The 72,089-nt window shown below is 36.4% G+C and overlaps 2 protein-coding genes and 2 pseudogenes across 4 annotated transcripts in view; 3 read left to right on the top strand and 1 right to left on the bottom strand.

The window, feature by feature from the left end:
• LOC120128702 (ACT domain-containing protein ACR12-like) overlaps positions 1 to 2 on the top strand; it is a 5,012-nt gene extending 5,010 nt beyond the window's left edge. Inside the window, exon 10 of the mRNA XM_039146332.1 lies at positions 1 to 2. This exon is cut by the window's left edge and continues 147 nt beyond it. The gene's annotated coding sequence lies outside the window, so the exon portion shown is untranslated.
• Positions 3 to 1,458: 1,456 nt separating this feature from the next.
• Positions 1,459 to 3,170, bottom strand: LOC120128665 (annotated as a pseudogene).
• Positions 3,171 to 22,435: 19,265 nt separating this feature from the next.
• Positions 22,436 to 52,747, top strand: LOC120129048 (probable aspartyl aminopeptidase). Of its 3 annotated transcripts, XM_039146656.1 has the most exons (10): positions 22,462 to 22,696; positions 23,100 to 23,235; positions 23,320 to 23,592; positions 24,931 to 25,075; positions 31,330 to 31,569; positions 39,176 to 39,308; positions 50,795 to 50,976; positions 51,873 to 51,985; positions 52,314 to 52,422; positions 52,503 to 52,744. In XM_039146656.1, exons 1-9 carry the CDS (start codon positions 22,462 to 22,464, stop codon positions 52,417 to 52,419), a joined length of 1,563 nt encoding a protein of 520 aa, XP_039002587.1. In that variant the 3' UTR covers positions 52,420 to 52,422; positions 52,503 to 52,744. The 3 variants fall into 3 exon arrangements, with proteins under 3 accessions (XP_039002588.1, XP_039002587.1, XP_039002586.1); XM_039146657.1 differs by having other exon boundaries at positions 22,436 to 22,696; positions 52,325 to 52,747; XM_039146655.1 differs by having other exon boundaries at positions 52,314 to 52,745.
• LOC120129012 lies at positions 43,350 to 47,309 on the top strand (annotated as a pseudogene).
• Positions 52,748 to 72,089: the final 19,342 nt, after the last annotated feature.

Raw genomic sequence — 72,089 nt, 5'->3', positions numbered from 1 at the left:
ATGTTGATGCAAGGATTAGTGTATCCGCTACGAGGTGGTCTGTTTTATAGGTTTCCAAACTGCTATGGTTTTCCCATCCTTAATTCCTCTGGTTGAAGAAGAGTCTAGGACAATGTCTCTAAACCGTCGATTTTCCTGGTCATTTCCTCCATATTGAGCATATTACAAATTATTAATGCATGTAAATTTTATATAAAATATGTTAAACATACTTGTGTTATGGAAAATGCGAACATCTCAGAAATACACAAATGATGAAGTTTTGATTTTTGAACATAGGAAATCAATAGGAATGTGATCGGCTAGACTTCTGCCCAACCTCTATGAAACTTATCCCACATATGATTAGGTTCCAACTCTATGGCGAAAATTAAATTATGACATTTGGATGATTTATAATTTATAGATTTAATTATCATATTTATTTGAATTGAATTTTACTTTTATTATGTTTATAATTTATTTTATTTTTGTGATGTAAAAGTAGGTATTTTATATTCAAATAGTAAAAATAACTCAACACATTATATAAGAATGGAACGTTTAATGTGATATTTATATTTTTAAAATATCTAATGTAATACTTGTTTTTTAACAAAATTCTAATATGATACTTTGACAAACTATCTAATGTGGTACATGTACTTTAACAAAATATGCAATATGATATTTGAACTATTATTTTGTGTATTATTAAGTAATTTGACACTTACTGGCAATGTTGATCCATGTACCATAACAACACACGAAATGATAATTGATATGCACTTACTAAAGATTTTTAGACGAAATATCACCATAATACGTGGAATGATATTCAAGATATTATGTTGGATGTTTTGTTACACATTTAACATTTAATTGAGGTATTGATATCTTGGACTTTTTTCAAATGATAGATACCACATTGGACGTTTTAAAGCTTGAACCTTATTAACATTAAAGTTTAGTTTTTTTAAAAAAAAATTCTAACCAATTAGCCGGAAAAAGATTAAGGCTCAAAATTAAATCATTTTAGTTTATGTACATTATATACATATTATCTTCATACTCTATACCTTACTCGGCAGCTATGGACTTACAAATATGGTGTTCAGCAGGTTATGTTCCACTAGAAGTGTATACAGTTGTAGGATAAAAAGTTGCAGAACATTACCTGAAGTAACTTGAACTCTCAATAAACACACAGTAAACAGAGGATTTTAATAAATTGAACATGCCAAACATATACACCATCACTCTCTCATAGCATTACCGTACATAACCCTGTGCATAAAAACCATGACTAATCTTACCCTGACGAGAGTGCAAATCCTACATTTCTTGTGAAATAAGTTAAAGCCAAGTATGGCCTATGGGTGACTTACCTAGAGCATTGCACTCAACATTTCACTCTAAATATCAGGCACACCAGGGAGGCACCAATGGCTACAGTCGGACGAGAACTCTCTTAGGTGCTTATTTCTGTGCTTGGTTCAAGGCCCTTCTATAAACAGATGGATGCCCGTCTCTTCGAAAAGCCGACATCTTCATAATGTCATGCAGATACACCGGGAATCTCATTCTTCTCAATACTCCTTTCAGCACTACAACTTGGTTAGCTGAAAATTTGAAGGGGACTTTTCTGGTTATAACATTTTCAGCCATTTTGTCTGTCTGCAGTGAACAAAACAAGAGAAGGAAGAAGGGAAAAAAACAGGTTTGTTTAAGACAACATGGGGATATAAAAGCTTAAAGTGAATTGAATTTAGGATTTGTTTGATACCTGTTATGCCTAGGCAACATGGTTCTGAAAATAACTTTGTTGCGAGGTTCGAGATTCAACTCAACCCATTTTGCCCATGTTGCGAGTACCTTTTGATATGCAACCATTGGATTCATTGTTTTATAGAGAGATTTTCCCTCCATGTAATAGTCCCACCTGTATATGAGTCGTTGCAAGACAATTTTGTCATCAGTTTCTGCTCGTACTACTCACTATTTCTGTAACTCGAAGAGTGTTGAATACAGTTATGCGCTCATTACGAATACTTACAAACTCCATTGGTCAGAATGAGTCCACCAGTGTGCCTAGTCAAACACAAGAACATCAACACCTCTCCAATATCTTGCATTCTCCTCAATCAAGTCCAAACGCAAGACTCTCTCGTTGACAGGTCCTTTCTTCAGCTTCACAAGCAATGGAGCCCAAGAAAACTCAATTGATGTCTCTAAATCCTGTAATAAAACAACATGCTCGGTTACAATGAAATGCAATCCACCATTTGCTTGAGCAACAAGCACAAAGAAAAGGGTTCTGTTTTTCTGTTCATTCATGTGTATACTCTTACCAGGGCATGGAAGGCCATTGAAAGACCATTGTAGGTCACCTTTTTATGTCCAGTTGGTATAACTCCTTGCACAAGGCAGACCAGATTCTCCCATTGGTTCCTCATGATCGAATCGCCCACCAGCATTATCCTTTTCCTTCTCATCTTCCCAAGAAATTTCAGTGCATCAAATCTGAAACAACAATATCAGCTCAAGAAATTAAACTTACTACAAGTACATTGTCTAGCTAGAGTTCGAAAAGATATAATCGAGTGGATTCGGGACCTTAATCCCAGCATCTGTAACCCTTTTCTTCGATAACTCTATGATATTATATCGAAGTAGGTACCTTGGAAGAGAACAACCATTTGGCATCCATTTCCACTTCTCGTAACCAGAATCTGGCCTTCCATTTCTTTGGCAGGTGACAACAGAAAATAAGATAAGGGAAGTTGGAGTCGTACAAATGGTATGATTGATCATAAACCCATTTACCAACATAGAGATCACATCTCTTCGGCAATCCCTGAAGCCTGCTTTGCACCATTACAACTTCATTGGCTTCGATGTCGAGCCAAGATGATGACTTGCCCTGGAAAATGCAGATGAAGGTGGTGATGAAGAGGAGGGTGAAATGGGGTTTAGCCACTGGATAAGTTGCCATTGAAGGCAAATGAAGGAGGTTTGGTTTTGGGAGTGTAAAATCCACAGCAAATAAGGAAGCATTTTAAGTGCTCTTAAAGTTTTCAACCATAGGCCATAGCTCTTTTGCTTTTTATTTTGTTCTTTCATTGAAGCATGAATGACGGTAATTATGTGTGCGGACCACAACATGTTCAGGGAAAGTGAAAGTGTCGTCTTTTTTCACTCTTTGTCATTGCTTACTCCTTCCTACAGGGCACAGGCTAGTGCCTAGTGGGTAGTTCTTTTTAATATTGTTGTTAAAAGAAATTGAGATTATACCAAAATCTGAAAATTGGAAGTTTAGGGGTTAAGCAAGAAGGAAAAGAAGATAAGAACCCGTGACAAATGATATGATTTTAGCTTTGTATCTGTAACTTGAAATGTCAAAAAGGAGAAAATCATAAACCATAGTCACACTCAGACCTACCGCTAATGCCTATTCACTTTTCACTCAAAAGTTCCATTAGCCATATCCATTAGCTATAGAGTTGATGGAAATGGAATATGTTGTTTTCTAGACGCCATTATTTCCGGTCAAAATTATTTTCATGCATTTCCTGCTTGTTTAATCTGATTTTGTCTCTTCAGAAGATATTAATACAAAGTTCTTACTTCCAAATATATAAATATTTTTAAATTTTTACCATTTTCGTGTTTTTTATATATTGAAAAAGAATGTATTGACTAAATGCCTATTTGTGTTGTTGTTCTCATAAAGGGAAAAGTCAAAACGACCCCTACTCCATACGTCCATAAAACAACACATGTTAAAGCAACTTGGAATTGATTATACAGCAGCCACATTTAAGTAATGTTGAAAACTTTCCCATACCAAATATCAAGGAACCGGTAGTTCTGCTTCAAAGTTCTAATACCTCAACTAACAGAAGAGCATTCTCTTTTTTCCCAATTGAAAAACATTCTCAAAATATGGCATAGCTCCACTCATGCCACACCCCGCAATGTTTGCATGAAATACTGCAGCATTCTCTAACTTATCTACTCATTTATAGAACTCAGAGTCCGTGTCAGCCTTCTTCACATTTGTTCTGTAACCCTTTTCAAAGTCCTTGGGGGAAGTATAATGTATCGGTTCTTGCGCACTGCGTGCCTTCCAGCTTCTTGGCATATAGCAGCAATCTGATATCAATCGAAGTGGCATGCAAAATAATGAGTGAAAAATATTTATAACCAAAGAATGGAGAGGAATACTAGAGGAAGCTTTGATAGTATGCCACAACTAACCTCTGCAGCACTAATTTTATCTGGCCGAGAAACATAATCTTCCAAGTCTACCTCATCACTTAGGTTCATTTTAGCAGTGCAAACCTGCGAGGGAAAACAATACCTTAAGAAAATAAATTGCAACGTTTACTATTCACAATCTAAACCAGACATGGAAAGGAAGAAAAAAAAAATACACAACTGAAGAGAACCATGAATCACACACAGATAAGAACTAGAACTACAATAATGACGTAGGCATTTGATTTTTGCTTGCCTGGAAAACAAGCCTTCCATCTAGTCCTCCAGGACGAAGAAGAGCTGGGTCCAAAGTGTCAGCTCGATTAGTTGCGATAATGACCTTAACATTGACAGTCTGGTCAAATCCGTCCATCTAGAAAAGTTGGGTGCAAAAGCAATAGTTCAGAAAAAAGGTCAAGTAATTAAAACACTAACTTCCTTGTCTATGTTGAAGGATAACACTATAAGCAACATGTTTATTGATATATCGGCAATTGCTCATCATATATACCTGATTCAAGAGTTCCATGAGGATACGCTGAACTTCTCTATCAGCTCCAGTTTGAGCATCAAACCTAGCAGTCGCAATGGTATCAACCTCATCGGTAAAGATTATAGCTGGAGCATTCTCTTTAGCAAGACGGAAGACCACACGAACCATCCTTGGACCCTGAGACAAAGAAATGCTTAAGATATTATTATCCATCTACAAAATATGTGATACATGCACCAGAGTCCATAATACATGCTTCTTTGGACTAATGTTTCTACTCGAACTTATTAGAAGAACAAATTCTCGAAGATTCAAAGCATATTAAGTATAATGTGAATGAATCATTAAACGATTCTAATGTTGCTACCTTTAATATTTCAGATTCGAGGTCGAATCTTTTTGAAGAAAGGGAGGATGATATGTGCATCACAAGACTCACATCAAAGGAAGAAGTAATAACTCTTCCAAATGATCCACTCGTTCAAGCATTGGAAAAGAAGACCAGAACAACAGCAGACTTGCGATGACTTTTTGAATGGGATCCTGATCTTATTTGGTCAACATGTCTTTTGGAGATACAACCGTCTGTCTCTTATCTTTCCAACGGTTCTTGAATCGTATCAATCCGATATCGGGAACTCAAGATATGTCCATTTTACTGAAGACGGTGCAGGCAAGAAATCCTATACGGGATTAATACCGGATTTTGTAAATATTACAAATTTTCAATATTTATATTGATTATTTGTGATATAATTTAATATAGGATGATGAATTATATTTTAGGATCATATTTATTATTTTATTAGGAATTAAGGTTGGGTTAAAACAATATTTTTAGTTATTATTATTTTATTAGGAATTAGAGTTAAGACATGTTTAGTTTATTATTATTTTATTCTTTAGTTATTTAGGACCTTTAGAACTCAGCCCATATATAAAGGAGGTTTCATTCAACTTTGTAAATAAGATTTCTTTGATTAATAATACAACGAGAGTTTGTTTTTGCAAGTGTTGATTGCCTTGTGCCTTCGAAGCTTTTTCTCCTTGAGTTCTTTCAAGTTCTTGTGAGGGAGATTAATCTTCACACTCCAATTTGCCTTTTCATTGCGACTAGGAGGGTTAGTTAGAGCCATATTATCGTGTTTTCCTTTTCATTGCGACTAGGAGGGCTCGATAGGACATTATCCATCAATTTTCCACATATCCATCCATGCCATCAATCATCTTCACCATTCACTTTCATAAGAGAGATCTTTTGATTTCTTGGTTATTTTACTTTATTTTCAAATTCCTTTATCATTTGTTTATCTTGTTTTAATCTTGTTTCTTACCTTGTTTCCAGCATCTAAACGAAACCCTAAAGAACCCTAACTATTACCGTCACCTTCCCTATTCATTCCTTATTGTTCTTCATCGAGTCTAGAGCTTTCTAGGTTTGATTCTTCAATAAGAGCAACGTTCGCTACCACTTCCCTATCAATTGGTATCAAATTTGGGCCGATTCTTGGAAAGAAGCAAGCGATCTTACTTGTTCTTGTACACAAAACTGTCAAGGTACCCCAACGGAGCTAGTTCACAAAAGATTCATTGTTTCAGGTTATTTTTATTTAATTTTAATTTATATTCAAATCCTTCTTTTTAGTTTGCTATTTTTTTAAAAAAAGAAAAGAAAAGAAAAAGCAAAAAAAAAGTCACAAAAATTAAAAAATTACAAATAAAGGAATTTAGGGTTGATATCATCCATATCTCATATTCATTCTAAGAGTAATCTCTAGTCCAAATATCACCCCAATCGGAGATCATTAGAGCCTTCAAATACACCATTCAAGTTTTATCGACAGATTCAGTCTAGAATTTTATCAAATGTCTTGAAAATTATACATGAGGAATTTCGTGGTGACCCTCCTGACGGGTTACCACCTGAAAGCCCTAATCACTATGCCATATCAATGAAGAGTCACGATTTACGGGAGTCCAAAGGTAAGTATTTTATTACTCATTTTAATGACATTGTAACGTATTTCTTCTCCTTTTTACAAGGTAAGGCTCGTGAAGTTGTCATCCATACTAAACACAACTCCTTTAAGTGCGTAACAGACCGAGGTAAGCAAAACACATTAAATGATGCACTACCACGAAGGTATACTCTTAAGTATACTACTATTCCAAGAATTGAGCATATCAAAGATGTATATCACGATAACTCGAATATTTCTGATATTTCTACCCATACTTTTAAAAGTGCTTTTAATGAGCTTTATCTTGTATATAAGTTTCCTTGCCAACTAAACAGGTTCTACAATCCACAAATCTCCTGCCGAGAATTTTTAATTCATGAACCACACTTAGGAGACTTAAGGGGTTACTTTAACAAACCAGTTGACATGGTTTTTAAACACTCATTCTCACCACACACGAATAAAACCATGAAGAAATTATCTAAAGCAATCATACAGAAAGCCAACAGTGGTCGGCGACATGTTGAATTTTAACCTAAACATCAGATTACAACACTTGTATGCAAAATAGGATTTCAAGACAACAAGAAATCAGTTTCTACAAAGAAGAAACCTCGACTAAAACGCATAAAGACACATCACATCGATCCTGGTAAATGTTTCACAAGTTTTCCTTTCAACACACCTAATTCTCTTTCTCTTGGATTTTCAGATTTGAGGACGAATTATTTTGAGGAGTGGGGGAATGATATATGCACTAGATTCCATAATATATGCTTCTTTGGACTAATGTTTCTACTCGAACCTATTAGAAGAACAAAGTCTCAAAGATTCAAAGCATATCTATTCAGTAAGTATAATGTGAATGAATCATTAAACGATTCTAATGTTGCTCCCTTTAATGTTTCAGATTCGAGGTCAAATCTTTTTGAAGAAAGGGAGGATGATACGTGCATCACAAGGCTCATATCAAAGGAAGAAGTAATAACTCTTCCAAATGATTCACTCGTCCAAGTATTGGAAAAGAAGACCAGAACAACAGCAGACTTGCGACGACTTTTTTAATGGGATCCTAATCTTATTTGGTCAGCATATCTTCTGGAGATACAATTTTCTATCTCTTATCTTTCCAACGGTTCTTGAATCGTATCAATCTGATATCGGGAACTCAAGATATGTTCATTTTACTGAAGATGGTGCAGGCAGGAAATCCTATACGGGATTAATACAGGATTTTGTAAATATTACGAATTTTCAATATTTATATTGATTATTTGTGATATAATTTAATATAGGATGATGAATTATCGTTTAGGATCAGATTTATTATTTTATTAGGAATTAAGATTAGGTTAAAACAATATTTTTAGTAATTATTATTTTATTAGGAATTAGAGTTAAGACATTTTAATTTATTATTATTTTATTCTTTAGTTATTTAGGACCTTTAGAACTCAGCCCCTATATAAAGGAGGCTTCATTCAACTTTGTAAACAAGTTTTCTTTGATTAATAATACAACGAGAGTTTGTTTTTGCAAGTGTTGATTGCCTTGTGCGTTCGAAGCTTCTCCTTGTGTTCTTTCAAGTTCTTGTGAGGGGGATTAATCTTCACACTTCAATTTGCCTTTTCATTGCGACTAGGAGGGTTGTTTAGAGCCATATTATCGTGTTTTCCTTTTCATTGCGACTAGGAGGGCTCGATAGGACATTATCCATCAATTTTCCACATGTCAATCCATGCCATCAATCATCTTCACCATTCACTTTCATAAGGGTGATCTTTTGATTTCTTGGTTATTTTACTTTATTTTCAAATTCCTTTATCATTTGTTTATCTTGTTTTAAACTTGTTTCTTACCTTGTTTCCAGCACCTAAACAAAACCCTAAAGAACCCTATCTATTACCGTCACATTCACTATTTATTCCTTATTGTTTTTCATCGAGTCTAGAGCTTTCTAAGTTTGATTCTTCAACAAGAGCAACGTTCATGAACCCACTACTGCTTCCCTATCAATATGGTAGTAGCCAATATTTGATAAAATCAGTATTATGGGAAGTCGAGTCAATTTATAGAATCAAGAATTGCATTAATTAAGGGGTGATGAATTTGTTCATGACAATTAGAAGAAACTTAACCATTAGATCTCCTCACCTCCTTGGTTTTAAAAGGCGCAATGCGCACCTAGGCTCAAAAGGTCCCTGGAGCCTATGCGCAAGGCGCACGCCTTTCGCAGGCGATGCACACTTTTATACTAAAAACCTATAAATTAGTTATAGGAAATATTTTATACTTAAAACAATATTATAAACATATCTATGCTAAAAAGTTTATAAATTAATTATATGAGTATATTTATACTTATTATCCACCGATTAACTCTTAAAATACTTGTCTACAATGTATTGATTTATACTTAAAGTTTTTAATATTTAAAACTATTATTTTATTTATTTTATAAACATATTTTAATCCCTTTTCACCAAAATCTACATTGTTATTGATTTATACTTAATGTTTTTAATATTTAAAACTATTATTTCATTTATTTTGAAATGATACAAAATTATTTTATTATCAATTTAAAATTTTGAATTATTATAAAAAAATTAAGAATCCTTTATGTTTGAGTGCCTAAAATTGCTAAGTTAAACAATTTGAGATTCTTGAAGCCTAATTATCATTCTCTTTTAGCTTTTTAAATATTCTCCCAAAAGACCATAGCCAACATCATTTATTCTGCTTTCCAAACCACTAGAATGACTGCACTTAGGAGATGATATCTTCAATGATGCCCTACAGGAGCAAATAGCAGCACATTGCATATGTGGGGAATACTTATACCACAAATTTGAGAAAAATCTCACGACCTCCAAAAGAAAGAAGGTTCTTAGTCCAGCCCTGAATTTGTTTAGCAGTTTTGTTCTGAACAAAACTAAAGGTGTTGATTTTCCTTTTTTTCAACTGACAAAGGCAGACCAATATAGGATCCCGGTTCATCCTTTTTATCAGCTTCAAGGATATTGAGTATGTTGTCTCGATGTTCCCGAAGTGTGTTAGTGTTGAAGTAGATATTGGACTTGTCTTAGTTGATCTTTTGTCCCGAGGCTTATTCATATGTACTGAGAATGTTTTTAACCCTTCGGGCTTATTCAACCAAGATCTTGAAGAAGAGAATATTATCATCTGCATAGAGAATGTGTGTGATCCTTATACCTCTGATGCTGGCCCGAACCCCTTTGATCAATCCTTTTGGTGTGCATCATTAAGCAAGGCCGACAAACCCTGTGAATAGAAAAAAATAGATATGGGGAGAGGGGATCTCCTTGTCTAAGTCCCCTCTCTGAGGATAAGGAATATGAGAGTTGGCCATTAATTATGATTTGGAACAACACTATATAAATGAATTTCTTAACAATCGTAATAAAAGACTAGTTAAAGCCTCATCGTTCTATTATAACAAACTCAAAGTTCTATTCAACCCTGTCGTATGTGTTGCGTATTGTGAGTATTATAAAATTATACACAAATAATGTGCAAGTATACACAATCGCTCAAGTAATAAAGTGATGAGTGAGCATCATCTCCACAGGGATTGGAATGATATTGAGTGAATTTTATTCACTATTCCATCTAATTATAGTTAGTCTTGATATATACAAATGTCACGACAATAGATATGTGTATGCTGGTAGATGTGCAGTGATGGAAATGATAAAATGTCAAGGCAATGAAAAGTGGTAAAAACAGAAAATAAATAACAAATAAAATGAAAAGAAGATAATCCTCACGTGACAAGCTTCCAATGGAATGAATGGTAGGGATTGATTTGAGGATGCTAAACTTATTTCTCAAACATATTTAAGTTTTCTGGACTTCACTTACTCGACAGGGCTTTCCTAGAGTGTTCTTAAAGGAACCTAACAAAATAGGATGCCAATGCATCTGCTCTCACTCAACGATGTTGGTCAGCCTACCCTATTGATAAATACACCCTTTTTAGTCGTTGAAATTCTATCCTAGTCTCTCCCGAGATCTAAGGGATTAGGTTATAATATTCCTAGGCCGGTTCAAAGCCCCTTGAAAATACTATAACCCATTGCTTATGAGGATCTTGTCTTGTGTTTCTCTCGAATACTACAAGTATTTTTAGTTTAGGTTTCTCTCGAACACCTAACCTTCATATAAAAAATGGACACTCCCATACCTCTTACAAGCCTAGATGGTGAAGCATTCATAAGCAAAGCAAATAAAGAGCCAAGATAAACTTAAATATACCATTAAAATAAAGTTTAAACAACCATAAAACCAACCACCACCAAATAAGTTAGTTCATAGTGGGGTTCGAAATATCCACAAAATAAATCATGAAAATATTCATTCCAACAACCCACAAATAATATAAAAATAACAGCAAAAGGGAAGTAAGAAGAAGCCTTCGACGCGCGCCATCGGATGTCTCCTCTGTCACCATGAACCACCTTAGCTCGCTAGCTCCTCTCGGTGCCTAGCTCACCATTCCTTAAAGCTTTATCAATGGAGGAAAACCCAAGGAAGAAGAAGGGAAAAGGAAAATAAAAATCTAATTTTTCTGCTACAGTATGTGTCTCATTTCTTCTACACCCTCTCTCTCTTGTGAGGTGTAATATATAATAAAAATATCTAGGAGTAATGATGAGGTTGTTGGGTGATTGTTGGGTGCAAATACCCCTCATACCCTTAGAGTCACACCTTGTGTGTGAACCTTATCCTCCAGGTGGCAGTGGTCCCATAGAAGGTGGTTACAGCCATCATTTTACGTGCAGAGCCAGCTATCCTCGTACAGCTGTATCTTTTTGTTATTTTTTGCGCCAGAAATGCCAAGGCATTTCAGTCTGCTTCAGCAACGTGTGATGCCTCGGCATTAATTCCCAGCTCGCTTATTTTTCTTGTTATTTTCTGCACATCACTAAAAATCATACCTTCCTCTTCATATAGCACCTTAATAAAATAAAATAACACAACCACCACAAATGCAATTTTATGCAGCTACATACATCTAAAATGACCTATATATACCCTTAAACAAACAATAACTTAAGTAAAAAAAACCTTTAAAGTAATCTTTTTATGGAGTTATCACACCCCCAAACTTAAGCTATTATTTATCCTCAAGCAATGGATAACAATTAGCACAATCAAAATGTCATAGCAATTTTCAACAGTAGGATAACAAGACAAAAATTGAATTTCATCCCTCAGAAAAATTGGCTTCAACATGCTAGACATATCAAGAATTCAAGTACTTTTCCCTAGATCAAGATTTTTTATGGTTGTGTGTGTGCTTGATTGTATCTAATCTATACTTAACAAATTTTGGCAATTTCTAATTGAGTTCCCTAGTTTCGCCACGTCATTAACTTATTAAGCACATTTATACTCCCTTTTCACTTACTACACATTTTTTTCTCTTTTTTTCATCTTTTTTTTACGCTGCTACAAAAGGAGTCAGCTTATCACACCTACCATACCACACTCTAGGTGAAAGGGAGCATACCTTCCACCCCCAAGCTAGTCAGGAAGAGTCATCCCGTGACTACTTTCATTCACTCGTATAAGCGTGGCTGCCATTAATTAAAGAGAGTTCCAGGCAATGCCACGACAAAGAGGAGTGTCCCTCTATAGCTATGTCGAAGCATTTATTCATGATTAAACAAAATTCATACATAAGGGAGTTATTAAACAATGATTTATCATTTAAGCATAATACCATATTTTAATGCCAAGGCTAACCAGAGTTCTTTCATAAAAACTTCCTAAGTTCCTTAAGTATAGAGAACATAAAAATCGTGTAAGAATAATTCATAAAGCATAAATCCCTAGAGTCAGTTCTATCATTCTCAACAGTTATTTACATTCAATTTCTAGCCTAAAAAAATTCATCATCATCGAGTATCATTAAAACATTTCATCTAATTATCCTATCATTTACTGATGCCATGGCATAACATTATGATAATATTATCATGCACATGTTCTACAAAGAATACTACCTCCCCCAAACTTGAGAGAAGCATTGTCCTCAATGCTGAATAAAAACTAAGTTAAAACTAGACTACATGCTATGTGATGTAATGGAATGCATGGTACCTTCTCTTCCTAAGATGGTGATGGAGTCACACTGGCAGTGCTAGTAGTATTGCGCCTGGTGCACTTCTCAATGGGGTGGGCTTGCGTCAGGCTTAGAATTGGGTTCAACAGGTGGTGTGCTAGGGCCTTCAATGTTCTTGGATGTTGGGGTCTCTATATACCCAATATATGACTTCAGACGTCATCTAATCCGTGTTGACTAGGTTAGCATCATTTGGCTTGGGTGTATTGTCTTGTCGAATGACATTTGGAAATGTCGTGGCATCCTCAGATGCTAGAAAAATCACGTCCATGATGACTGGAAGATTATAAGTCAAATGTAGGAGCATCTCCTTATGAACAAGTGCCACGACTGCGTCTTGTTAGAGCCTCGATTGCATCTAGCTTTGTCGTGGCATATTGGTTTGCAGCAACCTGTGAATTTCCCTAATGATATTTCATCATATTCATCCTCCAAAACACCATTCTTCCTAAAAAAGTAATATTAAAATTAAAAATAAAAAATAAAACAAAGAAAAATAAACAAACAAACAGTCTCGACAAAACAAAACTTCTAAAACATAAATTAAAAAGGGTTCAAATGATGCAAAATCCAAAACATCATGAATTATTATGGCATTTTTTCGCGTTCGATTGGAGCACCAGTATAGAAAAAAATACTCCACATATATAATAGTGCCACCTTCGGTGTAAGTCGATAGAACCCGATTTGTAGGATCTTTGTAGTAGTCATCTCTTTTCCCTCCCCGTTTTCATGGCATCTTTTAATTGCTTGGGCAGCAAAGTCTTTCAAGAAGTAAGTGTCATCATCATGCATCAACTTGTTCTTGCCCTGGCTATTCAAGTACGGAAGTAAAACACCACTAACGAGAAAATTGACAATGTCAGCGTACCACAACAATGCCATGGAAAATAATAATTTCTCATCAGAGAATTGTTTCTCCATTTTATTCCTTAGTGCTTTAACAATTTCTAGCCTAGAAAAATGGGCAACTAATTGGGGTTGAGTAAATTCAATGAAATCAACAGGTTCAGATTTCGTACCTGGTCTAGCTATGAGTAAGCTAGACTGACCCGTCTCCTTTGAAATATCCTTAAACTCATCTTTTTCTTCTTCATTGAGCTTCAAGTACTCACAAGTGCCTACAAAATTGTCATGGCATGATTTTACAACTCCCTTTGGTCATCAACTCCTGCTAGTGGGGTTTTTTCTTTTCCCGTGGCATTATTTTATTGGGTTTACTCATTGAACCTTAAACTTTATTCTCCAGCAAATGTGCGTCTTCTTGTAATTGAGATTCTTCATGCATAATCTCATAGTTGGGTTCTTCAAGTGTTTCCCCCCCAAACTTAGTATCTTTGTAGATATGAGTTCCACTCCCTAAGGTGAATGTACTAAATTGCTCACTGCCTTTAGCCTTAGTAACTTCAGTATTACTAGGCAATCTGTCTGGTTGGTATTCTTGTAATGCCGTGGCAATTTGATCCACTTGCATTTCCAAAGATCTCAAAGACAAATTATGACTTTGCAACCTTGCCCCTTGACTTTGTAATAATTCTTCTTGACTTTGTAATAATTCTTCTTGACTCTTAATAAATGCGTCGTGATCTTGTAATAGAGCTTTTGTAGTTGCCATAAAGTCTTGCATAGTGGCCTCTAGAGAACTTGTATTAAGTGAAGATGTTGTCCCTTTATTATGCCGTGGCATATTCGTTTGAAAGGTTAGAGGCTCATCCATATGCTGCTGCTGAACGAGATGATTGATATTACGAGCTCCTTGATTTTCCCATGAGAAATTGGGATGCTGACTCCATCCTTGGTTGTAGGTGTTAGAGTAAGGGTTGTTATTACATCCATTGATGCTTCTCACAAATTTGATAGACTCATAGTTGGTCGGGCATTCACGCTGGTGATGATTGCTTTGGCATAATAGACATGCCAAGCTAGCAACCTTTACTTCTTTCACATCATTAGAACGTTGCAAATTCTTCAACATATTGGTGATGGTAGAGAGTTGGGCCGACAATAAATCTTCAGCTTCTAACTTGAATGTCCCAAATGCCTTTCTTCTAGTTTCAAACCTTGAAGAGGGAAATTGGTAATCATGGTTAGCAATTCGATCAAGAATGCCAAAAGCCTCTTAAGGTGATTTGTCAAGAAAAGTGCCATTTGTCCAAGCATCTAACATCATCCTCGTGGGTGCATTGGCTCCATTGTAGAACATTATGACTTGATTCCAGTCGTGGAATTCATGGTTAGTACATTTGTGAAGCAATTATTTGTAGTGGTCCCAACACTCATGCATTGACTCATCATTAGCTTGGTGAAAAGATGCTATGACATTACTAAGATGGCTGTTCATATTCGGTGGATTATGCCGTAGCAAATTTTTTTTGCACAATTCAGTCCAAAACTTTATCGATCCAGAAGGTAGTCCATTGAGCCATGCCATGGCATGATCTTTCAAAGAATATAGAAATAAATTTAATTTCAGCACATCTTCATGCACACCTTCTTGTCGAAAGGAGTCACAGACCTCCAAAAATGATCGAACATGTTTCCTTGCATCCTCATGAGAAGCACCACCAAACTTTCCAATCAAGTCTAACATGTTAAACATAACCGGTTTGAGCTCAAATTGGGTTGCTTGAATCTTGGGAGCTATAATAGCAGGTTTTAGGTCATCCAAGGTGGGAGCTAAGTAATCTCTAATAGTTTATGGTCAAGCAGCATTCCCATCATTTGAAATTGTCGTGGCATTTAGAATTGCAGGATCCTTCACTTGATTTTGAACAACATGAGCCTCAGGTTAAATATGAAATAATGGATATTTGGGTCTTTTACGTGTCATGCGATAACGTAACACCTGAAAAAGGTAAACACAAAAACAAGTAACTATGTACAAAGAAAATAAATAAAACGGTGTAACAACTAAACTCAGCATCATCAATTGACAATCCCCAGCAACGGCGCCAAAAACTTGTTGTGTATTGTGAGTACTATAAAATTATACGCAAATAATGTGCAAGTATACACAATCGCTCAAGTAATAAAGTGATGAGTGAGTATCGTCTCCACATGGATTGGAATGATATTGAGTGAAGTTTATTCACTATTCCATATAATTATAGTTGGTCTTTATATATACAAATGTTACGACAATGGATATGTGTATGCTGGTGGATGTGGAGTGATGGTCTGATGGTGTAGCAGGTGGAAATGCAGTGGCAAGAAAATATGTTCAGTGTTGGAAATTATGAAATGTCAAGGCAATGAAAAGTGGAAAAACAGAAGAAAAAAAATAACAAATAAAATGAAAAGAATATAATCCTCACGTGACAAACTTCCAATGGAATGAATGGTAGTGATTGATTTGAGGATGTTAAACTTATTTCTCAGGCATATTTAAGTTTTCTGGACTTCACTTACTTGACAGGGCTTTCCTAGAGTGTTCTTAAAGGAACCTAACAGAATAGGATGCCAAGGCATCTACTCTCACTCAACGATGTTGGCCAGCCTACCCTATTGATAAATACACCCATTTTAGTCGTTGAAATCCTATCCTAGTTTTTCCCGAGATCTAAGGGATTAGGTTATAATATTCCTAGGCTGGTTCAAAGCCCCTTGAAAATACTATAACCCATTTCTTATGAGGATCTTGTCTTGTGTTTCTCTCGAATACTACGAGTATTTTTAGTTTAGGTTTCTCTCGAACACCTAACCTTCATCTAAAAAATGGACACTCACATGCCTTTTACAAGCCTAGATGGTGAAGCATTCATAAGAAAAGCAAATAAAGAGCCAAGATAAACTTAAATATACCATTAAAATAAAGTTTAAACAACCATAAAACCAACCACCACCAAATAAGTTAGTTCATAGTAGGGTCATGAAAATATTCATTCCAATAACCCACAAATAATATAAAAATAACAGCAAAAGAGAAGTGAGAAGAAACCTTCAACGTGTGCCACCGGAGGTCTCCTCGACCACCACGAACCACCTTAGCTCGCTAGCTCCTCTCGGCGCCTAGCTCGCCACTCCTTGAAGCTTTATCAATGGAGGAAAACCCAAGGAAGAAGAAGGCAAAAGGAAAATAAAAATATGATTTTTCTGCTACTGTATGTGTCTCCTTTCTTCCACACCCTCCCTCTCTTGTGAGAAGTAATATATAATAAAAATATCTATAGGTAATGATGAGGTTGTTGGGTGATTATTGGGTACAAAATACCCCTCATACCCCTAGATTCACACCTTGTGTGTGAACCTTATCCTCCAGGTGGCAGTGGTCCTATAGCAGGTGATTACAACCATCATTTCACGTGCAGAGCCAGATATCCTCTTACAGCTGTAACTTTTTGTCATTTTCTGCGCCAGAAATACCAAGGCATTTCAGTCTGCTTCAGCAACATGTGATGCCTTGGCATTACTTCCCAGCTCGCCTATTTTTCTTGTTATTTTTTGCACATCACTAAAAATCATACCTTCCTCTTCATATAGCACCTTAATAAAATAAAATAACACAACCACCACAAATGCAATTTTATGCAGCTACATACATCTAAAATGACCTATATGTACCCTTAAACAAACAATAACGTAAGTCAAAAAATCCTTAAAAGTAATCTTTTTACAGAGTTATCAATATGCTTTCTCCATATCTAGTTTAAGAGCATCCCCTTTATTTGGACCATTCTTTAAACCTTTAAGGTGGTGAATAAGCTCATGGGAAACAAAGAAATTGTCTGATATTCTCTTTCCTGGGACTAATACACATTGATTGATTACAATACACTTAGACATTAGATGCTTAAGAAGTTTAACGATCACCTTAAACATAATTTTATAGACAACTGTACAAAGACTTATATGTTTAAAGTTTTTCATTGTTCTAAGATTGTCTGACTTAGGAATAAGGACAATGACTGTTTTATTAACAGTTCCAAAATCAACCAAACCATTCAATAGGTTGAGCCAAAGAGTGATAAGATCAAATCCAACAATATCCCAAAATGAGCGATAAAAAAACCATAAAGGCCATCAATACGTGGTGCTTTGTTAGGATTTATTTGGGAGAATGCGAGAGGAACTTCCTCTACAGTGAACTCACGACTCAGGTTTGTGTTATCTTTCGATGTAACACATCTCTCAACTGCATTGAGGATTAAGCTGGGTAGATCCACACTGGAAGAGTTGAAGTACTTGGTGGTAATGTCAAAAACCTCGTCTTGATTCTCAGGCAAGTGCCATTTGTTATTCTCTAACCCCTTAATCTTATTCTTCTTTCGTCTACCATTAGCCCAAGCATGAAAAAATGAAGTGTTTCTATCCCTGTCCTTAAGCTAAACCACACTTGACCTATGTATCCAATAGATCTCGTCTTTATCAATCAAGCCCTTTAGCTATTTTTTTAGCTTGTAACGATCTTTCAACTTATTGATCCGTGATCGATTCCTTCTCAACAGTGTTGATAAGATAATGGAGATTCATTTCCTCATTTTTAGCCTTCAATCTCCAGTCTTTCTCTTAAATACCCAACTTCTATCCAGTTGCTGTAATATTCTTTGTGGTTAAACCCTTTGTATCATTCCGAGTCTCTCCCACCACCTTTTTGCACATTTCCTTTTATTCCCAACACATATCAAACTAGAAATAGTCTATATGTCTACCTGGACAGTGTGAAGGTGGAGAAACAACAAGTCCAAGATAATTGTCGAATGATCATCACACAGCTTCAATAATCATTCTGTCATCTCTATAGATGTAGAGCCAACTCTGACGAGCCACAAAATGATTAATCTTTCGCTAATATGGTTCCTCTCGGTTTTCCTTGAGTCTCATATGAACCTTTTGGATTTGGGTTTGACATCCAAAATACCGACTCTCTGCAGAGTACTTCTAAACTCATCCAAATCCACTATAGATCTCCTTCGACCTCCCATTTTTTTTGTCTAGATAAATGATTTCATTAAAGTCCCCACTCATCACCCCAAAGAGGTTTGTAGTGTCGGTTAACCGTTTAATAAGATTCCAATTATACTTTTTCTCTTCTCTAATGTAACTCTCATAAAACCTAATGAAGTGAAAGTACAAAGAATTCCAAATAACTTCAACGTCAATATATGCATTCGAGTAACTAAAAAGGATACATTAATATCATCATTCCAAAACAAAAGTAGGTCAGTACAAGAAACTGAATTTTCTACAACAAAATAACCTTTCATACCTAGCCTAATCCTAACACGCTCCGTTTTATACTTACGGAGTCTAGATTTTGAGATAAAAATAATTTTTGGGTCATTTGTAGAGATTAATCTCCTAAGTTCACAAACGGTCAACATGTTCTCAAGCCCTCAACAGTTCCAGCAAAAGATACTCATAGTGATTGACAGGGCTACTCCACAGCCTCCACCGCTGATATCAATAGGGTCCTCGTCTTCAACATGCTCAGCTCTCGAACTCATGGTTCCCACATTGTTAAATTTGTTGTGTGCTTTTTTGTCCTCTTCTTCCCATCTTATTTCTCTCCACTCTTCCTTTTGTCATTACTTGAAGACACCAGGTCCACCACATTGTAAGGTCGTGACTGGTCTACTTGAAAACTCAAGCCAATCTCAATCCCTGGGCAGATTTTGTTCAGAGCAGGTTCATTATCCTTTGCAACCTTCAACTCATCCACAACAATATTCTCTATAACTTATTGAAAGGCAAAACCCAGGTCCTCAGCAGCCTATAAAGATAAGGTTTGTGGTGACCTTCGAGCACTCCCAAAAAAGGAGTTTTGCTCATTAAAAGTTGGTCACTTCATTTTCCACAAAGAAAAGTCATATGCTCCTCGAGTTGCTACTACTAGCTTGCTCCTTAGGCTTGTAGACTCTCAATCAGTCTCCAAATTGGAGAGCTCTGGGCAGTTGGTCGAGTAAGACGAGCACTCAATGATCATATGCCCTATGAGTCCACACAAATGGTAAAAATTCAGAAGCCGTCCGTACTTCAAGAGACATCTCAGTTGTCCGTCTGCTTGAACGACTAGGTTCAAGCACTTCCTAAGTGGTTTTTTATGTCAATCTCAACTCGGATACACAAGAATGCGTCTAACCTTCCTTCATTTTGAAGATCGACAACCACCACCGAGCTAATTATGTTATCGATCTTAATACCAAAAAATTGGTTCATGAGACTGATGGGGAGGTTAAAAATCCTCATCCATATAGACAGCATTGAGAAGTCATACTTATCCACACTTAAGGTTAGGTCATAATCGTAAATGGCCATAAGGTCTCTATCAAAGCACCACGGTGACATCCGAATGACTATTTACTTATCGGCCAAAGAAGCAAACTTAAAGAGAAACATGTTGAGACAAATACTAGTAGTTTCGGTAAGTTTTATCGACCCCAAATCGATCTAAAGACCCTCATAACAACCTCTCTATCTACACGCTTAAAAGTGAGGAATTTAGCAACAAGCCACCTATCCATGATCTCAAGGTCTCCATGGCTAATGACTCTATGCGTCTCAAACATGGTTGTCTTCTCTTTCGAGAATGAGACTTAGACCATAAGATGAAGCACCTCTTCGTTCATAGTTGATCGAGAGGAAAGAGTAAAAAGAAAGCAAAGAAAGTGTGAGAAAAATAATGAGGAATGAGAAATCGATTACTAGAAGGAAGACTCAATCTCGTTTGTAAAGAAGGGTTGGCAAGTTTGAAAAAGATTTGAGCTAAAAAAGGCCCAAAGAGATAAGAAGGGTGGGGGAATCGATGATAAAAGGTAATTAACCAATGAGCCAAAGGTGTTTGATGATTAAAAAATGTAAAGACTTTTGTACCCATAAAAAGTATATGATACCTATCATGAAGGAAGGAAGAAATTTTATCACCCTATGCACAATAACTGAAATAGGAAAAGCTTTTATCCATCTTGAAACTTTAACCTTAGACCAAATAGGAAAACAAGAAGGATTATGAATTTTTCGGAGGTGACTTTTCACTTGATACACGGAAGTAACCGTACACTCACCGTACCTCAAACCCTTCAAACCAAATATATTCGATTAGATTCTCGATGAGACCTCCCATTTTCACCTCGTATCACGTCTAAAGTTGTCTATCATATGAAGTCGTGCCTTCGTGGTGGACTGAGAGAACCAAGGCAAAGGACAGTCTCGATCCTCACGTCTTGCCAAAAATAACAAAACTTGAAAGTTCACATTTCCACGTAGCAGGCGCAAGTAATACCTATTTTCAGCAAAGCTCACCTCGCGCATATCACTAATGGGACACCTCCTTTTGTGTTTCCTTTGACTCTTTAGGGGTCGGTGAAGAGCAATCTTTCCTGCCCGATGGAGATAAGACAAAAGGTTCAAACCTTGAACCTTGATCCTTACCCAAAAAGGCAAGACAACAATCCTCTCCTTCGATTTGCCCATTTTGCTTCTCCTCCATTTTATGAAAGCTCGAAGCTGCTGCCCAAGATACAACTTCTTCCCAAAGGGAATTGCATTGCATTGCATTGTCTCATCATCGGTTATGAAGGGTCTCCATGAGTTGGTCGGAGTTTGGAGTCTAAACCGATAGCCCAATCTTTGTCGTTTTCTTTCCCTTTTTTTGTTTGTTTGTAAAAACCACATTTTTCCTATAAAAATATCTTGTGAGGCTCTTTTGTTATGGATTATTGGTTGTTTAATCAATATTCCTTCAACAGAGATATTATTCAAGAATGTAGCGCAACAACTCTTCCTTATTTTATTAACGACTTTAAATTCCTCTTTTCTTTTGAGAATATGACATCTAGGACAATTTTCCAGTAACCACCTTAAATTTTGTTTGCTTTTCCATCTTTCCTTTCTACGCGAGACCCATCTTGGAGTTTGACCTCTCTCCCATTCTCTTTCATGGGTGGATTCAGCTAGATAATCCTGCAAAACCACTAAAGGGATGTTGTTAGAACTAAAAACACACTTACCTTGCGATTGATCACCTCGAGGAGTTCTTCCCACGGGAATTCGGTTGGAGAAAAATTGAGTAAAATATGGATGATCATATAATGATTAAGGAAATATGGATCATCTCTAACAATAATCTGATTAAACCACGATAACCGTGACCGGACTTAGGAAGAATCCTAAACAATCCATTTTCTTTGAAAAACTAAAGAGGACAACCTAAAGAGAAGAGAGATAATTTTCTCTCACTAGAAGTAGACATTTGCTACCATTAAAGAGTTGTATAGAACAAGAACTAACTTAACTCTCAATGAAAAGGATAATTTAAATTTTCAAAGATAATTATTCAACATCCTTTTATTACCTAAAATACATATTCTCCATGTGTGAGGGTGAGGCTGATGAAAGAGGGGTATTTTTTCACTCTTAATCTTACTTAAATATTAATAATATAATATAATAAAAAATATTGATAAAATAAATCATGTCATCCTAAGTTTTATAATTAACAATCGAGTGATTAAAATAGGATTAATTTGAATTTTTGTATGATAATTGAATTTGTTTAACTTTAGTGACCAAACTAGAAGTGATATTAAAGTTATACTGTGAACTATAATTTATCCATTGTTTCAACAATAATATTTCAGTAAACTTGCCTCAGAGTGTAGGCCCGCAAGGAAGCGTATTCGATGGCAACGATAAGTCGAGCGCAACTCCTGCACCACCCATTAGCCATCTTCTCCAAACCACCCCATTCGCACTCCTCTTCTGTCCCCTTCTCCATCAATCTCCGCCGCCGCAAATTCTCCTTCTTTCCTTTCCTCTGCTCCTCCGCCTCCTCCTCCTCCGGATCCACGAATTCGTCCATTGTCGGAGATCTTCTGAATTATCTCAACGAATCCTGGACTCAGTTTCACGCTACAGGTTTTCCGGATATTATCGCCTTCCTTCATTTCCTTTCAATCTTTGTTTCGATATTTGAACATATTACCAATTCTTCCCTCCGAATATGTAATTTGTTAGTAGTCCTTTGCCTAATATTAATTTCGATTGTTTTTTGCTAATTTACTGATGAAATATTTAATTATTAGTATTATTTTTATTTTTTCTGTAGTAGAAATTACAATCGTATCATGATCTAATGAGTATAAACATATTTTAGCATAATAATTATCACATCTATGAGATGAAATGAAACTAATAAACAAACTAATCAAGATATAGCTGGCGGAAATTTAATATCAAGCTTAATTAAATTCATATATGATGTCGCTTGAATTTTATATATAGCTTCTAATGCCAAACATGGTAATTTTCCCGTACACAGCTGAAGTAAAACGACAGCTAATTGCTGCTGGTTTTTATTTACTAAATGAGAATGATGAGTGGGACCTTAAGCCTGGGGGACGCTACTTCTTCACTAGGAACATGTCTTGTTTGGTGGCTTTCGCTGTTGGAGAAAAGTGAGTGGAACAAATCTTGAAATATTGAATTTAAAACTTTCGGAGCAAAATAGCTTTCAAGGCAAGTTCGTGTTAGTTTTGCAGGTACATTGTTGGTAATGGCTTTCACGTTATTGCTGCACATACAGACAGTCCTTGTCTCAAACTTAAACCAAAGTCAGCTTCATCTAAGTCCAATTATCTCATGCTCAATGTACAAACTTATGGAGGTGGCTTATGGCACACTTGGTTCGACAGAGATCTAAGTGTTGCTGGAAGAGTCATTGTCAGAGCTAGTGATGGTTCGTTTCTCCACAAGCTTGTCAAAGTAAAGAGACCTCTTCTACGAGTACCCTCATTGGCAATTCATCTTAACCGGTTATCTACTTCTCCCTTAAATAACTATTTCAGCATTATGTTATTTTATGTTGGAATATTGCAAACACTTTTGGATTTTTTTTAAATGCTTAGTGCCTTTATTGAGATTAGCTAGTGACGATCTTTGTAATTCATTGTTCAAGTCAACCCTTATAATTTTTGCCACCTATTGGAGCTGATAAATTGGATAAGGAGGAGCTAATTTTTTGCAGATGGCATCACTTATATGCTAAAGTTCCTTGTCTTGCTCATCCATAGTTAACATCATTGTTTATATTTTTCTTTCACTGATCTCTGTCAATTAGTTTCTATTATTTTCACGAAAGAACTTCAATTGGAAGTATCATAGGAACCTAATAAATATCCTCCATTTTGACTAGGGTGACATTTTGGTGCGATTAATTAGTAATATCCTCTAGAAATCAATTCCTATTGGCCGAGTCATAGAAACATATAAACCACTTGATATTTTCATCACCATATATTTCATGGCATAAAACAGGCACATGAAATAACAATTTTGACAATGCACAGACTATATCAAAAAATCTAAAGAATTAAAATAACAAATGGATTGATAACATGCATGTTGAAGGAGTTCCACATGCTATTCAAGTGAGAGTTTAACTGGATAATAGAGTAAAATATGCTTGGTTTCTATGATTTAGGCTCTTCTAAAAAATATCAGGAGATCTTATTTGCTCAATTTTTCATAGTTAGTTGATAATGTTATGACATTGAAGTCTTTTAAATTACCCTGGAGTGAATACTGTTGCTGTGCTCATTCATGGTCTTATATTGTTTTGCATCTATGCACTCAGCCGCATGCTTGGTTTTGAATAGATGGAATTTATTCTTTATCCCCTTCTTTAACTAAAACCCATCGATGTATAGTTCTGATTATCCCATAATGTTGCCTGAACACATAATTTCAGTTTACCATTCTATTTCCTTTCTTGAGAGTAATAACTAGTGTCAAAACTGCCAGCAAGATCATTCATGTGCCAGCTTTTGGGTAACTTTGAAATTTCATATGCTTAAGTGGTAAAATTCAAGATATACTGTTTGCAAAACATATTGATATGTCATATATATATATATATAGCAGTTGGTGAATATTCATAAGATCACTTATTTCCAATATTATATTTCCATTTTCAGCTTAAAAAGATGGACACTAAAAAGGTTTAGTTAGGTTGTTAGTAGAAAATCTTTCAAATTTGATCTAATTGAATCTATGCTCTTTCATGTGTAGAGATATTGGTTTTTGTTGGATTGATTGTCAATGCATCCTTATTCACTGTCTACCTTGTCTTTTTTCTTTCTTAAATTATTTAGTACAGTGAACACTGATGGATTCAAACCAAATCTAGAGACTCACCTTGTTCCACTACTTGCAACAAAACCAGAAGAAGCAACTGCAGAATCAAAAGAGAAAGGTACCTCGTCTTCCAAGGCTGCTCATCATCCACAGCTTATGCAGGTATATGTTTTTTTTCTTTTTAATTATGATTGTTTGGAGCAGTTCGATCAATTTAAAATTGATTTAATAATAGTGCACTTGCTATGATTAAGATAAGTTCTCCCTCTCTCTGAATCTGTTAGAAAAATGCTCTAACAAGAAGAGAAAAATCTCTTAGATTGTAATAATATTGTACTTGCTATGATATCTATTAACTCAAATGTGGGTAAGCAATCTAGTGAGGGGGCTGAGTTGGCTTGAATCAGATTTTTAAACATGAAAGTTAAATATATATAAATGGGAAAACAACAATATAATGACGAAGATCACAATAGTAATAAGGGGACAGGTAGTATCGGTGATATAAGAAAGGTGTGTGGGGAGTATGCAGGGTTGGGTCTGACGGATGACGTTAGTGTTCTGCCACAATCTGATTTTTCAGAGCAGCCCAGTTCACCCGTTCTTAGAATTAATCCCACTGGCAGAGTAATTATTTTTGGCCAGGCAGAGTCGGGATTAAAAGAAATCAGAGGGGTTTACACACAAAGTAGTGAGGATGTGGCCTGCAATGTTGATGTTTCCGTAGGAAATAATAACCAAATTTGTAATAATAAGTGTGCTGAACAGAATGGCTCGGTTCAACCAGGACAGTTTCTGGATTCGGTTGATGAGATGCAGCAGAACCGGCTCACTGTCGGAGCCAAAGGAGGCTCTTCAAAAACGAAAACTTTACGTATCCATGGGAAGAATGGAGCAGTGGAATGGCTGGATTTTGTTTTCCTTGACAGGGTGTATTATAGGTCAAACAAAAAACAGTTCAGTAAGTTGTCAGGTAATAAGGTTGAGCGGAAGAATTTATTCGATGCAGGTGTTCCTCAGTCTGGGTTGTGTGACGCTGGGAAAAAGGAGGGGGAGATGGATGAGGTGAACACTTTATGGAATGTGAGTAATTTAATGGGGATAGAATTTAGAGGGGGAAAAAAGCGCTACTGGAAAAGATAGCCGAAAAGGGTATGGGGAGTGGTTTTTAAGGTTCCGGGGTTATAGGGTGTTTTCAAAAATTATTATGTCGAAGCTAGCAATTTTAACGTGGAATATTAGGGGCCTTGGAAGGAAAGAAAAATCGAGAGCGGTTAGAAGTTTGATTATGGAGAAAAAACCATATGTTCTTTTCATCCAGGAATCGAAATTAGATTCGGTTACTCCATGAATTTTGAGAAGATTGGGAGGTAATAAGTTGCGGGGGTGTGCTTGGTCTCCATCAATTGGGACAGCAGGAGGAATTATTTCTTTATGGGATGAGGATGTCTTTACTGTGCAGTCGCAATCTTTGCACAGTAGATATGTTGCTATTATTGGGAAGCTTCAGGGACTAACAGAACATTTTTGTTTTATAAATGTTTATGAACCGTCAGTTGAAGCAGAAAAGCAGGAGTTTTTTAATGACCTTCTGTCGTTTGTGCAACAAGTTGATTGTCCGATTTGTTTGGGGGTGATTTTAATGCTTATCTCTCAAATGATGAGAAAATGGGTGGTTCGCAAAATCGTTTTTCAGTGAGATTATTCAGTGATTTTATTCAACAAGCAAGTTTTCATGATCTTCCATTGGCAGGAGGCAGCTTTACTTGGAGCAATAATAGGGAGCTATCAACCTTTATTAGGTTGGACAGATTTTTTGTGGATCCTCGGTTTTTATCTTTTTTTTCCGAATGTCAGTCAAATCCTACTACCGAGATCGATTTCGGATCATAATGCTATTTTGTTGGAAAACAGTATTGTTAATTGGGGACCAAAGCCTTTTAGGTTCTTCAATTATTTGTTGGACGAAGAAGGATTCATAGAGATGATGGAGCATAAATTGACGAACCTTCAGAGTGGTGGGAGGAAGAGAGGTATCTTCAATGTTCTGAAGGGGTCTAAAGAAGCTATTAAGAGTTGGTCGATGAGCAGACATCTTGAATTGCCTGGGAAAATTTCGGATTTGATTCGGTCCATTCATGATATGGAGTTGGCTTTGCAACAGGGATCCTCTGCTTTTTCAATTGAAGAAGTTGCTAAAGCTAGGAATGAGCTTTGGAAACTTTACAGAAAAGAAGAGCAGATTTGGTTTCAAAAGTCAAGAGTAAAGTGGTTTTTGGAGGGTGATAAAAATTCTAGATTTTTTCATCAATGTACGGCGAATAGAGGGAGAGTAAATCTTATTAAATCTTTGAAGGTTGGAGATGAGTGGATTTCAGATCCTGAGAGAGTAAAGGCTTGCGTAGTTGAGTTTTTCAAAGAGGCGTATAATACGGATAGTTCGTTGGAGGTGGAGCATATGGACTTAAACTTCTCTAAATTGTCATTGGATCAGAGTTTAAGTTTGGAGACACAGTTCACAGAAGAGGAAATTTGGGAAGCGATTTCTTCGACCGATAGTAATAAAGCATCGGGTCCTGATGGGTTGAGTATGGGTTTCTTTAAGAAGTTTTGGCCTCATCTTAAGGAAGGTATTGTACAATTCTTTGATGATTTTTTCAGGGGAAACAATGGGAAAAAGGGGTGAATCACTCCTTTATTACACTCATTCCCAAGAAAGTAAGTCCAGCTGGAGTGGAAGATTATAGGCCTATCAGTTTGGTAGGAGGTCTTTATAAGATTTTGTCAAAGGTGATGTCGAGGAGGCTCAGGGAATGTGTTGATTCGCTCATTGGTCCTTCTCAGTTTGCATTTATTCCAGGAAGGCAAATTTTGAATTGTTCTTTAATCGCAAACGAAGCTATAGACTATTGGAGAAAGAAAGGTCGGAAAGGTATTGTGTTTAAAGTGGACATTAAAAGAGCTTATGATTCGGTTAATTGGAAGTTTCTTCTGAAGACAATGGAATATATGGGTTTCGGTAAGAAGTGGTGCTCCTGGATAGAAACTTGTATTTCTTCGGCAACTATCTCGGTGTTAGTAAATGGGTCTCCTTCGAAGGAATTTTTGATTGCTCGTGGGCTTCGACAAGGTTGCTCATTATCTCCATTGTTGTTCAATCTGATAGGGGAGGTGTTGAGCCTTATGTTGTCAAAGGCGGTTAATGGTGGCCTATTTAGGGGATTCAAGATTGGGGATGATAATAATTACTTTATGTTGTTGCATTTGCAGTTTGCTGATGACCTTATCATTTTCTGTAGTGCAGAGGGATGTGAATTAAAAAATGTGTGTAGGGTCCTTTTATTGTTTGAATTGATGTCTGGGTTGCAATTGAATTTGTATAAAAGCAGAGTTTTTGGTATTAATGTGGAAGAGTTGGAATTAAAAGAGTGGGCTGAGTTGGTCGGATGCTCCGTTGGTGTTTTTCCATCAGATTATCTAGGGTTGCCGCTTGGAGCGAAGAAAAGTTCAGTGTCGTTGTGGGAGCTAGTCATTCAGAAGTTTCATAAGAAGTTGTCGGGATGGAAAGCGGCTTCTCTTTCAATTGCAGGGAGAGTGGTGTTAATAAAATCGGTTTTATGTTCCCTACCAATTTATTACTTGTCTGTTTTCAGGTTGCCTTCTAGTGTCCTATCGAGGTTGAACTCAATAATGGCGAACTTTTTATAGGGTGATTCGAATGGGAAAAGAAGAATTCATTGAGTGAAATGGCAATCTGTATGTAAGCCTACGAAGTTAAGAGGGTTAGGGATTATTGATTTGAATCTCATGAACAGAGCTCTATTGAGTAAATGGATTTGGCGTTTTTTAACTGAATCGAGTGCATGGTGGAAAAGGGTCATATGTTGTAAGAATGGTGTTGACACGAGGGATTTGTCTTTTGAGAGAATGGGCTTTTCGAAAGCTTCATGGGTTTGGAAAGGAGTTATTAATAATTGTTTGGCTAAGGATGAGTTTGGGGATATATTCAAAAATCATTTGAGCTATAAGGCGAGGAGTGGGGAGGCTATTATGTTCTGGCATGATGTGTGGGAGGGGAGAGTGTCTTTTAAAGACAGATTTCCAAGGTTGTACGCTCTTGCAGTAAACAAATGGGGAACGATCTCGGAATTCAGAAAACATAGTCAATCAGGGTGGACTTGGGACATTCAAGTTAGGCAAAATCTTGCGGATTGGGAGTTACAGCTTTGGATCGATTTGAACACCATTTTATGTAGTGTTGTTGTTGACGATTCATTGAATGACATCTCTGTGTGGAAAGGGAACAGGGACGGGGTATTTTCGGTCAAATCTTGCTTAAGACTGATGAATGAGCGAGAGAAGGTGGATTTAGATTGGAATAATATTGTTTGGCTTGGGGGTGCTCCTCCTCGTGTGGAAGTCTTTTTATGGCAGGTTATGAAGATGAAGGTAGGGGTTAAAGTTGAGTTGTTGAAACGAGGAGTTAATGGGGTTATCGATAATCTATGTCCCTTGTGTGGTTTGGATGCTGAAACCGTTTCACACTTATTTATCCTTTGCCCGATAGTGTGGAAGTTATGGTCTTATTTTTATTGAGTTGGAATGTGGCTTTTGCTGTTCCAGAAAGTTCTTCTGTTCTACAAGCAAGATGGAGAGAGTTGGTCCCTCGTTCAAAAATATGGGCCTTTATTCCAAGAGTTGTTATTTGGTCTGTATGGAAGTTAAGGAATGAGATTATTTTTTACGGAAGGAAGATAGACACTGCTATGTTGCATTTCTTAACGAGATATAGACTGGTTTCTTGGTTTGTTGTGAAATTTCCGAATGTCCATATTATGTTCGATTGCCTTGTGGGAAATCCATTTATTGCTGATTCCTGTGTGTATAAGGTTAAATCCGTTGATTCTTCGCTTTCTTGGAAACCTCCTCCTAAAGGTTTTTTCAAGGTTAATGTTGATGGAGCCGTGGAGAAGTCTTGGTGTAAAGGGGGAATTGGTGGTATTATGAGGGATGATGAAGGGGCTGTGTTGGGCACTTTCTCTGAGAGTGTTGGGGGAGGCCCTCCAATTCTGGCAGAGTTAAAGGCTATCCAAGCTGGAATATTATTCTTTTTCAAGTCTAGGTGGAGTTCGAGTGGCAGACTATTGGTGGAGAGTGACAGTAGTAAAGCTGTGGAATGGATAAAGTATCCGAGCTCTTCTCCTACGATTTTCAGTTCGCTAGTCAAGGATATTAGTGAATTGGTAGAGGATAAGATTGTTCTTGTTAAACATGTCAGTAGGACTGTGAATTGTAAAGCGGATGAATTAGCTAAGATAGGAATTGGGTGATCTTTTATTTTTTGATTTCTATAGGTTATTTTGTTTTGTTGGTTCTCTCTGTTATGTGTTGGTTATAATGTAATGATTTATTTGACAGTAATAAAATTATGAGGCACTCTTTTCCTCGTTCCAATGGCTGTCAAGTTAACTAAGGTTTTTTTACGGTTATGAAGGGGGTTTTTGACGAGGCCTCCCATTCTTATCAAAAAGAAAAAGAAAAAGAAATATGCATGAAAATTTAAGGCGCTAATGAATTTGAAATTAGATAAAAGTAGAGAAAGCAAACAGAATGATTTGTAGAAGTTCTTTCCCTTGGCTCCCCTTGTTAAAGGGTCTAGTTTCTTCAAGTTTTAAAACCATCTTTTGAAGGCTAAATAGCCCTTTGCACCATTACCTTTCATTTTGAAGGTATGGGTTTAACTACCTACCTTCCTAAGCTAAGGTAGAAACAAAGTGAGTTATCTAATTAAAATGCACAAAAAGTATCAAGGACATTTAGTTTGGAGAACTCACTTGAGGTTTCCTTTTTCATTTAAAAATAATGATCTATTTAAGGCTAACAATGTCAATCCTTAAGAAATTTCATTTTAGAATAAAGGAAGGAAGAAAACTTTGTTTAATTGCAATAGAGAAGTGTCTGGCTAAAGTGCAAGGACATATATACGACCAGGAGTGACTTCATGGGAATTGGGAAGTATCCGGAAAAGCCTTATATGATTCTTCTCTGGTATCAATTATCAAATTTGGATAATTTCTGTTTTCTGTTATTATGGATGAACCTTTCTATAAGATGTCCTTTTTATGTAATTTGTTACCTTTAAAAGGAAAAGAAAAAAAAGAATATTGCATGAGTAGACTTCACAAATGGTAGTCTGTCCTTTTTGCAGTTGCTTCCTTGCAAGATCCATTGCTACCTATTTTTAATATGTTTCAAAACTTTTTATTCCTAACCTCCTATTATTTTGTTATAATTGTGCAAGATGTAATCATTAATTCTGTTATTTGTGTAAAGTAGGTATCCACCAACCTGGTCTATGTAATTCATGGTGTTGATAGAAAATTTGTGTTAAATATTTTTCTTACATTTGCTTGCAGATTTTGTCAGATGAGCTTGGCTGTGATGTTGATGACATTGCCAATATTGAGTTGAATATTTGTGATACCCAACCTAGTTGTCTTGGAGGCGCAAACAAGGAATTTATATTCTCGGGAAGGTTGGATAATCTTGCTTCGAGTTATTGTGCACTGAGAGCTCTGGTTGATTCATGTGGATCTCCTGGTGATTTATCAAGTGAGCATGCTATTCGGATGGTTGCTTTATTTGATAATGAGGAGGTAAACTTTTGCCAGAGTTGTATAAATTTCTGTATGCTTATCAAAGGAGCTTGAGCCTATTTGAATTATTAGATGGCTTTGAAGTAGTAATTTTGAACATGATGTGATAACGTGGCTTGAGATTGTATGAACCCATCTATTCTCAAAATGAAGTGGGTGTTGAATCAAACTAAAAATGTAGAGGCATAATCACAAATGTTGCAGAATTATTATTGCAAACATGCTTGCAACCTGTTACTGATTTTCTGTTTGCATGTGCTTTCCTCGGGCAATGTGTACTACTTAGCATGCTTTATGTAATCTGAGTTTCCCTTGCTAAAAATTGCTACATCGGGAGATGTTTAATGTAACAAATCTTTTGCTGAGATAATTTCTTAAGAAGCTTGAATACAACTAAAAAATTAGATCCTGGTACAAAAGTACTCATTCTCAAAGTGAATACGTAATTTAAAACTTAATTCATCTACACAAAATCAAATTTTAACAATTATTGAGACAAACATGACTTGTGAGTTGGTTTGCTGTCTGTCAAGGAAGTTATGCTGTACATGCTTCTGGACATTCAAAATTTTTCTGTTATCTGTTAGCACGTGCATACAATCTAGAGTTGGATTCAGCACAGAAATATGCCACATACAAGATTTGTATGAAAGAAATTCTTACCTCAGAGAATTTCTAGTCAAATACTTTAAAAGCTAATTTTATCTGGTAGAAGCATATAAAAGTTTTCATTGCTTTCAAGTTTCAAACCTTTAAGAATCAAAGTGTTTTGACCCTCTAGGGGAGAGAGAGATGAGAGAAAGCGAAGTAGAGAGAGAAAAGTTGAAAGGCAAGGTAGTTTCCGATGAAGTATGGAAAGCTTTTGGGATAATCTTAGTAGAAGAGTGTCTCGTCGTGCGTTAAGGGATATTTTTCTGTCTCTGGGACCTGTGGAGAGGGTTTACATTCCTAAAGAAACTAAAAACTCAAAATATAGATTTTCCACTTTTGCTTTTGTGCAGTTTGGTAGTGAAGATGTTTTGAAAAGGGTGATAGATAGATTTAATGGTGTAGTCATAGATGGGAGGAAGATTTATGTTGGAGTTGCGAGATACAATGAGGTCCGACCAAGATTGATGGAGAAGATCAGTCCAAGGAAGTTGGTTACTAACCACCATTCAGCTGGATCTTCAAAGTCTATAGAGGTTGATGCTGCCAGCAGGAGTTTAAGGGATGACATAACTTATAGAGAAGCAGTGTTGACAAATAGATTGAGTGATCCTGCTCTGGGTCAAAAGGAATTTTCTTCCGCAGGAATGCACAGGGAGAAAACAAAGAAAAATCTGTTGGAGACGTACATTCCGTCTAAGAGCTCCAGCTGGGTCAAAAGATCATTGACGGGGATCATTAAATATTCTTTTGACTTGGAGTTAGTTCAGAAATCTCTTCTTAATGAAGGTTATGATATTCATATCGAAAGTTGGGGTCATGTCTGGAATTCCTGTGTTGTCATTTTTAAATCTAGTGAAGAGATGTTGGAAGCATGGACGTTGAAGAGAACTGGTTTAGGTTTCTGGTTTGATAGATTGGCTCCTCTTCTGAATGAAACTGGTGTCCCTTTAGCGTTCTGCCAGGTCGAGCTATTTGGAGTTCCGTTCTTCTGCTGGAATGAATCCTTTTTCGAAAGATTAGCTGGAAGTTGGGGGTCATTAGTAGAAATTCATGAGTCTACTAAGAACAAGGAAGACCTCTCGTTGGCCAAAATTCTTATTAGAGTAGCTAGTCCCTTTGATGTTCCTGATGTTATTTCTATTGGATCGTATTGCAGATATTTCAAAGTGAGTATTAAAATTGGTTCGTCACTTGAATCTTTAAAACCTTTCTTCAAATTTTCTCCGGTGGTGTGGGACAATGTTGGTGTTTTTCCTGGGGAGGAAGAAGGCCGACGCTATTCTCTGGCAGTCCTTGGAAATCGGGAATCGTCAGAAGAATCTGGGCAGATTGCATTATCTCGGTTGAATAAGGGACTAGTTAGTGGTGGGAAAATAGATAGTGGGGGACATGGTTCCTTGAGTAAGTCAAATAAAGAACTTCCTAAGTGTGGGTAGACAGGTCTAGTGGTTGATATCACTAACCAAAGTGGGGAGCACATGGGGTTGGGGTTGAGGGATTTGTTGATTCAGAATCTCATGCTCTATCGGATGAGAATTGGGCCTTTCCACAGCCTTTGAAGGATATTATTCCTGTAGGGCCGGCTTATTTTTTAAAATGGGTTGGGGATGGGGATAATAACTTAAGTGGCAGCTTTATTTCACGGCCAAATGAATTTTTTTTTAATCTTTCGATTTGTAAGGAGGTTGTTGAAGAGCAGCAGCAGAAGGTATTTCCAGTTGAAGGAACAACAGAGACAGATAATGAAGCTGCAGTTGATTCTGGTAGGAACTCTTTATACTGCCCGAGGAACCAGGTAGGATGCAAAGAGGACTTGCATAATTTGCAGTTGAATCTCAATGAGGAGATTGGGTCTTCTTCGGCCTCAGCATCTCTTATTCGGTCCAATAACTTCAGCATTCGAAGGGAGTTATTTATTTCTTCTCGTAATTCAGGAAGTGTGTGCTCAGGGGATGTTAAGTCCATTAGTTTCTTTGACAGAATTTATAGGAGGGACTTCAGAAATGCAGAAAGGGGATCCATACAACAAGAAAAATTTAATGTTATGCAAAGTTGTCCTAATGCAGCTTTGAATACCAATGAGGAATTGGATTCTACTTTTGATGGAGCCTCTTCAAACGAATTTGTGGAGAGTGTCGTTGAAGGAAGATTTTCAGAAGGAGATTGCCCTAGTTTGAATCATGGTTTGTTGATTAGAAGAGCAAAAAGAATTTTGACTAGGGAAGCCCTAGATATTGTGAGCGTAGATACAGCCTATTCTCCGGCTTTTTCTGCTTTTCTGGAAGAAGCTTTAGCTACATGGGAAGTTAGTAAGCTCTTGGGGGTTTCTTTCAAAGAATGAAAAGAAGCTTTCTTAGAAAAAGTCATGAGTCTAGAGAGAGTTTCGAAGGGGTTCATTCAAGGTGGGCTTGGAAGTTGTGTTTAGTCTTTTTCTATGAGTCAAAAGTTAGCTATTGTGTCTTGGAATGTCAGGGGCTTGGGGAAGAAAGAGAAGCAGCGAGCTGTTCAAAAATTGGTTTATGAGAAGAAACCATCCTTTCCTTTTTTTGCAAGAAACAAAAGTGGAGGTCTGTCCAAGGTCTTTCTTGAGAAGAAGTGGTCTTAATTATCTTCAAGGGTTTGTTGATTCACCAACAGAAGGTTCATTAGGGGGTTTACTAGTTTGTTGGGATGAAACTGTTTTTGAGATAGAAGACCAGCAGATTCATAGGAGATTTATTGCTATTTTTGGAAAATTTAAGTTGAATCAATTTAAATGTGGGTTTATTAACGTATATGGCCCCTCGGTGGAGGAATAGAAAGCAAGTTTCTTTGAGGAGCTTGGCTTGTGTTTAAATGGTATTACCAGTCCGTTTTGTGTTGGAGGGGACTTTAATGCTTATTTAACAGAAGGGGAGAAGGATGGGAAAGCTCAAAACAGAAATTCAATGGAGATTTTCAGCCAGTTTGTTCATCAATCGGGTTTAATCGATATTCCATTAATTGGGGGTAATTTTACTTGGAGCAACAACTGGGAAGATCCTACTTTTGTTAGATTGGATAGGTTTCTGTTGAGTATTAATTTCTCTTCTGCATTTTCGAATATTACCCAACTTCTACTTCTGAGATTAATTTTTGACCATAATGCAATTTTATTACAGAGGGGATGATAATTGGGGTAAGAAACCTTTCAGATTGTTCAATTATTTAATGTATAAGACTGGGTTTAATGAGAAGGTGGAAGCTGCCATTGAAGAATGCAAGAAAGGTTAGAGAAAAGCTTGTATTTTGAGTATCTTAAGGAGCTCCAAATCAGCTATTAAAAACTGGTCTGGAACAAGAAATCAGTTTCCTGGTGCTGCCATTTCTGATCTAGAAGCAAAGATTCATCAAATGGAGAAGGATTGTCAAGATCAGCAGATTATGAAGGGTCCAGATACAACAGCAGAATTGTGTTCTTTGAGATCAGAATTATGGCGATTATATAGGATTGAAGAGCAAATTTGGATTCAAAACTCTAGAGTGAATTGGATAAAAGATGGCGATCGAAATACAAAATTTTTTCACACTTGTGCCTCAATTAGGAAATGTTTGAATTCTTTGAATGCTATTAAGGTTCAAGATGAGATTATTTATGATCCACTTCTTATCAAAGCGAGGGTCCGGGATCATTTTTATGAAGCTTATAATTCTAAGACTACTCTGGAAGTGGAAGAGATGAACCTGAATTTTACAAGAATCTCTTTAGAGCAAAGCTACACTTTAGAGAAGAGGTATACAAAAGAAGAAGTGCGGGAGGCTTTGAATTCATGTGACAGCAACAAAGCGCCAGGACCGGATGGGCTGAATATGGGTTTCTTTAAAAGGTTTTGGTCCATTTTGAAATACGATATTCTGGAATTTTTTCATAAATTCTATTTGGAGAAAAATTGGGAGCATGGTATTAATCACACTTTCATAACCCTCATCCCAAAGGGTTCTAATATTGGTGGTTTAGATGATTTCAGGCCTATTAGTTTATTAAGTGGAATGTATAAGATCCTTTCGAAATGTCTTTTGAGAAGGTTGAGGAGTTGTATGGATGATGTTATTAGTGTTTCGCAGTTTGCCTTTATTCCCGGACGGCAAATCTTGGACTGCTCCATTATAGCTAATGAAGGAATAGATTTTTGGAGAAAGAAAGGTTTGAAGGGCTGCGTTTTTAAGATAGATTTTAGGAAGGCTTATGATACGGTGGACTGGGATATTCTTTTTAAGGTTATGGATAAAATGGGTTTTGGAGAAAAATGGTGCAGTTGGGTTAGAAGATGTGTGTCTACAGCCTCGGTATTTGTTTTGGTTAATGGTGTGCCTATAAAGGAATTTCCTATGTCTAGAGGACTTAGACAGGGCTTCTCCCTTTCCCCATTGTTTAATTTAATAGCAGAGCTTCTTAATCTTATGTTACACAAGGCTGTCTCTTTGGGGATGTTCAGTGGTTTGGTTATTGGTAAAGACGACGGTTCTTTTTTGTTATCACATCTTCAATTTGCAGATGACCTAATTATTTTCTGCAGTGCTTCCAAGACGCAAATTATGAATATCAAGAGAGTTCTTAGAGTTTTTGAAGTGATGTCCGGTCTACAACTTAATCAGCAAAAGCAAGTTATTTAGCATCAATATTGAAGAGGAAGAGATCAAGGAATGGGCTGGTGATCTTGGGTGTGCTATGGGCACTCTTCCGTCTGATTATTTAGGTTTGCCACTTGGAGCAAGCAGAAATTCTGCTGCTTTGTGGGATCTGGTCGTTCAGAAATTCTATAACAAGTTGTCCGGTTGGAAGGCAAGAACACTCTCTTTGGCAGGGAGATTGGTAATGTTGAAATCGGTATTGTGCTCTTTACCTACTTACTATCTGCCTTTGCTTAAAATTCCAACACCAGTGAATTCGAAGTTAAATTCCATCATGGCTAATTTTTTATGGGGAGGTACTGCAGATTTTAAGAAAATACATTGGGTAAATTGGTTTACAGTGTGTGAACCAAAAGGCAATGGTGGGTTGGGTGTGTTTAACATTAATCTTATGAATAGGGCTTTATTAGAAAAATGGTTTTGGAAGTTTGCTAATGGTAGGGATTCAGTTTGGAAGAAGATGATTTGCTCCAAATACAATTTGAACACTGATCTGATTTTTTTCAACAGCAAAGTACCAAATAATGCTTCTTGGTTGTGGAAATCGGTGGTTAATAATCATTATAAGGATGATCAGTTGGCGAGAAGGTTCGAAGCATGTTTCAAATGAAAGTGGGTAATGGGTCTAGCATAAATTTTGGTTCGATATTTGGGCTTTAGATCATCCTTTGAAGATTGTTTTTCCGAGAATCTTTGCCCTTTCTCTGAATCAGTTTGGGAAGTTAAATGAGTTCGGTTAGTTCAAATCTTCAGGGTGGATTTGGTATGTGCAATTGAGAAGAAACCTGTGTAATTGGGAGCTGGAACAGTTCTCAAATTTTCAGACCATCATTCATAATTTTAGTCTTCTCCAAGAGTCCAAAGATGGTTTGATTTGGAAAGGGAATGGGGAAGGTATTTTTTCTCTCAACTCTTGTTTGAAGACCTGTTTTCTTGGACCGGCAGAAGATACTTTCTGGAAAACTTGTATTTGGAGGGGGCTGGTCCCCCCAAAAATAGAGACTTTTATGTGGCAATTAGCGCACCAAAAATTGGCGGTTAAGTTGGAATTATAGAAACGAGGAGTTTCGGGGATTGTTGATATTTCTTGTCCTATGTGCAGAAAAGAGTTTGAGTCTGTCACTCATCTTTTTTTCTCCTGCACGATTGCATGGTCCCTCTGGAATAAGTTTCTTAAGCTTTGGAAATTTAGTTCGGTTCTTCATGCTAATGTTCATGGATTTTTAATTGCTTGGTATGATATTGTGCCTACTTCTGTTTGGTCCTTAATTCCGGGAGTTGTGCTTTGGACTATTTGGAAATTCAGAAACGAATTGGTGTTTGAAGGAAGGTCTTTAGATCAGATTGAGTTATTCTTCATGGCTAAAATTAGGCTAGCTTCATGGTTCTTAGCTAAATTCAAAGATGTTCCTATCTCTAAAGAATCTATTATTAATGATCCAACCATTGCAGATTCTTGCTATTCTACTACACATTCGGTCCAAAAAGTAATCTCCTTGATCCCCCCTCCTAAGGGATATTTAAAGTTGAATGTGGATGCAGTAGTTTGCAAGGATTGGCGTAAGAGTGGTGTAGGTGGTCTATTAAGAGATGAGTTTGGCGATGTCAAGGGTTCTTTCAAGGAAAAAGCTGGTCCAGGTTCTCCTATTTTGCTAGAACTTATAGCCATCAAAAGGGGTCTAACTATCTTTGTCTCTATTCTTCAGTGTTTTAAGTCTCAGTGGATTGTTGAATCTGACAGCAAGTCTGTTGTGGATTGGATTAAGAACTTGGAGAATTATCCTACAGGTTTTCGGGGATTAGCCAAAGAAGTTGCTGATATGATAAAGGTTTTGCAGGGTGCTATTAAATGGGTAGACAGAACTGCTAATATTGAAGCAGATACATTAGCTAAGGCTGGTATTGGGTAGTTTTTTTTTTGGCTGGTTGGGTTTTGAGGTTTCTCCTTTTTGTCAGATGTGTCAAGGTGTGTTGCGGGTTGTTTTTGTAAGGGGATTGTCTGGTTTAAACATTATGTAATCTTCCTGTTATTAATAAAATTTGAGGCACTCTTTTCCTCCTTCCACTAATTAAGGAAAACCGATCGGTGTTCCTTTAATCAAGAAGAGGGTTTTTAACGAGACTTCCACTTTCTATAAAAAAAAAGAATCAAAGTGTTTTTTTTAAAGTGATTTGCTATATTAAGATGTTTTTGTTCTTTATTAGGCATGTTTATGTAGTATTCTTTCTGTAAATATTGAGTCTTTTTATTCTCATCTTTCTCCTATAATTATACAATCATAGAATTCTTACTTGTGTTCGACAGGTAGGTTCAGACTCATATCAAGGAGCAGGGGCACCAACTATGTTTCAGGCCATGAGACGCATTGTTGGTTCGTTAGCCAATAGTTATGCCGGTGAGAGTGCCTTTGACCGTGCAATTCGCCAGTCTTTTCTTGGTATGCATCTACTGGAAGCTTTTAATTGCACAATTGAACTCTTTGTATTGCTTTTGTTCAGAATTGAGTTAACGCTTTTATTTCTTTAGAGAATATTTATTCATCGTCTTAAAAGGGAAAAGAGAAAGGTCTTTTTATTCTATTTTTAGAAGGATGAGAGAAAAGTCTTAACCTTTGCATGTCAAATATGCAAAACAGGGAAAAGGAGTATATTTGCATGGTATGTAAAAGATGAGTGAGAAAGGCAGAGAGAGAAATAGAGAGCTTGTGACAGGTCGTTCATCTTCCGATAAGGAATGGACTGTTTTCGTAGACAATCTTAGTAAGAGAGTTACTAGAAGAGAGTTAAGAGAGATTTTCAATATTTATGGTCGTGTTTTAAGGGTTTTTATTCCAAGTTTTATAGTGAAACCAAATTATAAGTCATCAACATTCGCCTTTGTGCAATATGCGATGGAGGAAGGTTGTAGAAGAGCGATTCAGAATGTCAATGGAACGTTGATAGATGGGAAGAGAGTCTTAGTGGGGGTTGCAAAGTATAAGAAGGAAATGAGAAGAGCAACTGATGCCAAAAAGTTCCAGGTGGAAGGTAATAAGCAAGTGAGAGGGGAGGAAGGTAGGCAGAAGGAGGTTATGGAAAAGCCGAGTAGCCTGAGGGATGGTAGAACGTATAAGGAGGTGGCGAATGTGGAGGAAAGAGCGGAGCATGATAGGGCGGGAATTAAGGGAGGAGAAAAATTGAAAGCAAATGGGTTAAGGAACGTATGGGAAATGCACATTCCTTCTGAAGATTCAAGTTGGGTGAAGAATTCTTTAACAGGGGTCTTAAAATATCCTCTTCAGTCTGATATGGTGAAAAAGGCTCTGGCGAAGGAGGGTTATGAGGTCAAAATAGTAAGTTGGGGATACGTTAGGAATGCTTATATCGTTATATTCAGTTCTAATGAAGATTTCTTAAAGGCTTGGTCGAACATTAGAGAGAAGTTGTTCCTTTGGTTTAAATGGTTATCTCCATTGTTGAACGAAGCAGGAGTTCCATTGGCGTACTGCTTGGTAGAGTTGGTGGGGTTACCATTTCTTAGCTGGTCTGTACCTTTTCTGGAGAAACTTGCAAGAACGTGGGGAGAGCTCGTGAGTATCATAGAGGAGACAAAGAATAGAGATGATCTTTCTTCAGTGAGATTACTGTTAAGGGTTGCAAGTCCTTTTGATATACCCGAATATACTTATGTAGGGTCATATGGAAGATCTTTTAAAGTCAAAATCAATATGGGACCGAAGTGTTACAAATTCCAAGCTGGAAACGGAGATGAGTTGCAGAAGTATTATGTTGATGGGAGCAGTGATGATTATTCGAAGGAGGATGAAGGAGTTAGCTCAGAGAAGGAAGAAGACAAGTGGGAGAAGTCAGCAGAGGAAGTATGGTCAAAGGTGGACACGTGGCTACAGCAGGGACAAGAAAGTGGGAGGTTAGAAAGTGGTGGGGAACATTCTCTGAAACATAAGTCCCACACGAAATCTATAATTAATGGGTTGTCAGACCCTTTTGAATTTGAATTTGAATCTAATTCCTATAGAGATTGTGCGGGGCTTGGGCTGCGAAAGGAAATGGATCAGTTACATTCAGCCCAATCGGATTCTAATAGGGAATCATCTTCACCAGTCTATAAAATAATTCCTGCTGGGCCTGCTGTTAAAATTAAGTGGGATGGGTTGGATAAGCAAAACAAGTTCCAGTCTCTTTATGAATTAATGGAAGATGATAGTTGTAATATTATAGAAGAGGATAATGAGGAAGGCCAGGGTGGTGAATTTACTGATCGTGGTAAGATAGAAGAAGGAAGTTTCGGGCAGGAGGAAATTAATGAAGGATCTATGAAGAGCTCTAAAAGTTGGAAAATGGGACATTCAGCTTATGCATGTGTGTCAATTAGAAGTGCACTCGGGGGTAGGAGAGAAAGAGGTCGATATGCTAGAGTCTATAGAAGGTCAAGAAATAGACGAATTTAGTTAGGTGCAAATAACGAAACATAATTATTTTGTTCAGAGGTTAATCCGAATCAAGGACAGAAGGCAAATAAAAGCAGATATTTTCAGCAGAGTTCTTCAGAATATAGGGGAGTTGGACAGGAAAAGGATATCAATTGTTCAATAGATGTTCAGAAGACACCTAATGTCCCATTAATTTGTAGTAATCATTCAAAGAGTTTGGCTGCAGCTTCTAATATTGCTTCAGGGACACGATTTAATGAAAGAAGGAAGAGAAGAGCTCTAATCAGTGAAGCTTTGGAAATGGTTAATATTTCTACTGCTTCTTCTCATTTCTCGAAGCTGTTAGAGGAAGCAATGGTCACATGGGAAGTGTGTCAGTTGTTAGGTATTTCTTTCAAGGAAGGGAAGAAGGCTTTTATTGATAAAATTGTGAGTCTTGAAAATGGTTTGGTGGTAGGAAGGGAAGGGTGATATGCTGGTTTGCAGGGTATATTTTTTGGTGTTTGGGTTTGAAGTCAGTATATGTAGAAGTTTAGTATCCTTACTTGGAACATTAGAGGTTTAGGGAGGAGGGAAAAATCTTTAGCAGTTGCAAGGCAAGTTAAGAAGTTCAAACCTGCTATGATTTTTATTCAAGAATCTAAACTTGATCAGTGTCGTGCATCAGGAAATTTGCTGAAGGGAGTGATGGTTTCTCCTGCACAGGGGTCTAAAGGTGGATTGATTAGTATGTGGAATGAAAACATTTTCAATGTCACTAACCAGCATGTTCATAGTAGGTTTATCACATTAGTGGGGAATTTTTTTGAATGGCCAAAAGGAGTTTGTCTTCCTTAATATCTATGGACCTGTTATTGAAGCTGAAAAGGAGGAATTCTTTGGGGAGCTGTTGAGTTTTGTTAATTTGTTGAATTTGTCAGTTTGTATTGGGGGTGATTTTAATGTGTATCTTGTTCCGGAAGAAAAGCAAGGGAGATCACAAAATTGGCATGCTATTGAAACTCTTAGATCATTTGTACAACAAGCTAACCTTATGGATCTGCCTATGTCAGGAGGAACTTTCACCTGGTGCAGTAACAGAGAGTTGTCAACATGGGTTAGACTAGATCGATTTCTAATTTGTGGCAGATTTTTGAATAGCTTTCCTAGGATTTCACAATGCCTGTTACCAAAATCAATTTCAGATCATAATCCGGTCTTGTTGGAGGATGTTAGTCACAATTGGGGCCCCAAACCCTTTAGTTTCTTTAATTTTCTGTTAGAGGTGAAAGGGTTTGATGATTTGGTTGAAGGTTGTGTGGTTGATGAGAAGAAGAAGAGGAATAGAGGGGGGATTTTCAGGCTGTTACAAAATGCGAAGAAGATGATCAGAAATTGGCGTGGAAGTAGTCATTTAGGGCTGGCAGACTCCATTTCACTGCTTGAAGTGAAAATAAACGACTTGGATTTAAAGTCACAAGGTGGAATGTTGTCTACAGGGGAATGGGATCAGTTGATTGAATTCAAAAATGAGCTGTGGAGATTGTTAAGGATCGAGGAAAGTATTTGGTGGCAGAATTCAAGAAATAGATGGATCATAAACGGAGACAAAAATACGAGGTTTTTTCACCTTAGTGCTATGAAAAGAAATATGTCATGATCACGAGAGATAGAAATCGGAGAAAACGGAGGAGAATTAGGGAAATTGAAAATAGGGTTAGGGATTTCAATTAAAGGGAGGTTAGGAAATTTAATTAAGGGGAGGGGTGCTACCAGCAGTGAAGGAAGTCACGCCAACAGCACCCAACAGCACCAGCAAGGAATCTAACTGTTAGAGACAGTTGTATTGCCAGCTGTAAATGGTTGGTATAATGTAAATATATAAGCAATGATCTAGGTAGGGCAAAACGCATGAAATGAATGAATGAAAACTTCTTCCTGTAATCTCTCTTATTTCTTCTTCTAAAACCTATTTCTTCTTCGATATTTCTTCTCTACTAAATCCAGCCTATAACAATTGGTAATCAAAGCCATCAATTCCTGGCAGCTTGAAGCAAAAAAAATCAAGGCATGGCAGCCTCTATTAATCTTTCTTCGATTCAGAGGCAGCTTGACGATCTCACGAAGATGATAAAGCATACAACGGCTAAATCAACCCCTCCTAAATGGTGGCAGAAGCAGGACAGTCGATTGAGTATGTTGGAATCAAAAATGGCGTCGCAGCAGAGAGATGTGGAGCACATATTACATATTCTGACTGGTAAAAAGTGTGAGCAAAAACATGATGATTCTCAAGTGTTTGATAAATTGCCAACATCAAAGCCATCAATTTGTTCGGCTGGGAACAACACTGCTTTTGGGGATTATATTGTGATTGTGGCTGCATGCCGCACTCCAATTTGCAAGTCAAAGCGTGGAGGCTTTAAGGATACACCTGCAGATGATTTGCTAGCCCCTGTTTTGAAGGCTTTGATTGATAGAACAAAGGTGAACCCAAGTGAAGTGGGGGATATTGTTGTCGGTTCAGTGTTGGCTCGTGCTACACTCAGAGCAATACAGTGTAGGATGGCAACATTCTATGTTGGGTTCCCCGATACAGTGCCTATTAGAACTGTCAACGGACAATGTTCATCGGGCCTACAAGCAGTTGCCGATGTTGCTGCTTCCATAAAAGCAGGATTTTATGATATCGGCATTGGTGTTGGATTGGAGAGCATGATAACGGATGGTTTAGTTTCTGGGTTTGAGGAAGTTAACCCAAAGACAGATAGCTTTGCCCAAGCCCAGGATTGTCTTCTTCCTATGGGCATTACTTCTAAAAACGTTGCACAACGCTATGGTATCACAAGGCAAGAGCAAGACCAGGCCTCTGTTGAATCACATCGGTGGGCAGCTGCTGCAACATCATCTGGTAAATTCAAAGAAGAAATTATTCTTGTAGCCATAAAGATTGTGAATCTTAAAACTGGAGAAGAGAAGGCAATCATAATTTCAGAGGACGATGGTATCCGCCCTGATACAAACATGGCAGGTTTAGCCAAATTGAAGCCTGCTGGAAATGCTAGCCAAGTGAGTGAAGGTGCAGAAAGGTGTAAGTTCAATCCTGTCAAAATTGGGAGGGATAAACTTGTAGAAGAGAATGACCCTTACAAGTTTAGATTATTGCTAATGGGAATCAATCTTAAAGATGTGCGAGTAGAGGTCGAGAAGATAATTGGAAAGGGCAGTGGTTTTGTTGCTGTGGAGATTCCATACTATCTTGATGAAGCCACAAGATGGGGTTTGGAAGTCTCTGAGCTTAAGAAAAAGCTTGTAACTTCTAGGTCCAAGGGCAGCACCGTTAGGGCCTTGGTTGTAATAAATCCAAGCAAACCAACAAGACAGGTTCTTGCTGAGAAAAATCAGAAGGCAATCAAAGTTGTTGAAGTTGAGAAAAGGGCACCAGATGCATACTACTGCCAACGTCTCCTCACTGCCAAACATCCGAAAATATTGAAATCGCATTCCGTTTGCTCTCAAGCTACCACAGTTCCTAGATCAAATTTCGCCTTCGATTATCATTCTCCTGCTTTACCTATCTCCAAGCCAATCAATCTCCGTTTATGTGGACTCATAAAGGAAGCCTTCGGATTATCCGGTTTGACTCACTCGTGTTCTAGCCGAGTTCGGTTCACGAGTCGTGGACATTCCAAGAGAATCTCTGCTTTAGCAGAAAACAACGGAACTCCTCCGAAATCTTTTGATTATGATTTGATTATCATTGGCACTGGCGTCGGTGGCCATGGAGTTGCGTTGCATGCCGTTGAGAAGGGTTTGAAACTGCTATTATCGAAGGAGATGTGGTGGGGGGAAAGTGTGTGAACAGAGGTTGTGTTCCTTCAAAAGCTCTCATGGCTGTGAATGGTAAGATGCGTGAACTTCAGAGTGAGCATCACATGAAGGCTTTGGGTTTGCAGGTTTCTGCTACTGAATATGACAGACAGGGAGTTGAAGACCATGCAAATAACCTTGCTTCGAAAATTCGAAGCAGTTTGATTAATTCAATGAAGGCACTAGGAGTAGACATATTGATTGGTGTCGGTACTATTGTGGGTCCTCAAAAGGTGAAATAGGGGAAGGTTGGTTTTCCTAATAACATAATAACTACAAAGGATATTACCATTGCCACTGGCTCCGTTCCTTTTGTTCCCAAGGGCAATGAGGTCGATGGGAAGACTGTTATTACTAGTGACCATGCCCTGAAATTGGAGTCTGTTCCTGATTGGATTGCGATTGTAGGAAGTGGTTATATTGGTCTTGAATTCAGTGACGTATACACTGCACTTGGCAATGAGGTCACATTTATTGAAGCTTTAGATCAGCTTATGCCTGGATTTGATCCTGAGATTGGTAAGCTGGCCCAAAGGGTGCTGATCAACCCTAGGAAAATTGATTATCATACAGGAGTGTTTGCAACGAAGATCACCCCTGCAAAGGATGGGAAACTAGTGACTATTGAGCTTATTGATGCCAAGAATATGGAACCCAAAGACACATTGGAGATAGATGCAGCCTTAATGGCAACCGGAAGGGCTCCATTTACTAATGGTCTCGGGTTGAAGAATCTTAATGTAGTAAAACAAAGGGGTTTCATTCCTGTTGATGAGAGAATGCGAGTAAATGATGCAAGTGGCAATCTGGTTCCTCACTTGTATTGCATCGATGATGCAATCGGGAAAATGATGCTTGTTCATGCATCAAGTGTACAAGGGTCATTTCGAGGGAAGGAGAATGTCATGAATACATGGGAAGTAAACAAAGAAAGCAGCAGGAATCAGTTACTAAAACAACTTTTGAATCTGAAAATTTTTCAGACAGAGGTATTAAGACAAAGGACAGAATTTACCTGAAGTTTCGGTCTTACCATCAAACCTCACTTGCTCTTCGAAAAGGATTAAGGCTGGCAGTAAGGGTCTATGGTACTGCTATCTATAGTTTTTGGTGGAAGGTGTTTGGCAACTTGAGTTTTTTAGATGATGGTGTATTTAACCTCAAGAAGCACAATCAGGTTATCACTCAATTGTTGCTGCAATGGATGAACTTAAGGTTGGAAAACGTCATTGGGGTAAACTATATTGTGCTTAAGGCACAATTGTTAGGTTTTGATCCTTGGGGACAAGGATCCTTTCAAGGAGGGGGTATTGTCATGATCATGAGAGAGATAGAAATCGGAGAAGACGGAGGAGAATTAGGGAAATTGAAAATAGGGTTAGGGATTTCAATTAAAGGGAGGTTAGGGAATTTAATTAAGGGGAGGAGTGCTGCCAGCAGTGAAGGAAGTCACGGCAACAGCACCCAACAGTACCAACAAGGAATCTAACTATTAGAGATAGTTGTATTGCCAGCTGTAAATGGTTGGTACAATGTAAATATATAAGCAATGTTCTAGGTAGGGCAAAAGGCATTAAATGAATGAATCAAAACTTCTTCCTGAAATCTCTCTTATTTCTTCTTCTAAAACCTATTTCTTCTTCGATATTTCTTCTCTACTAAATCCAGTCCATAACAAAATAGTGTCAATACTATTCATTCTCTGAAAATTGAAGGGGTGGTAATTTCGGATCCAGTTAGGATAAAAAACAGTGTTTATGAGTTTTTCAGGACTGCCTACAACATTAAAGCAGCTTTAGAGGTTGAGGGCCTAGAGTTTGATTTTATGAAAATATCAGCAGCTCAAAGGGTTTATATGGAGGAGGAATTTACAGAGCAAGAAGTATGGAATGCAATTTCTTCTTCTGATAGTGCTAAAGCTCCCGGTCCGGATGGTTTTACCATGGGTTTTTATAAGATATTCTATCAAAAGTGCTTTCAAAGAGACTTATTTCTTGTGTCAAAGATATTATTAGTCCTAACCAGTTTGCATTTATTCCGGGGAGACAATTGTTGGAATGTGCTTGTGTGGCAAATGAAGGAATTGATAGTTGGAGGAAACAAGGGCTTAAAGGGGTTGTCTTTAAAGTAGACTTCAGCAGAGCCTATGACATAGTGTAATGGCAGATTGTTATAAGGTTATTGAAAGAGATGGGTTTTGGTGATAGGTGGTGTTCTTGGATCACACAGTGTATTTCCACATCTTCTATATCGGTCCTACTCAATGGGTCCCCTATAGAAGAATTTCTTATTGAAAAAGGATTAAGGCAAGGATGTAGCCTCTCTCCTATTATGTTCAATGTTGTTGGGGAATTACTTCACAAGATGTTGACAAAAGCAGTGGATTTGGGACTGTTTCAAGGGTTTTCGTTCGGCAATGATCAAAATTCCTTTAATTTATCACACCTTCAGTTTGCGGACGATCTAATTATATTTTGTCGAGTCTCTATTACTCAGATCAAGAATGTTAGAAGAGTTTTGAGGATTTTTAGCCTAATGACGGGGCTCCATCTCAATTTAGCCAAAAGTAAACTTTATGGCATTAATATGGAGAATGACTTACTTGAAGAATGGGCGAGGGATATTGGCTGTTCAATTGGCTCTTTCCAGACAGTTTATTTAGGCCTTCCATTGGGGGCAAAAAAGAATTCAGAGAAGTTGTGGGAGCCGGTCATAGAGAATTTTAGTAGAAAATTGGCGGGGTGGAAAGCTTCATCTTTATCCATGGCTGGTAGATTGGTGCTTATTAAGTCGGTACTTTCATCTTTACCCATTTTTTACCTATCTATTTTCAAGATGCCATCTACTATATCTCAACAGTTAAATTCTTTGATGTCGAATTTTCTATGGGGTGGAGGGGGCGAGAAGAAGAGAATGCATTGGGTTAGTTGGAAAAAGATTTGTAAGTCGTTGAGTGGTGGAGGCTTAGGAGTTGTTGATTTGAATCTTACCAATCGAGCGTTGTTGGGGAAGTGGGTATGGAAGTTTGCAAATGAGAAAGATTCGATATGGAAGAAATTCTTTTGTAGTAAACATAATGTGAGTTGTCATTCCTTGAATATCACTAAGGCCCTCTCTCAAAAAGACTCGTGGATTTGGAGGGGAATTGTCAATAACTTCTCAAAGAATGACTTCATTTGAGGTTGCCTTAGATCTCATGCAAAAATTCAAATAAGGAATGGAAAATATGTCTCTTTTTGGAAGGATACTTGGCTTGGGGATTGTCCATTAAAAATACTTTTTCCTAGGATTTTTGCACTTTCTACTAACAAAGGTGGCAATGTGGCTGATTTTGGAAGTTTTGACTTGAATGGATGGGAGTGGAATATTAAAACGAGGAGGAATCTATGTGATTGGGAAGTGTTGCAGTTGGTTGAGTTATTGAACAGCCTTAAAGACATTAAACTGATTGAGTCTTTGGAGGATTGTTTGTTGTGGGATGGCTTGGGGGAGGGGCTGTTTTCTGTCAAAGAGTGCAGGAAATCTCTAGAGTCTGTTTATGAGGATACATATCAGTGGAGAAACTGTGTTTGGCTGGGGTTAGTCCCTCCTAGAGTGGAGACTTTCCTTTGGCAGCTATCTCATCAAAAAGTTGTTAGAATGGAATTGATGAAAAAGGGGGTTCCTATTGGGGAGAATACTCTCTGCCCTTTATGCAACCTATGTGATGAATCAGTCCAACATCTTTTTTTGTTCTGTCAAGTTTCGTGGGAGCTGTGGAATAAACTGATTTGTTATTGGGGTATTAGTCTTGCTTTTCCACTTGACCCTTCATCCTTACTTAGTTCTTGGTCTGATTTGAGGCCTGCTTCGGTTATCTGGAAGTTTATTCTGGTGTAGTGTTATGGTCAATTTGGAGAATTAGAAATGAAATTATCTTTGATAATGGCAATTTGGATAGACTTTCACTATTTTTCACTGTTCGGTTAAGGCTAGCAAGATGGTTACTAGAAAAATATTCTCTTTCCTCTATTAAGGTGGATTCTCTAATTGGTGATCCTTCCTTGGCAGATAATATATATGTTTCTAAGGAACTACTCAGACCTGTGTGCTGGTGGATTCCTCCTCCAATATATTTTTTTAAGTTGAATGTGGATGGGGCTTTTAGTAGAGTTGGGAGAGTTGCTGGAATAGGGAGTCTTCTCAGGGATTGGAATCGGGTTACACTGATCTCTTTTTCAGAAAATGTTGGTCCTTCTCATCCCTATTTAGCAGAACTGAAAGCTATAAAAAGAGGTATTGATATCTTTGTTTCTTCAGAATGGCTGTTGAAGGGCAGACTCATTATTGAAAGTGATTGCAAGCTTGTAGTGGATTGGATCAAAGACCAAGCTTTGGTTCCTGTTTTCCTTTCAAATTTTGTTAATGAAATTGTATCTATTGTTTCTTTTAGAAATTTTATTGTTAGGTGGATTCCAAGGTCTTGTAATTGCGAAGCTGACAAGCTAGCAAAAGAGGGGATCGAGTGATGATTTTGTCTGTTTCAGTTGGTGTTTGTTTCTGAGTTAAGAAGCTAGAGGAGTGTGTGAGGTCTTATATTGTATGTAAAAGTGTTTTTAAGTCTTATGTAACTTGGCTATCATTAATAAATTGAGGTACTCTTTTCCTCCTTCCGCTACTTGGGTCTTACCTTAGGGGTAAGGTCCACTAAGAGGGAGGTTTTTAATGAGACCTCCTATTCCTATAAAAAAAAGTATATTTTCATGTTGAACATGCAAAATAGGAAAGATTAATGAGCTCGAGTGAAACTGGAGCTTATCAAGGAGGATCAATCCTGTTAACATGGCAGTTACTGTTTAATCCAAAAACACCTTGTCGCAGCTTATAGACTGTTTTTGAAACTGGAACAGGCAGCTGATCAAACTAGTTAAGTTGGATAATCCTGACTTGTTGAAGGGGAGATTTGTTTCTTGTCCAGTCTGAAATGCGCTTGTAAACAAACTAGTTAAGAATCATTGAAAGTTGCATTCAACCAGTTTAGACTGAAATGATGTAGTTTCAGGCCATTCAATTTGATATTTTAGTCTTCCTTCCAATATTTCTCTTCCAAGAGGAGATCCGAACATTTTTACTTATTAATTAATGGTCAAATCATTTATTCTGTTTCAACTTTCATCGATGTTTAATTTATATTTTAATAACAAAATATATTAAAATGTAATATTTCTGCATCCTGTTTGAACCCCATTAAACTGGTTGAATTAGGGACCACTCATTCAAGGGTGTTGTTTTCTTGATTGCCTTACCATTTTGATTCTCGCGGCTTTCTATTTTCTAATCTCTGAGTTCAGCTACTATTAGATCAAATATTGTTGTGTGCATAATCCTACCTAGTATTCTAAGAAGAATACCAAAAACCATGCTTGTGTTGAAATATGTAGAAGACTCGCATGTAAGATGAGATTAAGTAACATATGTTAATATGGAAAATATGCAATCTTAATACACGTAACGGATTGATGTAGGACTGTTGCTTGGCAGAACATAAACTGTCAAATTTCTGGTTGTGTTTGCATTCAGGTGTCATGTTTCACATATTTGCATTTATCATCTATTGTTTCAATGTTCTCTTTAATCCTTTCTTTTTTTTCCCGTCTCTCAAACAGTATCTGCTGATATGGCCCATGGGGTTCATCCAAATTTCATGGATAAGCATGAGGAACACCATCGACCAGAAATGCATAAAGGTCTTGTGATCAAGCACAACGCAAACCAGCGGTATGCTACCAGTGGCGTAACATCTTTTCTCTTCAAAGAAGTAGCAAAGCTTCATAACCTTCCTACTCAGGTAACCCCATTGTCATAATATAGTCGAAGGACTTGGAATTGAATCAGTTCACTTGATGCATTCTATATGAGAATTTTTGTAAAGATATATGTATATTTTTCTTGAGGTGCCTTTTACAGATACCATGGGGGTCAATTTCCATATTTTATCTGTTTGGATAAAGGACTGATTAGCATTTTATAAAATCAAAAAGGTATAATTGCTCTCAAAGTATTTCATGGATGAACAATTCTTCATTGTGTTGCTTGAATACATTGGAGATTTTGTCTAATTTTGAAAAGAAGGCTTTTATTTGAGAGAGAGAACTAAACATTGCTGAGTACTACTTTCATTCATATTATGAACAAATCACACCTCAGTAATACTTGTAGAACTTATTGAATTGTCAGAATATTGGTTCGGAAACACAGCATCACATGGCTTACAAACAAACATTAAGCTGCCTCTCGTGCTCTTTCCTGTTGGTTACTGTTTTGAAGAATGAGTAGATGGAGGGAGGGGATCTCAAGTAGAGGTGGTGTTATGTCACATATTAGTAAATGGATTTTAGTAACTATACAATGCGAGGCAAAAGGGGCTACTTGATGAGTTGTTATTGATCATCATGTTTACGTTTAGACCTACCTTGTTTAGGTTATTAGAGATTTGACAATTATTGTAACACATCATGATTTGGGCATCCCATTGCAGAAATTATAGTGTGGCTCCCCAGTCATTCCCATCTAAGCATATGACTCATCCATTTAGTTACCTTTTCTTGGAGGCAGCACTCACTGAACTCAAAAACATTAGACATCTACATGTTGTTCGCATTCTTCTAGTTATATTATACACAGACATATGTATACATGTTATCTTTGACACGGTTGTAAATGCATTTTATGTTTTCCTTGTAGGAATTTGTGGTAAGAAATGATATGGGATGTGGATCCACCATTGGTCCCATACTTGCTTCAGGGGTTGGTATTCGTACCGTTGATTGTGGCATTGCTCAGCTTTCTATGCACAGGTATATTGTTTGTACTATGTTACCGAACCTAGTTCTGTCGAGCTAGCTACACAAATAAGTCTTTTGTCAATGCACAATAATTTGCAACAAATAGGTTTTATATATTTTTGCATTTGCCCTATATTTATAATCGTACATGATTCCAGAAATTCATCTACTGGTTTTTGACATATAAAACTTGTCTTAACTAAATTTAGTATTAATGAATCATCTATAACATGGTAAATGGAGTCGTGGAACACTTTAGTTTCTGCAACTGCAAATCAATGCAAGCTCTGTTCTTTTGATGTTGCTTTTTTCTTCTCTTTTCTTTTACCCCCTTTTGCAGTGTAAGAGAAGTATGTGGGAAGGAAGATATTGACATTGCTTACAAACATTTCAAAGCATTTTACCAAAGTTTCTCCAGCATAGATAGGAAGCTTATTGTTGACTAACTGGTAAAGTTTCAATCATTCAAGTAATTCATATTTTGTACCTCACAACTTGTTCAAATAAATTATGCCTTCTTCGAATCTAGAAATTACCCAGACAATCAAATTTTGATGCGATTAGAAAGATCGAAGCGAGCTCTGGAGCCTTAAACTTTGCTTGGTACGAATGACGAAATGAAGAAGGATGTTCTATTAATCAAATGGTTTAATTTACCTAGTTGGCTGTGTTTAGATTGATGAAATTGTTAGTCAAAAAGTTCAAATTTGATCTTTTCCCTTATCGCTCATCTATAAGCTGTAGCATTTGCCACCTTCCTTAGTTTATATGCCAATATGACGGATTCATTTCTGAATTATTATTTAGTGTGATTGCGAGTAAGCCAGGGCTGCAACCTTTGCCATAGTTATCAATACTGAAATACCAAATCAGCAAACCATTGTATTAGTGTGATTTGATGATGTATAACATGAACAACGCTCAACATCGTAGTTGTACCAACCTGAAAATATTTCAGGCTTCGATTTTAAAATTAAATTCGTTTCCCGGTGACAACTCATGTCTTTTTACATAATTTATAACAAATTTAAACTTAATTTCAACCTTAATCAAATTACTTAAAAATAAATGTTTAAGATTAATGAAAATTTTATCAATAAAAACCATTGTTTTTATTTGCCAATAGCCTTGTCGTCGTTACTTTACAAACAGTAAAGTCATGGTTTTGCCTCGTCTGTTAATGTGTTTTTAAAATCAAATTCAATTATCTAGTTGTCTTCTGAATAGGGGTGTACAAAAAATTCGAATATCCGATTTTGCGAAAAAATATCCGAAACCGGATTTGGGAAAAACCGATTTTTTTTTTAACTGGATCGGATTTTTTTAAGCTGGTTATTTTAACCGGTTTGGAGAAAAAAACCTAGACCGGTTTTTTTACCAGATAAAAAACCGGTTAAAAAACCGGTTTTTATCCGGGAAAAAAATCGGTCTGGGTTTAAAAAACTAACCGTTAATATAGCCGTTGGGGGGTTTTATGACTGTTTTTGACCGTTTTTTTCTTTAAAAAATTACCATTTTACCACCCTAAACATGCATAAATAAGTTGGGGATGTATTTGGTTGATTACAACTTTCTCAAATCTTATTACACAACACCTAAACATCTCTCAAATCTTATTTTTGTAATTTTTTGTTCATCATGTGTAACACAGCTGGATCTTCCGTCGGGGGAAACCTTGAAGTCGTGAGAGTGATCGAACACACTCGAAACAAAGATATTTGGGATCACTACGATTTATGTGAGATGTCAAATGGCTCGAGGAGGGCGCGTTGTAAACTTTGTCTAAAGTTTCTTGCATCGGAAGGAAAAACAACGTTGAAGAACCATTTGACAAAATCATGCAAGGCACTTCGCTCAAGATCGGATCCTAGTCAATCGAATCTTACACCGCAAGGTGGTGTTTTTGTTTACGACAACGAAAAATTACGAGAAGCGTTTACAAAGTTCGTGATTACAAAAGCATTGTCGTTCGACCACTTTGATGATGAAGATTTCACGACAACAATTCAACAACTAATGCAACCACGTTATACTCAAGTAAGTCGTACTACCCTTAGAAGAGATGCTATAAAAATGTGGCGTACGGCGAGGGAAAAAATGATTTTAGGATTCCAAGAACACCGTTATGATGTGTCGCTTACATGTGACGTTTGGAGTTCCCCTCATAATACCTGTCGTAACCGGTTTTCGTCCGGGCACGAAATATTTATTTGGCGGGAAAATTTATGTGAATAAATGGTTTTTAAAAAAAATAATTCGGAGTCGCCATCGGCCTTTTGGGTCAGGTAGGTCGAATACCTAAAAATTATCTTTTAAAAGAGTTTTTAAGAAAACATCAATTAAAAGATGAACTGATCTGCGTTTTAACCAAAAATTCGTTCTTTTTAATAATAAAAAGGGATTCGTGGTCGGTTACGTTTAGGGAATGATTAGCACCCCTACAACGCCCAAAATTGGTACTTTTTAATTATAAATTGTCTCTATTATTAAAAATTCAAAATATATTTAATTTATAATCCTACTGTTTCAAATAATTTTAAGAAAATATATTAATATACATAAATAATATATTTACTTATTTAGAAATATCAGAAAAGAGCTTCTAGGTGCTTTAAGACAGCTCTTTTCTTTAATATTTAAAAATAAATAATTAAAAATGTAAAAATTTAAAAGTAAAATAATTTAAGTAAACTTAAATTATAATTTTTAATTTTTTTAAAATACCAGAATAGGACATCCAGTTATATCAAGACTGTCCTTTTCTTCGATATTAAAAATAAATAAACATTATTAATTTATAAGTTTAATCAAATAATATATATTAATAAAAATAAAATAATAATACTAATTAAAATATTAAACATATAAAATTAAAATATATTTAAACAATAATAAAATTAAAACTAAATATAAAAAGTAATAAAACTTGTAATTAAATAAAAGTATTAAAATTAATGACTAAATTATAACATATTAAAATTAAATACTCTAATTCAAAATTAATTATTTAATATTATAGTGGCTAAACATGCTATTTTACGTATTTATTAATTTAGTGACTAAGATAATAATTATTAAAACATAAGGGACTAAATTTATTATTTATCCTAAAGATATATAAACTGATAATGACTAAAATGGGTATTTACCCTAAATATTATATAAGCAGGCAAGGATTAAATTATAAATTAAATAAAATTATAAAACCGAATTGAAATGATTAAAAATCAATTTCAGTAACTAAATTGCAAAGTTACAAATATAGAGGGTTGCGGAAAGGGTTTGCCCTTGAGGGTAATTACAGAAATACCCCTCTCCCAAAACGGCGTCGTTTGGGAGAGGGCATTTAACCCCAAACGGCTGGCCCGAAGGGCCAGCACTTTCATTCTCCTTTCTCCCTTCTCTCTCTCAAACGAGAGAAATTTTTTTTCTCTCGTTTCTCTCTAAGTTTCCCTCGCCGGAGGGAAACCGGCCACCGTTTGCCACCTTGTTCCGGCGTCGTTGGCCGCCGCCGGCCACCGACTATGGTGGCCGGAAAATATCAAAATACACAAAAATAAAAGTCTCACTCTCCTTATTCCGATTTTGAGCCTTTTTATTCCTAAAAGTCTTTCATTCGGCCTAGATCTAGGCTTTTACCTTCGGTTTTTGGTGGTTTGAACGGCGATTTGGAGACTCCTACAAGGGTAAGCTGCTCCACTCACTTCTCTTTTCTTTTATTTTTGATACTGGTTGTTGTGTTTTTTTGACTTTACTGTGGTTGCTCTCGATCTTTGTTGCTGTTGTGTTCCTCTCGGTTTTTTTTTATGTTCTCTGTCTCTCTGTGGCTGTGCTCTTTTTTTCTTTCTTGCAGGTGGGGTGGCTTTTATAGCCACCACCGAGGCTCTCGTTGGACCGGTTCCAGAGATGAGTTCTGGTGAGTCACCAAACTATGTGGTGACTCACCCCATAGTTGCGACGTGGACGGCCGGCGTGGTGTTTCTGGAGTCTTCGAAGAGGCGGTGGTGTCGTGGCTACAGCGGGGTGGAAAACCTGAAGGCGGCAGCTAGGGTTAGAAACCCTAGGGTTTTCAATCTGGAACCCTTTTGGGCCGTTGGATCTTGCCAGATCCAACGGCTGATGATGCTGACGGCGGCTGGCCTTCTGGGATCTTGGAAACAGCATGGGGCTAGGGTTTGAAAACCCTAGCTGAAACCCTAAATCAGTTTAGGGTTTCCATTTGGGTATGGGTCGGTTCTGGTTGGGCCTGGGATTTGGGCTTGTAAATGGGCTTCCAGTTTTGTAATTATTTATTAAATAATAATAATATATAATATTAATAATAATAAATAATAATAATATTACTAATAATAATAATAATACTAATAATAATAATAATAATTTTAATAATAATAATAATTTTAAATGAAAAAAATTGATGTCTACAGCTGCCCCTCTTTGCTCATCCTTGTGTTAACAAGAATAGAGCAAAGACGAAAAAGACAATAATTTTTTCATTTGGCTTCTTTTGAGCATGATGGAAATGTTGAAAACATCATGCACTGAAGAGCTTATAGATGACCCGAAGGTTTTGAAAACATCATGCACTGAAGGGCTTATAGATGACTCGAAGGTTTTGAAAACATCATGCACTGAAGGGCTTACAGATGACTCGAAGGTTTTGAAAACATCATGCACTGAAGGGCTTACAGATGACTCGAAGGTTTTGAAAACATCATGCACTGAAGGTCTTACAGATGACTCGAAGGTTTTGAAAACATCAAAAAGCTCCCGAAGGCTTTTTGGAAACATCAAAAAGCTGATCCATCGAGTGATGAAAATTTATGTTTCGAGTGAAACTATCTCGAGCGAGACAAATTTTGTTTTAAGGAAAACAATCTCAAGTGAGATAAATTGCTTTTTCGAGTGAAACTGTCTCGAGCGAGACAAATTTTGTTTTAAGAAAAACAATCTCAAGTGAGATAAATTGCTATTTCGAGTGAAACTGTCTCGAGCGAGGCAAATTTTGTTTTAAGGAAAACAATCTCAAGTGAGATAAATTGCTATTTCGAGTGAAACTGTCTCGAGCGAGGCAAATTTTGTTTTAAGGAAAATAATCTCAAGTGAGATAAATTGCTATTTCGAGGGAAAATGTTTACTAAGTAAAAAAACTAAGAAAATCGTTTTCTTACTTTTCAACAATTTCATTTTCAGAAAAGATTGAATGAGAAACTTTGGAAATCGTTTTCTCATTATGTTTCAAGATAACCTGTTGATTGGGTAACATGCCCCAATCTCAAGATAAGGTTGTTGGAAATAGTTTACTAAGTAAAAAACTAAGAAAATCGTTTTCTTACTTTTCAACAATTTCATTTTAGAAAAGATGAAATGAGAAACTATGAAAATCGTTTTCTCATTATGTTTTTGAAATAACATATTGATTGGGTAACATGCCCCAATCTCAAGATAATGCTCATTCTTGTGGATTGCGTCTATCTCTTCTTCAGATGTTTGCGTGATTCCTGTATTTTTGGTTTTGAATACCTTCTTCTTGTAAGGTATTTTTTACCTTCTTCGTTCTTCCGAAGATCTGTAAAACTTCATGTTTGAATACACTCAGATGTATCAATGTAATGCATTGTCTATTGTGTAAATGATGTTTTTATGAATGCATGAATGTTGATGCAATCTTCATTTGACTTCAAAATGGTGAACTCGATCTTCCTTCAGTTCATCATTTATTGCCAGGGTTACCTCTGGATATCAGTGTCGCAACTTATGCTATTAAGCTTGCATTTCTGCAGAATCATCTGATCAACTTGTATCTTTGTTGTCTTCTTTGCTTCATGAAGGTCTCAGAAGAAATGTTTCATTTGTGGAACTTTTTCCGTAGTCAGAACTATGACCTTGATGTCCCATTTTGTCTTGGATAAAACCAATTTTCTTTGCTTGGACTTGTATAGAAATCCCATAAAACTTTCATCTTTGAAAAGAGAATATGTCATCTTTTAAAAAGAGAATCCATCGTCTGACTCAGCAGGGATTAATTAGGAGAGTAGAGTCTATTCTAATTTGACTCTTGAAACACATCACAAGGAAGATTTATTCCAATTTCTTTCATGTCTCCACATATAATCAGATCTCGAATAAGGCAACTTGGACTATATCGTGTTGAGATGCTTAACAATCAACCTGTCATTCAACCTTAGTTAGCTCCATTAGTTTCTTGTTGTTAAAATTTCAGCTCTCTTTCTGTGGAAAGGAATCTTCATCATATCTCACTTCTAATCTTGGGGTTGAAGAAGACAAAATTCATCTTGGGTCAACAAAGGAAAACCATATGATAACAACATTGGTTCAACACTATACTCACTGGGTCGTAAAACATTTGATAACACATTCTTCATCTTATGTGGTTTCTGCTCAGATGTAAAACATTTGGAAACACATTCATCCTTTCCTGTGGCTTCTGCCAAGGTTTCTCAATTATTGAAACTCATTGTCTAGTGTTCAAAGTTTTTGTATGATGTCACTAGACCATTCGAGAACAAAATTCCATGGGGATTCAAGTGTTATGTTGATATGACCAAAAAGTTGGTCAAATTTACAAGATATGCTGGTGTCGAATTGAATAGGAGACACTAACTGATCTTGATATCATCTCGGGCAAAGACAAATGTGATACTGATCACGTTTTCTTCTATAATAATCTTTGTAGGAAGTAAAAACACATCAACTATAGGATCCATGTACAGAAAAAGGTTCATGAAATTCTTGCTGCTGGGGATGAAACGCACATGATAACCCAAAATAGATAAAAAATCGGTTCATCTTGGCTGGCAATGATGACCCCAGTAATAACGGGAATAACAGTAATGTAAGTGAGTCGAGTCTCCATTCCAATGTCATCAAGCAAGTAAAAACTGATGTGAAAAACAACTTCATAATCCCAACAGTATGGTTGAAACTAATTGTCAGGAACCTCAAAGAAATATTTTCAATTATCACTAACACACAAGAGGCCAAATTCAATGCTAAGATCTTAAGGAACTGAACCCTGGATCGAGTAGTTTGCCTGGGGACCATCTTTACCCCTATTGGGTAGATATTTGTTCAAAAGGACCCTGATGTAAGTGTTTGATGAATGAAACAATTATGTATAGTCAGCTCAACTATCATTGTTTCATCATTTTCATTCTTCATACATTTCTGTCTTATTGTAAATATTTGTTCAAGTCAATGATCTTGACATAGGAAGATATGGGCCTTCAGCATGCCCCAATATTTACTGATATGAGCGTTCAAAATACATCAACATTCTTAATTCTGATTGAAAGGGGCTTTCAGCATGCCCCGACATTTGCTTCTTGTTAATATGAGCCTTCAAAATGCCCCATATTGGATCTGTCTGAAATGAGCTTTAAAATGCCCCAATATTTACTGATACAGATGTTAAAAGTGTGCTCAACATTACTTCTTGTTGAGATGAGCCTCCAAGAATGCCCAAATATTCATATTGCTGTGAGCCTTCAAAATGCCCCAATATTCTATTTCTGGTTGAAATGGGCCCTCAAGATGTCCCTCTAGATTGATCTGATTTACTCTCAATCTCTGTTTGACTGGAATGTCATGATCCCCACGAGGTCCAATTTTGACAATGAATTGTTGTAGGTACTTGTAGCTTTATTCGTGCCCCAAATCTATTTATCTTGAATACTCTCATTCTGGTGTCACTAAACAGTAGTGTTATCAAGTAACTGAAATTCTCTTCATGTTATCACAAACTTAAGAAGTATTCAATCATTCTAACAGAAACGTCTGAGATATGTGTCTTCTGAATGAGGTGACCATTTTTTGTATCTGGAGGGATTTAGTCAGACAGTGAAGTAAAAATAGCTTGGTAATCCGTTCCAGGCTGACACAGTGGCTTATCATCTTTCAGTGAAGGCCATATCTGAAATATACTTTTCTGTGGGAGAGAAACCAATTTATGCAAACAATAATCTGATGCAATGGCAAGACTACATATACAATGGTACAAGCTCATCAAAAATCCGCACCCATGCAACATGTTGATTCTGATAACAACTCATCTGATTATGAAGCGATCTTTCATGATGATTTCACATATATTGATAGTTCTTCTGATATCGAGGAAATCATGAATTCTGATTCTGATGAGGAGAGTAAACTGTTATACTTGACAAAAATGGGATTCTTAGAGGCTGAAGCTTCAATAATCATGGAGAGATGTGGTTCAGATTCATCAATTGCAGAATTGACAGATTTTATATGTACTGATCAAATGGCTAAGGTTACTGACGCACTTCTTATGGTAGAAGATAGGAAGCCATTATGCAATGATCCCACTTACAAGCAAAGGCCAAACTTGGGCTATGATTTGTGGAAAAGGAAGAAGAAGAGGAAGCTTGAAAAGAAGCTTCTTAATGAAGATGATCATGCAGTTCATCTTTCAATTCCAATGATTGGTTCTGGGGTTCCTACCGAATCAGATCAGATAACTCAAAGAACACTTCCAGAAGATGCTATTGGGTCTTCTTATTTCTACTATGAGCACATGGCACTTGTTCCAGTTAATGTTTGGACTGGAATATCATAGTACTTATTCGATGTAGAGCCAGAATTTGTAGATTCGAAGCATTTTCATGCTATTACACTGAAAATGGCTATATTCATAATTCTGCCAATTGAGAACAGATTTTCTCTTATTCTGCTTCCTCCATGTGCTGATGCTTTTCCATTGACAAAGAAATGATGGTCTTCCTGGGATCCAAGAACAAAGTTGAACTATTTATAAACATGTACAGGAAGTGCCAAATTGACAGAAAGGATCTGTAAGGCTCTTGAAGCTTATGACAATGAAACACCTTCGAGTGTCCAGAAGTATGTTCTTGATGAGTGCTTGAAAATGGAATCTGGTATGGATTAGAAGGAATAAAATGGTTCCACTTGAACCTGATGAGGTAGAAATGCTTCTAGGTTTCCCTAAAAACCATACACGAGGAGGAGGATCTGCTAGAGACATGTTCCCCGGTGGTATCCATGTCCTGTCTTTTTTCTTCTGGGATCAGTGATGCAGAGGCTGTCTTCTACTGTCTTGGCATATTTTTGAAAACAGATGTGCAAGAACTGAATGATGATCGGTTGGAGCAATTGATGAGTAGATTTGTCGAATTCTACCTTGTTATCGGTGGCATCCAGCGTAACAACCTTACTTATATAAAAGGCCTATAAGGGTAGATTCTGTTCCAATGTCTTGTTCTGTGCCCTAAGTCCTCAAATTCAAATTCAGCAATCTTCTGAAGGACATAATGGATATCATCTTGACAAAGAAAATGATCGTCATAGAAAAAGTAGCAATGATGTATCAAGACTTGAGCCAAGACCAGAGTGCAGGTAGTGACTTGTTCATGGCTTTATGATGTAATCTTCTAGAGAACATGAATTGATGGTTGGGGAAAATAATCTGTCTGGTGATGCTTATTGCCCTCAGCATGAGATAAACGATAATCTTTCTTGATGAGCTACTAATAATGTCATAGGGGAGTGTCACAAGTTCAATTCTCCAGTCTTTCTGACTTCTCAGACCACTTGCTTTCAAAAATGTGAAGTGCTTCATTATTCTGGCCTCGTTCATTCTTTTTCTATAACAGAGGTAGAATAAGCAACAATTGCTTCAAGGATCTTCCTCATTTGAGACTGTCCTGTTTGAAAATGTTTTTTCCTCCTTTGTTTATTGAAGAATGAAAGACTTTTACAAAGTATTGCCCTTCTTAGGTTCACAATAGAATCAGATCATAAACAATGAGTTTAATAAATATCAAATAAATCAACTACACTTTTAAATCATTCAAAAATCATAGTCCTATGGCAAGTTTCAAAATTATTGACTGATTTGAGGTGTGAGTGGATTTTGGTAAAGTAGGTTCTTTCAAGTTGGTTCAGTATGTCGTTTTGGCTTACACTAACTTGAAGAAATGGTTGTTATGCCCATCTTGTAGAGATGCTTCTTGTTTCCCTACTCTCAGGAACGTCTTTGGGATGTGCGGTGCTTTATTAAGAGTTTAAGATCGTCTCTTATGTCATTGTTGCACCATTCATTATTCGAGCCGCCTTTTCAGGTTTTCAACTCGAATCCTCCTTTGGTTCTAAGATGTTATTTAAAAATTTATATCTTGAACCCTCCTTTTATCATTTTTCATATCATGCATTAAAGATTTTAAAAACCAATTTTTGCAAATAAAAATCAATCTTGAGAGGCGGAATGAATTCTGAAGATATTCTCTTTTACTTAGAAATCCATGTATGATTAAAATGGACTTTTCAGATACGTAACGTAGGCCATGGCTTATGGTTACGAAAGAATGGAATAAAAAGGCCCAAATAAGTGTTTAAGGGTAATCAAACCAAGGATCAATTCATTCTGATGCCATCAATCTTGTTTTGTTTGACTTGGATCTGCCTTGCTGGGGAATTTTCCATCAACTGGATCCCTCTAGACTGCCAAATTTTGGATTCATTTCCATTTTCTCATATCTCCAGCATTTCTTACTCTTCTTGTTCGTACTTGATCAACCTTGTAACTTGAGGCTCAATAAGTCACCCATCTTGATTCAATTTTTTTTCTTTTTTCTTTTTTTTTTTGTTGGATGAGTATAATACTTCAATTGCTTTGAGCACCTCCTTTTCCTTTTGCATTTTGGAGGTTTTCCATTATTCTTGATTGGATTGATCTTCAAGCACTCTGTATTTGACATACTTTGTAGTTCAAAACTTTCATGACTTCATGGAAACTTGTCTTCGTAATAAAACTGTATTGACAATCTTTATTCTTATGAGCCAATATCCTTTACCTTGCCCCCCCCCCAATGTAGAGGGTGATCATTGGTTAGGGTTGAATTAAAAGAAACATTATTCAGGCTCAAATGGGGACAACAAAGGATATATATATATATATATATTAAAGGATAAATGAAACAATGCCGTTCATCATCTCATACACAGAAACCTTTGTAAAAAGAGGTATCCACAGGGGGATGAATATTCAAGATTAACTTTATTTACATGAAAAAAATGTAATTAATGCATGATATATTTATTTCAATCAATCACTTTCCCCTTCTTCTTTAAGTATGCCCCAATCACTCAAAATCATCTTCAATAAGTTGGTCTATGATGTTTCATCTCGTCTCTTCTTGCAGTAAGATTCACAGATAATTGAAAGTTTGGTTCTTTTGAAATTTTTTTTTTTTTGCTTGGTTTTGTGTTTGGAAGGAAAAATGTGTGACTTTTAAAGTCATGTATATGGTAGAAGGTAGTATCATCAATCAATCAACTCTACCCGAGAAGGTAAACATCTAGAGTTTGTGTCTCAAAAACAGGTAGAGACATTTCTTCAGAGTCTCAGATAAATGTAGTGTCAGGATTTGGTTTTGGTAAGGGTCGAGTAATTGGCATTGGGTGAGATATGGAAGATATAACTTTACCACTTGCCAATAGATCTATAACTCTTGAAAAATTAAAAGAATATTTAATCTACTTGATACTCAATAATCTCAAGATTAAAATTTGACTCCTTGCTCATAACCATAAAAGAAACAAATATTTATTTATTGCACAAAGGCGGAGAAAGGAACAAAAAACATATTCAAACAAGGTGCTGAAAATAGAAAGCACTACAGTGGTAGATCATGACTCATTACTCCTTAAAGGTCCATGCCCCTGATTCAATTAAATTCTGAACCTTGCATTTTAATGCCCCACAATTCTCAGTAGTATGCCCTGTACTTCTCTTGTGGTAGGTACATATTGCATTAACTTCATACCCTTCAGGAAATGGGGTTTTTTTTGGTTTAGACTGAACTGGAGTCACAAGATTCCGCTGAACTAGTAATGGGAGCAATTCTTCATAGGTCATTGGAATTTCATCAATATGAGCTTTCTCTCGGGTTATTCTATAAGATTTGGTCCCATGATTAGTTGAATAAGATCTCACTGTATTGATCTCAGATTTTCTCTCAATGTCAGTACTATCGAAGCCTCTTATCTTGCCATTCTTGATAGCTATTTCAATCATTTCTCCACACATGATGATATCAGAGAAATTATTAGTGGCAGTCCCTATCATGTGATTAAAATAGGGAGATTTCAATGTACTGATGAACAAAGTAGTGAATTCCCTTTCCGTCAATGGTGGATGCACTTGAGAAGCAACGTTCCTCCATCGTTGTGCATATTGTCGAAAGTTCTCATTGCACTTCATATTCATGTTTTGTAATGTTGTTCGATCATGGGCCATATCAGTCATGTGCTTATATTGACTCAAAAAGGCTTGAGCTAAGTCTTTCCAAGAACGTATTTGAGTACGTTTTAGCTGATTATACCATTTGGAAGCAGGTCCAGATAAACTATCTTGAAAACAGTGGATCAACAAATTTTCATTCTTCACATAGCCAGTCATGCGACGACAGTACATGGTGATATGAGATGAAGGGCATGTGGTCCCATTATACTTCTCGAAATCTAGAACCTTGAACTTTGGTGGGATAATTAGGTCAGGGACCAAACTTAACTCTTTGGCTTCAAACCCATAAAATGACTCAGCCATCTCTTTAGATTTTATCCCCTCTTCTACATTTTTCAATCTTTGGATGAGTTTTTTCTTTTCAACTAATTCATTTGAGTCAAGGACCTCATTACAAAATTTATCTGACTTTAACTCAGAAGCAATAGGACAATCAGCGGGGAACGAAGCTTCAGCTTGATATTGTGGGTCTTTAACATTGAAATGAACTGGTGCTTGGGTTTCCTGATGCGCAGAAGTGTGCTCCGGAATGTGAATAGATGTAATACCAAGAGGATGTGTGGGGTTTTCAACAAGACTTTTCCCAGTGGTCAAATGCGTCTTAGTCACTTCTTCCAACTTGTTCAGTAGATTGGTCTGAGAATTTTCGATATTTGCTTCAACTTGTACCAACTTGCTTCTCAATTCTTCTTGTGTCTCTTTCTGCTTTATCTCAACTTTGGCTAGTCTATCCTCAGTTTCTTTAGGCATTTTTCTTGTATTGTGCTGAGCGTTTTTGCTACAAGTAAGAATCAAATCCCTTATTGAATCTTGATAAGTTGCTCTTGCAGTTTCTCAATTCTACAAACCCTTGCTAAAATTTCATTCATGGTTCTTGTCCTTGTTTAGGAAGACCAAGTTAGCTCCACTTTGATTTCAAAAATTCTGTCATGGAATCCTCCACGAATTATTCCCAGGTTTTCATGATTAAATGTATGTAAAATAACTTGAAACCAAATGCAATTATGTAAAGATGCAAATGCAAAAAATGAAAATATGAATACGAACGTAAAAATACAAATATGAAAAAAATGCAAACATAAAAATATGAATGTAAATATAAAAAATGTAAATTGTGCAATACAAAAGCAAACATAAAAATATAAATGCAAAATGAAAAATGCAAAGATGCAAAATGAAAATGCATGTATGAAAAGGTGTTTACTCAAGAGTGATCATCTTAGAACAGATTTCATTGAACACAAAAAGTTTCGGTACATCAAACAAAACTTTACATATAAGGGATATCTTTCACTCCTAACTTCTCTATTTCCTTTAAAAGCCAAACTAACTTCCACTCATACTCAGGTGTGGAGTTATCTATCTGCTTTAATTCTCTCATGAAGCCAGCTAAGTCTACCAGCTTATGAGCCACATTGTTTGCTTGAACAGCAACTTCCTTCATGATATTGTTCTTTTCCTTCATCTTCCGTGTTAATTCTCGGAGTTATGAACAATGTTGCTCATTTTTTCTTGTGAGAGAATCTTTATGTTCAAAAAGTTGTCGTACAAGATTCCCATAATTATTTAAGCATTCCTTCAATGTCTTGTTCTGGTCTATATTTTCTTTTAATTCAGTATCAATCTCATGCTGATGAATCTGATATGATGCTTCCATGTTGGTCATAGCATTATTCAACATTTGATTTTTGGCTTGATATTTTCTCAATTCAATGGTAGTTGTATTGCGTCTTTCTTCTACAACTCTTGAATCATAACAAAACTTCTTAGCTTGACCTTTATGTATGTTACAATTCTTTTTCAGTTTGATGACCCTCGTGATCCACTCTTCTGGGGTGTTTCCTATGCCAGCCTTTTGAAAGACTTGACTGACCTTCTGGAAATCTTCCTGCATGTTTTCCATTTTGGTGCTCAATTCCTTGTTTTGATCCTTCAAATGACGTATTTGAGCTTCGAACCTCAGCAAATCTTTTTTCTTCTGGACGTCCTTACTAATGCTCTTACCTTTGAATACATTTGGTGTTAATCTGGCAAGATCTTCAGTTACCAAACTAGGTTGATCATTTATCATAAACTGCAAGATTCCCTGATCCAAAAGACTTTGGACTCGACGTTTGAAGGCAAGACAATTCTCGATGGTATGTCCTTGAGCTCCGGCATGATATTCACAATGAACGTTGATATCATACCAATTTGGATACGGAGGTTGGAATGGTTTTATGTAATATGGAGCTATTTCTCGTGCTTCAAGTAGCTTCTCATACAACTCTTTATATGATATGGGGATAGTATCAAGATGAGAACCACCTTTTGTCTTGAATTGAACCTGAGTTTTAGATATCGGGAGCATACTAAACTTCGATGATTTCAGGTTACATGATTTCTTCTCTTCTCTGGAAGCTTTTACAATTGTCATCATTTCTTTGGTATCTCCAGATGACTTGTAAATACGGATAATGATTGTCTGTAACTTCTCCAATTGATTATGATCAGAAGTCCCTTTCATATTTGAGATTGCAGGATTATGTTCATTAAGCTTTCTCTCTCTCTCTGTGCAGGAATCTCTTCTCTTTTGGCCAAAACAGATATTTTATCCATCATTTTGGACACCTGCTCTCTTATTTCTCGTATCTCCTTTTGCTCTTCAATGGGCATACAATCTTTGGGTACATAGCTCTTCTCTATCTTCAGAGTTCCCTCAGGATGTCTTTTCTTGGCCGCGTCATATTTTGTTCGATCATAAAACTTTTTGTCCATTTATGATTTCTTTCTAATTTGATGAACAGTCTTTTCAGTTAACACCTTCTGGTCATGATCATGCAATGCAAACAAAAGAAATCAATATGAACAGATTAAAGCAATGTAATATACATGAAAAAAATAGAATAGTTAGTACCAACTAAAAAAAACTGTATATCAATGTATAAATCTTAACCTCATGCTTTCTAGTTCCATGCTTTGTTTTAACTTAACCGCACGATTTCTAGTTCACATGCATTTATTCAGGAAAAAGAAAAGGAAATAAAATAAAATAAATTAAAAGCTAGAGCTTATTTCTCCTTTGTGTATACCTATGAACAGAGGCTCAGTATTGTCTTAGATCAGAAGAATTTCTAGGGTTCATTATATGCAGAGTTTCAGTTCTAGGAGTAAAGGTACTCGAATTGTTCTTGTTGATGCCCCCTTGAGCTGTCAAACCCTCAATCCTAGTCCACTACAGACTTTAGCGGATCGAGTTCAATTCGAGAGGACACATTTCTCTATGCCTGACACGGAGAATAAATTCTCACGAAGACATAGAGCATATGAACCCCGAAAGTTACTTGCTAGGTCTAACACGGAGAATAAATTCTCACGAAGACGTCGCTTTCACTCCCACTTAAAAGGGACAAACTCAATTATAGAGCTTTATGTTATGCAAGTGTTGTGTGTGAGGAGAAATGTTCAAATCTCTAACAAACAAATAAAATAATTAATTCTTGAATAAAATAAATAAATAAAATAATAAATAATAATATATAAAAATAATAAAAATTGAAAGAAAAGAATTAAAAATTAATATATTGATTTTTAATTTCTAACTGATAGAGACAATTTACAATTGATTTTAAAGCTTAACTGGTCCCCAGCGGAGTCGCCAAGCTGTCGTAACTGGTTTTCGTCCGGGCACGAAATATTTATTTGGCGGGAAAATTTATGTGAATAAATGGTTTTTAAAAAAAATAATTCGGAGTCGCCATCGGCCTTTTGGGTCAGGTAGGTCGAATACCTAAAAAATTATCTTTTAAAAGAGTTTTTAAGAAAACATCAATTAAAAGATGAACTGATCTGCGTTTTAACCAAAAATTTGTTCTTTTTAATAATAAAAAGGGATTCGTGGTCGGTTACGTTTAGGGAAGGATTAGCACCCCTACAACGCCCAAAATTGGTACTTTTTAATTATAAATTGTCTCTATTATTAAAAATTCAAAATATATTTAATTTATAATCCTACTGTTTCAAATAATTTTAAGAAAATATATTAATATACATAAATAATATATTTACTTATTTAGAAATATCAGAAAAGAGCTTCTAGGTGCTTTAAGACAACTCTTTTCTTTAATATTTAAAAATAAATAATTAAAAATGTAAAAATTTAAAAGTAAAATAATTTAAGTAAACTTAAATTATAATTTTTAATTTTTTTAAAATACCAGAATAGGACATCCAGTTATATCAAGACTGTCCTTTTCTTCGATATTAAAAATAAATAAACATTATTAATTTATAAGTTTAATCAAATAATATATATTAATAAAAATAAAATAATAATACTAATTAAAATATTAAACATATAAAATTAAAATATATTTAAACAATAATAAAATTAAAACTAAATATAAAAAGTAATAAAACTTGTAATTAAATAAAAGTATTAAAATTAATGACTAAATTATAACATATTAAAATTAAATACTCTAATTCAAAATTAATTATTTAATATTATAGTGGCTAAACATGCTATTTTACGTATTTATTAATTTAGTGACTAAGATAATAATTATTAAAACATAAGGGACTAAATTTATTATTTATCCTAAAGATATATAAACTGATAATGACTAAAATGGGTATTTACCCTAAATATTATATAAGCAGGCAAGGATTAAATTATAAATTAAATAAAATTATAAAACCGAATTGAAATGATTAAAAATCAATTTCAGTAACTAAATTGCAAAGTTACAAATATAGAGGGTAGCGGAAAGGGTTTGCCCTTGAGGGTAATTACAAAAATACCCCTCTCCCAAAACGGCGTCGTTTGGGAGAGGGCATTTAACCCCAAACGGCTGGCCCGAAGGGCCAGCACTTTCATTCTCCTTTCTCCCTTCTCTCTCTCAAACGAGAGAAATTTTTTTTCTCTCGTTTCTCTCTAAGTTTCCGTCGCCGGAGGGAAACCGGCCACCGTTTGCCACCTTGTTCCGGCGTCGTTGGCCGCCGCCGGCCACCGACTATGGTGGCCGGAAAATATCAAAATACACAAAAATAAAAGTCTCACTCTCCTTATTCCGATTTTGAGCCTTTTTATTCCTAAAAGTCTTTCATTCGGCCTAGATCTAGGCTTTTACCTTCGGTTTTTGGTGGTTTGAACGGCGGTTTGGAGACTCCTACAAGGGTAAGCTGCTCCACTCTCTTCTCTTTTCTTTTATTTTTGATACTGGTTGTTGTGTTTTTTTGACTTTACTGTGGTTGCTCTCGATCTTTGTTGCTGTTGTGTTCCTCTCGGTTTTTTTTTTATGTTCTCTGTCTCTCTGTGGCTGTGCTCTTTTTTTCTTTCTTGCAGGTGGGGTGGCTTTTATAGCCACCACCGAGGCTCTCGTTGGACCGGTTCCAGAGATGAGTTCTGGTGAGTCACCAAACTATGTGGTGACTCACCCCATAGTTGCGACGTGGACGGCCGGCGTGGTGTTTCTGGAGTCTTCGAAGAGGCGGTGATGTCGTGGCTACAGCGGGGTGGAACACCTGAAGGCGGCAGCTAGGGTTAGAAACCCTAGGGTTTTCAATCTGGAACCCTTTTGGGCCGTTGGATCTTGCCAGATCCAACGGCTGATGATGCTGACGGCGGCTGGCCTTCTGGGATCTTGGAAACAGCAGGGGGCTAGGGTTTGAAAACCCTAGTTGAAACCCTAAATCAGTTTAGGGTTTCCATTTGGGTATGGGTCGGTTCTGGTTGGGCCTGGGATTTGAGCTTGTAAATGGGCTTCCAGTTTTGTAATTATTTATTAAATAATAATAATATATAATATTAATAATAATAAATAATAATAATAATAATAATTATTATAATAATAATAATACTAATAATAATAATAATACTAATAATAATAATAATAATTTTAATAATAATAATAATTTTAAATGAAAAAAATTGATGTCTACAATACCAGAAATTCTTTTTTAGCCGTTAAGTCACATTGGTTAGATCAAGATAATTGGCAAATGATGAAAAGAACAATCACGTTTGAATTATTCGGTGAGCCGCATACCGGTGCTAGTTTATTTACACTTTTAAAAAGGGTAATTTGTCTTTATAAATTAGAAAATAAAGTTTTTTCTATATCCTTTGATAATGCATCGAATAATACAAACGCGGTTCCAAGATTGAAAATATTACTTTCACCGATTTTAGACGGTGCGTTTTTTCATACCCGTTGCGTTGCACACATAATTAATTTATCCGTGCAAGCCGGTTTGGAGGTTATTGAGCCGATTAGATTAGAATTTAAAACAATGATAAAATCGGTTCTTTGTAACAACAACAAAAGACTAAATGATTATAAACGATTTTGTAAGTCCGTTAATAAAAAAGCTTTGGGTCCTAATTTGGATTGTCCAACTCGTTGGAACTCAACTTTGATGATGATGCATATTGCCTTAAGGCAAAGGGAAACATTGCAAACATTTCACGATCGGCTTTTCGAGAGGGGTCATGTCCCAAACATTTATCCAGATTCGAGTTGGGAAACTATAGCCAAAATAACCGATTTGCTTGGGGTTTTTAAAAATGCAACAACTTTTTTATCCGGTGTTTATTACCCTACTAGCTCGTTGGTTCTTAATCAAATATTTTTTTTGGCTACCCGATTAAATGACTTTGAATTTGAAACCGAAGTTTTTCAAGAAATTGGCTTTGCAATGAAGGAAAAACTTTTAAAATATTTTAAGAAGATTCCCCCCATTTTTACTTGTGCCGCCGCTTTAAACCCAACGTTAAATGTTGGCGGGGTTGAAACACTAATTGAACAAATTGTGTTTGCTTTTAATCTAACCGATGATGAACCCAACTTTGTCCAAAACCAAATAAATTATTTTAACAAATGTTTTCCAGACATGTTTGCAATTTATTTAACTAAATACGGATCAAGTAGTGTAATACACAATCAAATTAGAATGAATGCGGAATCATCTAGTAGACGTCCAAGTAACATAAATTTGAATCTTTTTAACACTCTTGTAAATTCCCAATCTAAACGATCACGTACTACCACCCCAAGTAGCGAGTTGGGAAATTACATGTCATGCAATTTTCTATCAAAAATGACATTTGAAGAGTTTGAAAGTTTGGATATTTTGGCTTGGTGGAAAGAAAAGGAAGCACAATTTCCGATTCTAGCCGCCATGGCCCGTGATTTACTAACCGTCCAAGCTTATACGGTAGCTTCGGAATCCACTTTTTCTGTTAGTGGCAGGGTTATATCGCAACGGAGATCAAGACTAAGTCCCGAGTCGGTGGAAGTATGCATTTTTTTAATGGATTATTTGGATGGAGCGGCTCGTAAGCAACATATCACCACCCTAGAAGATGCAATTGATGTCGATTTGGAAGCAAACTTACACATTGAAGAAGTCGAACTTGGAATATCCCCTCCAAACGAAGAAGGCGAAGATGATGAAGAAAAGATGGCAATTTAGTTTATTTTTAAACTTTATTTCAATTATCGTAAACTTTGTTTCAATTATCGAACTTGAAGTTTTTAAGTATTTGAATTTATCGAACTTGGAAGTTTTTAAGTATTTGAATTTATCAAACTTGGAAGTATTTAAGTATTTCAATTATGTTGAGTTAATCGATCGACAGAATCGGCCAAGAGGGGGTGAATTGGCAATTAAAATTTCGGTGGAAGCTTTTGCAAAAAATTGAAAAGATTTGCATAGTGATTTAGAGTGGTTCGACTTTCTCAATCAAAGTCTACGTCCACTACCTTAGCTATCCACACTAAGGATTTTTCACAAATTCACTAATTTATCTTTCTTTTGAGGACAAAGAGT

The sequence above is a fragment of the Hibiscus syriacus genome, unplaced genomic scaffold, assembly GCF_006381635.1.
Source record: "Hibiscus syriacus cultivar Baekdansim isolate YM2019G1 unplaced genomic scaffold, ASM638163v2 tig00110482_pilon, whole genome shotgun sequence".
In the NCBI taxonomy this organism is placed as follows: Eukaryota; Viridiplantae; Streptophyta; class Magnoliopsida; order Malvales; family Malvaceae; genus Hibiscus; species Hibiscus syriacus.
Note: the sequence above shows the minus strand (reverse complement) of the source record. Positions and strands in the feature narration are given on the sequence as shown.

What these genes read in the sequence shown, in the direction of transcription:
- LOC120129048 (XM_039146655.1), top strand. Translation starts at nt 22,462, where the DNA reads ATGGCAACGATAAGTCGAGCGCAACTCCTGCACCACCCATTAGCCATC. An exon ending in TTGGCAATTCATCTTAACCG is followed by an intron (nt 23,593 to 24,930) that starts GTTATCTACTTC and finishes TAAATTATTTAG; the next exon opens with TACAGTGAACACTGATGGAT. An exon ending in GCTCAGCTTTCTATGCACAG is followed by an intron (nt 51,986 to 52,313) that starts GTATATTGTTTG and finishes CCCCTTTTGCAG; the next exon opens with TGTAAGAGAAGTATGTGGGA.